This window comes from Cyprinus carpio, chromosome B23 (genome assembly GCF_018340385.1).
Source record: "Cyprinus carpio isolate SPL01 chromosome B23, ASM1834038v1, whole genome shotgun sequence".
NCBI classification, from domain to species: domain Eukaryota; kingdom Metazoa; phylum Chordata; class Actinopteri; order Cypriniformes; family Cyprinidae; genus Cyprinus; species Cyprinus carpio.
Window position 1 is genome coordinate 18,104,016 of NC_056619.1, and position 72,089 is coordinate 18,176,104.

General features: G+C 35.9%; 5 protein-coding genes across 10 annotated transcripts in view; 3 read left to right on the forward strand and 2 right to left on the reverse strand.

Moving 5' to 3' along the window:
- The first annotated feature begins 301 nt into the window (after positions 1–301).
- LOC109060385 (segment polarity protein dishevelled homolog DVL-1-like) lies at positions 302–33,301 on the forward strand. 2 transcript variants are annotated; one of them, XM_042751255.1, is made up of 15 exons: positions 302–746; positions 11,047–11,116; positions 13,164–13,285; positions 17,816–17,928; positions 22,527–22,665; positions 23,644–23,743; positions 23,825–23,894; positions 24,095–24,234; positions 25,450–25,526; positions 25,623–25,690; positions 25,818–25,895; positions 25,986–26,120; positions 26,263–26,430; positions 27,335–27,553; positions 31,072–33,301. In XM_042751255.1, the coding sequence occupies exons 1-15, from the start codon at positions 577–579 to the stop codon at positions 31,608–31,610; spliced, it is 2,208 nt and encodes a 735-aa protein (XP_042607189.1). In that variant the 5' UTR covers positions 302–576; the 3' UTR covers positions 31,611–33,301. The 2 variants fall into 2 exon arrangements, with proteins under 2 accessions (XP_042607189.1, XP_042607190.1); XM_042751256.1 differs by having other exon boundaries at positions 23,650–23,743.
- A 5,696-nt stretch (positions 33,302–38,997) lies between these two features.
- Positions 38,998–44,271, forward strand: tnfrsf9a (tumor necrosis factor receptor superfamily, member 9a). The gene is made up of 9 exons (XM_042751088.1): positions 38,998–39,437; positions 39,978–40,125; positions 40,851–40,967; positions 41,149–41,286; positions 41,415–41,487; positions 41,578–41,645; positions 41,730–41,768; positions 41,899–42,039; positions 42,152–44,271. Exons 2-9 carry the CDS (start codon positions 39,984–39,986, stop codon positions 42,280–42,282), a joined length of 849 nt encoding a protein of 282 aa, XP_042607022.1. The 5' UTR covers positions 38,998–39,437; positions 39,978–39,983; the 3' UTR covers positions 42,283–44,271.
- LOC109088858 (coiled-coil domain-containing protein 50-like) lies at positions 44,139–62,739 on the reverse strand. 5 transcript variants are annotated; one of them, XM_042751084.1, is made up of 13 exons: positions 62,500–62,739; positions 61,488–61,578; positions 55,560–55,622; positions 54,592–54,721; positions 54,273–54,363; positions 49,992–50,070; positions 47,478–48,608; positions 46,685–46,800; positions 46,189–46,266; positions 46,005–46,115; positions 45,507–45,595; positions 45,350–45,423; positions 44,139–45,250 (listed from the first exon to the last, which is right to left on the reverse strand). In XM_042751084.1, exons 2-13 carry the CDS (start codon positions 61,534–61,536, stop codon positions 45,087–45,089), a joined length of 2,175 nt encoding a protein of 724 aa, XP_042607018.1. In that variant the 5' UTR covers positions 61,537–61,578; positions 62,500–62,739; the 3' UTR covers positions 44,139–45,086. The 5 variants fall into 5 exon arrangements, with proteins under 5 accessions (XP_042607018.1, XP_042607017.1, XP_042607021.1 ...); XM_042751083.1 differs by having other exon boundaries at positions 45,344–45,423; XM_042751087.1 differs by lacking the exon at positions 47,478–48,608 and having other exon boundaries at positions 62,500–62,736.
- Positions 62,740–63,989: 1,250 nt separating this feature from the next.
- uts2a (urotensin 2, alpha) lies at positions 63,990–65,760 on the forward strand. The gene is made up of 4 exons (XM_042751051.1): positions 63,990–64,255; positions 64,874–64,987; positions 65,121–65,168; positions 65,271–65,760. Exons 1-4 carry the CDS (start codon positions 64,150–64,152, stop codon positions 65,378–65,380), a joined length of 378 nt encoding a protein of 125 aa, XP_042606985.1. The 5' UTR covers positions 63,990–64,149; the 3' UTR covers positions 65,381–65,760.
- A 6,067-nt stretch (positions 65,761–71,827) lies between these two features.
- Positions 71,828–72,089, reverse strand: part of LOC109088857 (calmodulin-binding transcription activator 1-like) — a 263,636-nt gene continuing 263,374 nt past the window's right edge. Inside the window, exon 20 of the mRNA XM_042750524.1 lies at positions 71,828–72,089. This exon is cut by the window's right edge and continues 231 nt beyond it. The gene's annotated coding sequence lies outside the window, so the exon portion shown is untranslated.

Below are 72,089 nucleotides of genomic sequence, written 5' to 3' on the forward strand. Positions count from 1 at the left end.
AATACAAAGAATGCAACTGTTGTACAAAAATTGTGTTTTTATTTTTTTACATATTTCTTTTATGTTTTATTTTTTATTTTTTTGTTCTAAACAAACAAACAAATAAAATTAACATTTAGAACAATAATTCTACGTTATGCCTATGTGATGTTTTTTTGTTTGCGAGCATTTTTTTTTATGTAAACTTTTGAGATCTAATATAAACCCCTTAATAAATAAACAGCCCGTGTCTACCGCTAGAGGGAAGCCTACCTCTACGAGAAACCTGTAGTGATAAAATATCTTGAACTCCAGCTCATAGGGATGTGAATCGTCCCTTCCTGTTTTACTGGCGATCAGAGAGAAACATTGACGCCGTGATAGAGACGCACAAGCTCCGATTATGTCTGGAACCGCGCGCTCCGTACAAGACCAGGATTTTTGTTTGCCTACGTGAAACCGGCAACCAGCAATGTCGCCTTATAGCGCATATATGGCACTTGTCGAGTTATAGTCTACAAATATATTTTTAATCGCGCTGCTGCAACCCTTGCTCCTTCTTCTGTCAATGATTATCCTACCCATATAAGCCTACTCATGGCGGAGACCAAAATTATATACCATATCGACGAAGAAGAAACCCCTTATTTAGTGAAACTGACGGTTTCTCCTGAAAAAGCCACGTTGGCGGATTTTAAACATGTCCTCAACAACCGTCCGGTCAACAGTTATAAATTCTTTTTCAAATCTATGGATCAGGATTTCGGGTAAGTATGGAGAAATATGATTTGCTTATATTGTAGTGTGGTTTAGTATTCAAGAAACACGATCACACCCATGATCGACTCAGCATTATGACAGTCACATGCTTTATAGACGCTGTCAAACCTGGAAAGCGTTTAGAACGTTTGGTTGTTCGTTGTGACGTTGCTATATTGTTACATTGTTGCTGCTGGCACCTGCTTTGAACCCGTGTTCTAAAGTGCGCGTTCTTGCGCGGGTGCGTGTGCTCGACCCTCCACCACTGTGGCAAGCCGCTTTAACATTTATGTTTTTCTTTAAAGTGAAAGACGGAAGTATCAAATTATCCTAATTACTAGTTCAGAGCACATGAATAACCAAGAATTCTAGGTGATAATGAGTTGCTGAGTTTTCACAGTGGAAGGTGCGTGTCGATTGAAACATGGCTGAAAAACTGATCTATATTATATATTCTTGGACTTCACAGGAGTTTACTGGATTAAAAGGATGTGATTGCAAAAACCTGCTTCTTTTCATTTTTAAGGTATTGTTTTCTTTATAATGTCCTGATTCAAATTAGTAATCAATTATTAATTATTATTCTACCTGACATGCTCTCTGACTCAGGGGCAGCCTAAGTGTTTTCCAGGTGCACTTAAAGGCCTTACTAAGTACTAGTCTTAACATTGTTACATTTTGTAATTACTAGTAAGTAATCCAGTACTGGTTAGTGTCCTTACAATTTCAAGTTTAAATTTAATTGTATATTTATTGGACTAGTACTAATTCCAGTAGTTACTAGAATGTATTACATCAGTCTCTAGTGATTTTTCAGTACATACTGCTACTTATATTTTTACTTGTATTTTTCCCCCACAGTGACCAACTTAATTCTCAGAGCCCCCCCCAATAACAGTTCTAACAGTTACTGGTTTCTATTACTGTCTGAACTGCAGATACCCCCCCCCAGAAAAAACTATTTTTTTAAAATGCATTTTTTTTACCAGCAACAATAGAAGTTACTTCAGTATTAAGATATTCACAATTAAGTGACTAGTAGCAATCATACTGAATCTGAAGAAACTCTAAAGTACTGGTGACTAAGGGTGCTTTCACACCTGTAGATTTATTGCTTTGTTCCGAAACAGGGATTAAAATTATTACAGTGTTGCTTTTTATTCTTGGTGTGGTTCGCTTTCACACGGCAAAGTTTCTAAACAGGCCAAATTTGTTAATACAAGTCACACATGAGTAAACAGTTCTCTCATTGGTCAAAGTGCCACGCTATATTTTCCGGGATTCCACTTAGCTGCCACGGCTGTCATCCATCAGGATAGAAAGACAACAGCTTTGTGGGCTTATTGTTGTTGTTTTTTTGTATTTCGTTATATTCACTTGTCATTTTGAGCAGGAGTCCATGATTCATTGGGAATTAAAAAAAAAAATTTACCTACTAGGAAGAAGAGCAATAAGACGGCATTATAAAATGAAAAAGTGCGCTTTGATTTTGAATGGCGAAGATGTGCTCACCCACAGACATTCACAGGTTCATTTTGAAGTATTAGCAAAACAGCAAAGTTAATGCTTTTCACGGAACGTAATTACCCATTATACATTGTGATATAGCCTGGTTCATTGGTCCGTTAGATTGGATTGCTATCTCACTACAACTGAACTGCTCCAAAGTTTGTTTTCAATCGAGCCGAGACCACCTCGTTCAGGCGATCTCGGACCGATTGTTTTGGTGCGGATCTGAGCACAATTGCCATGTTCACATATGCCCAGATGAACCGAGCTAAGGGGGGAAAACAATGGGCCAGGTGTGAAAGCAACCTAATTGAATAGGTTGAATTACACAATTACACAAATGAAATAAGTACTAGTAGTTATTAGTAAAATTGAGAAAGATACCAGTCACTGTTTGATTACTTAAAAATAATTACTAGTAACATAATAAGTACTAGTTGTTTTTAAAGGTGACAATCTGACTTTTCCAAGTTTTAAGTGCTATAATCCGGTCCCTGGTGCAATTTACTGTCCAAGGAAACATGAAAAAGATTAACCCAGTAACTTTGTTTTGGTAAGCCTTTTTCTGCAAGCTTCTGAAAAAATGAGCATGTCTGATTTCGCTCCCCTAGTTATGTTGCAAAGGGATCTCATTATAATATTAACGCCCCTTAATCTGTAGGTTTCCACCCATGGCGCTGTCATTCATGCTAACTGTTCTGTCTATGGTTGCACAGACAAGCACAGAGAACTATTTAGAGTCTCAGCCTCAGAAGAGATAACAAGAGTAGTGGATTTATTGATTTATTTACTGTATATTGCTGCTGCCTGACACACAGATCTAAAATAAACATGCAATTTATTTCCCAGCTGTTTACCTTCACAGACATAACTGACTGTTTTTGTAACTTGTGTGTTTTTTATGTAAACTTGTGTGTGAATGAGAACTTAGTTTAGTACTCACATGCTGTGACAACTGCTTTCTGTACGTGTGCACGCAGAAAACTGTATATTAGAAGTTAAATCTAATATGGTTTAAAATGCATGATTTCAGCATGACAAACATGATAATCAGAACCAAAACAGATGTTTTTCAGCAGGTACGAGTTGTAAGGACACAGCTCCATTCTAGAAAAGGAGGCAGGGAGCAGCAGCTCATTTGCATTTAACAGAGACAGGCACGAAAAACAGAGTCTTTCTGCTTCCACTCAAAATAGGTGTTTTCATAATTATATAATAAATTATCTGTGGGGTATTTTGAGCTGAACCTTCACAGACACATTCTGGAGACACCAAAGACTTACATTACATATTGTAAAAAAGGGCATAATATGTCTCCTTTAATGAAAAATGTTAAATGGCTTGCCACAGCACCACACACGCACTGCAACAGAGCTAATTTTGTCAACTCCAGTGGCATGCTTCAGTTGCCCACATGGTGCAAATATATCATGGTTGTTTCCTAATACAGTGTCTTGTGTTGTAACTCCATTTGACAGTGACTTGTGCTCTGGTTTCCCTCGATTTGAAGCTTTTGAAGTTAAGGCCAGGCCTTCAGAGCCATCGTAATAGAAAATCTGAACATGACATGACAAAGTCAGCCTGCTCTTTGAAAGTGACAGCACCTTTTATAAATCTAAAACTACAGCACACTCAATTACGTTAATTAAAATTGATCAGAATTACTTCCAAGTTAGACTGATGGGTCAGATGCACTGACCAGTGTTGACCAGAAGAAAACATCAAACATAATCTTAACATCTCACAGGTCCTATTTTGTTCCGACAGCAAACTCATTAGTATAGCAGATTTTCTGTCACTTCAGAATAACCAGCAATAGACCAAGTTTAGTTGAGGGGAATTGAATGACTGTGAACCAGCAGCTGTCAGGCAGAACTGTCACTTTCTAATTTGTCAGTGTCACCCAACATGAATGGATCAGTTGCCTAATATTTCCAAATGGCAAACAGGCTGTCAGATAAAACGAGCAGCTGTCCTTTCAGCTTTCTATTTTTCTGTGATTGTTAGACATTGTTCATTTTGAAATCGAGGCAAATTTGAGAAGTGTTCATATTCATTAATAATAGGTCACCTAGTGATTTGAATGGGCAATATTCTAACAATACTGAAGCTAAAGCACAATAATAAGTTTATTCTGCAAGAAATTATGTTCCTTAACAGAAACAGTGTCTGTTGTACATATTACATTATAATAGCCATAAGAGTAGCAGTGCATAATTACAAGCCATTAATTTTTTGGCTTACTAAAGCAAATACCACATAATCAATTCTGGGTGGCAATGGAAGTTTTTACTTTCTTTTCAATTATTTTCCTCAAGTCAGTTGAACTGATTGAAAGACTCCTGTTCAAGACCAAGAAAGATAACTATCGCTATAACGATAACTTTATTAATGTTCTCACCTTCCACAACTTTACAACAACATTGTTGACTGTCAGTGTTTTTAGAATTTATCAAAGGGTCAAAACCTGAAAAAATTCTGCAAGTGTTTCCAACAATATTGTTTCTCTCTTATGTAATCACTGTCTCTGTAATGTGATTTGTGAATGTTAATTCACAGCGACGGTAAAGTGGGTCTTCTGCAGTAATATTTGCTATGTAATGTCATGGATAGATAAATAGATCAATTTGATCTAGGCTTCCCATGTTAACTTATGAGGAGTCTCTGGATTATTTATGTTCAGAGATGACAGTCTCATTTAATCTGAAAAAAGACACACAGCAGGAAGAGATGTTTAGTGATATGTCTAGGATAGGAATGCTCCTCTGCAGTAGGAAATGTTTTTTTTCTCAACATTTTTATTTTTTCGACCTCTTTATCCCACAAGGCTATTAACCTGCCATTCATCAGACCCTTTTAAACTCACATATGCACCACAACACATGTTGGTGTTCTAGCACAATCTTCCAAAAAACTTGCTTTTCCTGTTAACATAGGATAGTTTACTAACAGCATTGCTTTCCTGTCACACCTTAAACTGGGTGCACAGTTGGCCCTGGTGACCATGAAGTAGATTGCATGAACAAACAAAGCTTGACCTTCACTGCCAGACTGCTATGGTAGGTTCTCCTTGGCTACTTTGTTGTGCTAAGTAGCAACTTGGGCCTAGCCTTATGGGCCTACATATACTTTGAGGTTGGGCTGTGCGATTCTATTTTAGTTTCAATTTCAATTTTTGCTTCCAGTGATTATGAAATAATCGAGATAACATCAAAATAAAACTATTATTATTATTTAAATTAAAATTGTGCTTTCTACCTTCCTTAAAAGCCCAAACTTAAAGCTTTTTTCCATAATTTTTATCATTATTTTATTTATTTGTCATATTGTTTTTAATTTTCTCCTTTTTTAAAATTTTATTGCTGATTATTTACTTCTCTTCAAAATGTTATTTTTGAGGATTTTTTTTAAACTTAAATTAATTAGCCTAGTATTTTTCTGCTGTGGTATCGAAATTGTATCAAGAATTGTGAAATTTCATTGGTATATAAAATTGTGTTATAGCAATCTTTTGTCCATCAAAATATACTTGATATATCACTATAAAGAAAAAAAAGAGTACTCTATAAATAAGATTTAGGTCTCCTAATCATGTTTAAAAAAAGTCATGATTGTGATACTGAGCAAAATAATCATGATTATGATTTTTGCCATAACCAAGCAGTCCTACTTTGAGGTTCAGTATGCTGACTACAAAACTATGAGTCACAACTTGGATCTGGACACATTTCAGAACCATAAATGCATCCCAGGGGGAGTTGATTTATTTTGTGTGCAGCTAAATGTGGCGAACATTATTTTTAGACAACCTTGCATTGTGCATTCTTTAACCATTCATAAAGCAGGAAGAAATCCAACCAGCACACATCTTTTGAGATCTCAAATGCACAAAAATGGGCCTCTGTAATGCGGGTTAGTTATCATTTCCATTTACAGATCAGCAGTGAGAACCTGTGAACGCTGGGATAGGGTAGAGACACACCCCTTCACATCATATCATTATCACATCATAACTAGCCCTACAGTGTCCAACATAAACATCCCACTTTTACTGCCATAGATCCCTACTGTGTGTGTCCTCCGTAATAATCAACAACATTCTGCTGCTTCTGATAATATCTTCTGATATTATCCACCGCAGTCTGTTAATACCCCTGTAAACTGCCTTTGAGGATAGACAGCAGTGCAGACACCCAAACACCATCTCTCTGGGGGCCGATGCATTCCAGTTACCTCCATTTCACTGCTTCTGCTGCGTGTGAATGTTGGATAACATAATCTTAAATAAATCCGAGGTGTCAAGATATCAGTGGAGCGTATGAATAATGATCCAGATGGATTTCATTGGCTTTTAAGCAGCCTTTGTTCAGTACATGTTGCGTACAGAGCGCTTGTGTTTTAACTAATGGTTACGCTGTAATGAATTCCTCAGTGTCAGGCCAACTTGATGTATTTTTTATTAGACCCCCATTGACTTCACAGAAAGATTTCAGTTGTGTTTAATTTTTAAAGTGCTGCTGTCACATGTTGGGCAGAGGGATGTGGTTGGCATTTGACTGGAAGTGATATGGAAGTGCCTCTCTCTTCTTAACAGCTTGTAGGTGAAATAAAAAGCATTTAGTGAAATAATCTCATGGTCTCATTCACTGACTTTGATTATCAGGCATTAATCGGACTGGGTTGGCCCTCATCTCGGCCCTCATTATTTGTTATAGGATCATGCTGAGCTGTGCCACAGCTCACAGATGGAACGGTCCCACATCACAGGAAATCCCTGAAGTAGATAAATGATATCATAACCATGTGGTTGCTAGTCAAAAAAACCCTATAGATTTCTGAAGAAGGGCATTGCCATGGATATATATTGATTTTCATCTGTTAGATCTCAGTGTGAATGTCATCACTGGTGCTTGCGTCACTATTTACTCTTTTCACTAACCTTAATTATTAACCTCAGGCTGTTTGGGCTACAAATATCAATTGTACATTAAATTGTGGGGCTTGTTGAGAAGTATGCTTTTTATTTCTAAGTGATCTGATTTAAGATGTCACTATTTATATTTTATATTGCATAATTTAAAGTGACCCTATTATGGATTTTTAGAAAATTAAGGGAATGAAAACATCCTGCAATGTTTTAAATCTGAAAGTGCACCGTGTGTAAAGTTTTTGTCTCTCAAAAGAAAGAATCGACTCTGAATAATTTTTTTAATGAGTCATTTTAAAAACTAATCTCAAGCCGTCAACGTCAACATGAAACATTAGTATATTGCCCGCCCACTTGTTGGTCTTTTCGGTTTGGTCTGAATGAAAATGCAAATTAATTCTTTGCCACTGGGTGCTGCTTTTGGAGCGGTAAAAATAACGGTTTTGAAATTAAAATGAGACCAATCAGACCAATCACCGCAGATTAGCATCACGCAAAGGAGGGGTTTGGAAAAATTAATCGTTGAGCGAATCGTTTGGGAGTCGTTAAGCAAGTTAGGTTAAAAACATATGCATATTATAAGACAATGAAAGTGTTTTTTGACCTTGCATGCATGTCAACCTGTTGTTGAGGACTCCCAAAACCAAAATAGGAACCTTTCATTACCCATAATAGGGGTATTTTAATAATATTTTAGTGTTTTTTGACTTTTATTTTAATTTTAGCTCTTTTTTTTTTTTTTTTACATATTTCTTTTTAGCTTTGTATATTTATTTCAGTTTTAGTATTTGTTCTTTAAATGTATTTCAGTTAGTTGCCAAGGCAGCATTTCTATTTTTGTTTTTTAAGTTAGTTTTTCTTTTAATAAGCATATTTTATTTCAGCTTTATTTAAGTTAATGAAAAAATTTCAAATAGTTTTAGTTAACAATACCAGCACTGGAACACCTTAGTAACACAGCAACAATTTGGCAACCATCCTTAGCACGCTAGCATCATGCTGGGGAGTTTAGCACAGGCTAGAACCGCTCAAACTGTAAATATAATTTTGCTTGTATATACAGATAGTTCACCCAAAAATGTTGTTTACTCTCATGTTGTTCCAACAACATTGGACCACATTGACTTCAACTGCAGTATTTTTCAAAATATCTTCTGTGTTACACAGAAGTTGGAATGACAAGTAAATAATGACAAAACTTTCACTGGGTGAACTATCCCTTTAAGAAAGCTTGTTAGCTAGATTCAAGACATTTTTTTTAGATTAAAGCTGATATTATTACCTAGAAGAACAGATTTATAGTCCAGTGTATAACCAAAGGGCGTTACCTCGCGAGTTTGGACAAACCACACTTCCTTATGGCCACCCCCACACTCCTCGCTGTATGTTGCTGTATATTGTAAAGACCTCTTGAGAGGACACAAACACTTCCTACCCATGACTAGAGTTACACCCTAGTTTCCTGTGCTGGGCTCAGGGCACTCGAACAGACTGGGGCAGCTCTCCTTGTTTTGTTACTCTTCTAACAAGCCCGTGTTATCATCATCCTTCAGTCCCACTCAGCTCACCTCCTCATTCTCACAGCTGTGTGGGTGAAGTGACCTGGAAGTTCTGGAGGAGTGGAGAGGAAGACGTTATAATTACGACAGGATGCTGGAATTTCTCAAGTTCTGCCAGCACATTTTAGCACTGCACAATATTGATTTTTGTTATGGTCAAAATATGATTAGAGATATTACATCTATTTTTTATTTATTCATTTAGCAGATGCTTTAATCCAGTGGGGATTTGGAGGAATACTGCAACACAGGCAGTTCGTTTTAAAGAGACAGTAACACAAGAAGTAAACAAAGGTTTAAAATTGTAAAAAAATTAGTTCATGGATGAAGTAGTGACGAAAAGCAGAGAGGAGGATGCTGCAAAGAGCAGGTTTGATGTAGGCAAACATGGAGGGCTAATTAGCCGTGTGTTCCCTCAGGAACTTCTAATGGGTTTTTAGAGTGGCTGTGTTCGATTTATGATTGAAATAAGATCTGTGGTTACACTACTTAAAGATGTTGTTCTTTAAATAATCTATAGCATCAGTTGCACACTGTCATACCTTAGATGTGAACTTTGTAACCTTTCTCGGATGTTTCTTCTATGAGACAATTGTTGACATATTTGAAGAATTTGAGAAATGTTTGAATTCATGTTGATCCATCACTTTTGATTGTAGGTGATAAGCTTTGGGATCTTTCTGAAAACTAGGTTGGGAACAGAGGAAATATACAGGTTCATATATAGCTTGATCAGTGTTGTCCGATTCCCAAACAAATGACTGATAAACAAAATGGCTTTTTTTTGTTGTTATTTTATGAATCAAACAAAAACAGCACAGTGTAGTACATTTCTTGAACTAATGTATCTTTAAGAACTATCTCTTGTAAGTGAATCAGAAACATACAGCACAACCAGTATAGTAAGATTCCCAAACAATTTCTCTCATGAACCAGTTCTTTTTAGTGAATCAAATAAATTCAGAGCAACCAGTATAGCCTGACTCATGAACAAATGAATCTAATGAACTGGTTCTTTTTAGCAAATCAAACAAAAGCAGCATAACCATTGTAATCTGATTCTTGAACAAATTACTCTATGATCTGGCTCTTTTTTTAGTGAATCATCAACATGCAGCATGGCCAGTGTAGATAGATTCCCAAACAAATGACTCTTATAAAGAGGTTCTTTTTAGGGAATTAAATAAATACAATGCAACCAATGTAGTCTGAATCCTGAGAAAGAGTCTTCTGAATTAGTGAATCAGAAATATACCATATAGCCAGTGTAGTCTGATTCGCAATGACTCTTAAGAGCCATTCTTTTTAATGAATCAGTGACAGTTATATCAGTATGGTGAACACACAGTTTAAGACTCACTTACTTAACAGCACGTGGTTATGTGTTGTACTTGTTGGCTTGGGAGAAATCAGTGTAATTTTAGTGTTTGTTCATATGCAAATATGTTATATTTAATAATTTTCATAGATCAGTTATTAGATTGCATTTATGCAGCATTGAAAATATGTAAAATAAGGTAATATGTATATATATATATAAAAAAAAGCCTTTTAAAATGGCACTTACATTTTTTCCTGATTTGTTATACCATCATTCGAAATCTGAAAGATCTGGTGTTAACAGTACGGTCACAGATACATTGTGCATCCCCAGTAATCCTGTTTTTTCAGGCTACGAATGGAGCCTTAAGGGATTTTGCCAGTCTCATGTGGTTTGTATGTGTGTGTATGGACTAGGCCTGTGCACAGTGACAGGAGACCAGCAGGTGTGTGACTTCTGAACCTCGACTGGGAGGGTTAAAGGGTAACTGTGTGGTATTTATGTAGGGAATTTACAGCCTGGGATGGACACTGCTAACACACTCACTCACTCTATTAATAACCTCCTGTGCCCTGACACCCTTGCTGCACCTTTCATATATATAAATGTACCCACACTTATATGTATATATGTACAGACCCTCAATACTCATAAACGCTCACACACTTAGAGAAACATTAGATCTACATTTATACTAAGCCACTGTATCAGTGCAGCAGCAGCAGTTTTAGTAGGTAATCTGGAATGTGCATGAGGTACTAATGAGGCCTGTTGTAAAACGGAGTAGTTTTCAACAGAGTAGTCGGTCAACAGTGGTGTTCAGCATTCTCATCATGAGCAGCCAGCAGTTGAGAGCTAAGTGGAAAATTCCGCTGTTTGAGCGTGACATGCTTTCAGTATGCCTCAGCTTTTGCAAATAGATGGGAAAAATCCTGTGCAATCCTGGGTGCTGCTCTCACAGAGTCCCTGACAGTTTGTGTTCTTTCCCGCAGAGTCGTCAAAGAAGAAATCTCTGATGATAACGCCAAGCTGCCCTGCTTCAATGGCAGAGTGGTGTCCTGGGTAAGTGAGATAGATGGTGCCCTCCTCTCTGTATTGGACAGACTGTGACATTATGAAAAATCAGACTATCAACCCTGCTGAAAAAACCCCAGCTTGAAACAGCCTAAGCTTATTTGATGGTCTCTCAGGCCAGTCTGTTGGCTAGTTTTAGAGGAACAAACACAGAGAATTAATTCCTGAATGACTGATTCTTATGAACCGGTTCTTTTTAGTGAATCAGAGAAATAGAATGGGACCAGAGTAGTCTGATTCCTGAACAAATGACAATTATGAACCACCTCTTTTGTAAAACAAACAAATGCAGCTATTGAATGGGTGATTAGTAGTCTGATTCCTGATTTAGTGAATAAACCAATAAAGCACAACTAGTGGAAACCGATTATTGAATGAATGTCTCTTATAAACTGGTTAATTTTAGTGAATCAAACAAATACATCACGACCAGTGAAGTCCGATTCCTGAGCAAAAGACTTTTGTGAAGTAGGTCTTTTAAGTGAATAAACCAATAAATCGCAACTAATGTTGTCCAATTATTGAACGAATGTCTCTTATGAACTGGTTTATTTTAGTGAATCAAACAAATACAGCGCGACCAGTGTAGTCTGAATCTACTGAACAAGTGACTCTAATGGACTGTTTCTTTAAAGTGTATAAACCAATACAGCATGACCAGTGTAGTCCAATTCCTGAACAAGTGACTCTTATGAGCTGGTTCTTTTCAGTGAATTAATCAATACAGTGTGACCAGTGTAGTCCAATCTCTCAATGACTCTTATGAACCAGCTCTTTTAAGTGAATTAAAAACATTCAGGCGTTTTTTTTAGTTGGCCAACCAGGTAAATAGATAAATACCAGCTTGGTTAGGCTGGGAGACCATCTCAAGCCAGTTAAAACCAGAAAACCAGCATTCTTAATACACACTCCTGGTTTTATTGTAAACAGTGGATGTTGTATATACAAATGATGTTTATACTTATATTCTTTGATTAAAATGTTAAACTTGCTCTGCCTCTGAAACTTTCCGTTTTGTGTGATGACACCAAAGCCTTTTAATTATTCAACTTTTCAAGGTCTAATCACTACCCAATGAATAAAATCAAGTCCGCTCTGACATTTTTGTCATTGAATATGTCCTGTTTCATGTCACATTGCAAAAGTAGAAAGGACGGCAATCTGAATTAAACTCTGTGACCTAATTTGTATGAGTAAACTTCATCCAAATACAGGACTGTTTAAATATTTACACATGATAGTGGCAGCAAAAGCAAAGCATAATCATTAATCTGATAATTGCCTTATACACATCTACACTCCTACAAGCAGGTGTTATACCCATAGTGTTGTGCAGAGTTGATGTGAGGTGCAAAATACAGGTTAGTGGACTCCAGCGAGCCTCCAGCTGCAGAGAGCTGCACAGACATGCTGAGATGTGCTGCACTAAAATATGTGCTCACTGCCTGCTGTCCAAACACGGAGACCTTCAGTATACCATAACATGATCACTGCTTTAACATAGTGCATTGGATATCTGCCTTACTGCAAGGTTTTATCATTGGTTTGTGCAGACAAAATGAACTACAGTGTTTAGAGTTATATCCTCAGGTATCCGCATCTACTGCCCATTATTTAAGTCATGAAAGCACTTAACCACATCATAAGGCCCCTTTTTTGTCTCTGATTAAATGAGGTGGAGTCGGACTGCTCATAGAAATATTTGCTGTTCTATTGCATGAAATTTAACTGGACCAACCTGATTTTTTTTGTGTGTGATTTGAACAAAGTATGCATCAACAATGACACCATTGTGGTCATAATTTATTGCTGATTTGAAATATATTGAAATAGCGGCCCATGGCTTTTATCGAGAAGCCTGCCAAGTGAACTGACTTGCTTTAAAGGATCCATGTTTCACACTCCTGTCTGCTCAAACAAATGCACTCTCTTCTCTTCCTTCTGTTTGTCTACTTATTTATGCAGGGCTAGTAGTTAGTCTGGAGAGTTTCTTCCTGAAGCCTTTGTGGGTAATTGTGTGTGTGTTTGGCTGTAGTTGGTGTTGGCTGAAGGCACACACTCGGATGGGGGATCTCAGTGCACAGAGAGCCACAAAGAGCTGCCGCCACCCTTGGAGCGAACTGGAGGGATTGGAGATTCCAGACCCCCCTCTTTCCAGTGAGTAATGCCATGCAAATAATTTGTTTGACATTTATTACTCACTTTTTAGGCCCGTAGTAAACCAGTGAAGTCAATGAAGGACATTTATACCATTATAACTGGATGTATGACAAATATAAATTTAAGTCGAAAGTTCTTAATGTTGTTTTCATGTATTTTATATAACCCTTTGAATATGCATGAGACCCATGTACACATCTTAAAAGTTTTCAAACATACACTGTTGTTCAAAAGTGTGGGGTCAGTATGATTAATACAACGTTTCCAAGCAACTTCGCCAAGATGCTTCAAGAGACCTACCTTTAAAGCTACCTGAAACACTATAAGCAAGTGCACCTAGGGCAAAAGCTGCTTTAAAAGCAAAGGATAGTCACACTTAAAAAAAATAAAAAATAAATTAGTTAATAGAAGTTAATTGATAGAAAATCTATTTCTAAGATTATTTTTGACAGCATCCTCATTTTACAGAATTTTTGCACAAGTGCCTAAAACTTTTAATAGTACTGTAGTTTAGCAGGTAGGTTTCTTGAAGCCTCTTGGAGACATTGCCACAGTTCTTCTGGATTTAGTCTGTCTCAGTTTGTTCTGTTTCTTCATGTCATTCCAGAAAGACTGGATGATGATGATGAGATCTGATCTCTCTGTGGAGCACTGGCTATTGTCAAACTCCTTGTGCAAACAAAAATGTCACTGGATTATTACAATCAATGGCAAAATAAATGTTTGAAAATGTAAACTGGTATTTCCTACTGACACACTACAGCAAAAGATAGAAATAACTGAATTAAAACCATTTTTAGCTGGTAAAAAAACTAGTGTTCTTATAGTTTTGTACACCGCTGTATATATATATATATATATATATATATATATATATATATATATATATATATATATATATATATATATATATATATATATATATATATATATATATATATATATAAATAAAATTTTCATTTTTGAGCAACATAAGAGACTTGTGCTCTCCACATGAAAAAAACCTCCAAACTTTCCAACTGTATTTTTTCTTTCAAGGTAAACTAATGTTAGGGTTAGGGTTAGTTGTTTTAAATTAAATATAATGAATTATGAATATCACTGTGTTTTCAGCCTATTAATTGGTCTTTTTATTACACCTTTTAAGGCCTGCAAACAAAAAATTCTGAAACATTCAACACAGAGGAAGTGTATTCAAGTCATTGTATCAGTTGAATATATGCATTATATATGCATATGCATTGGGTTTTTGAATAACCAGACAAATACATCTGCAAATGTCTGAATGAATTCATTGTTTGTTTGTTTTTTTACAATTGAAATTAGAAAACACACATACACACACACACTTCTGACAAGCATTACAAAACCACTGATTTGATTTGTTCTGAATTCCTAACCACAGTCACAGCAGTAGCAGATGTCTGTTATCCAGCTGGAGGGGAAATATAATTCTTGTCCTTCCGGGAGCCACGTGTGTGAATCACAGTCCAATTCCAGCGCCTGTCTCTTGAGCTGCATTCTAATAGAACACATGTTTGCCTCACAAAGTTCAATGTGTTTGTTTGATATGCCAGCATTCATGTGGTTTTAGCGAAAGTCATGTCGGATTCATGAACGAATCTTTCTTGGACCAGTTGGTTCTAATGATTTTATTAAATCGACTCACTGTTTCGTTGTATCTCTTTTTGTGTGTGTTTATATATATGTGTATATACACAAAAAGAGATATCTTGAACCATTTGCTACAATAAACACAATATTTGAAGCAGTTTATACCATTTGTTAGTGAAAATAAACCCATGAACTGCAGCTTTACTACAAGAACAAAAGAGTAAAAAACACTTTCACATTTCTTTGGCTGTGAAGAAGGCTTTGGGAGTTGTGCACTGCTGCATATCTGGTTATGTTGTGCTTCTACTGCAAACACAGATTAAATATTCTCTTTGTTCATATTAAAGATGTTGAAGGCTAAATTTAGATCAAAGAGCTTAAGGAAAATTTTACAACAGCCTTTCTTTGTGCATCTGTTGCACCTGTTCACTTTTGTGAAAGTCCTGCAATATCTTTATCTAATGTTTGACTTTCAGCCTTTTTTTTTTTTTGTAACCTCAACTCACCAAAAAATTCTCACCACTTGTTTTCTTAAGTGTCTAGTGCCATCTAGTGTCAGAACATGTGAAGGTGAATCACAGAACGCTTCCTTTCTCTTTTCTCCTTTCTTTTTCCCCATTGCCTCTCTCAACAGACTACCAGCCAATTTTGCTTAAATTAATATTAATGTTTCTCCCACAAGAAATCTCCCTCATTTCCATTATAAAAGCTTCACTGTAAGCATTAGTAAGTAACCAAATGTTATCCTCTGCCTGCTCTCTTTGTGCTATGCATTATTTATTGGTCCTGCTGAATACATTTGGTAGGGTGAGGAGAGTATGTCTTCGGCTGTCCCTTGAGCAGCTAATCCGGATTAGTGGACATTAAAAGCACTCGTCTCCGCTGCCCCGCGGGCTCTGTGGGGTGACACAGCTGCCTCGGTCTCCCTCCAGGACTGAACTGTCAGTCTGCCTGCTGCCCCCTGTAAATACAACAGAGTACAAGAAGTGTGGAATAAATGCATCAGTTGGTATTTAATACCATTGTATGATAAAATGTATTTTACAGTGATTTTAGAATTTTGTTTTTCTAAATTTTGGGAAGTTATTTGTAAGCCATTCTAAATCAGGCAAAATTATATTTTAATTGCTTAATCAGTTGTTGTTGTTGTTGTTGTTGTTTTTTACTTTGCATTTGAAATCAACAAACTAGACAAATATAGATTTCTCTCTTGTTTTAAAATTACACAAGAATTTGTATTTTGCTGTCTTAATCATGCATGATTATATAAAGGCATCTTTACACAGCTGAGTTACCACAGCTGTGTAAATAGCCGTGTCTAAGCAGCATTAAACAGCCTCTGTGCCACGTTTGCCATTAGAAGCTTTTTATTATTTTCATTTAGCTTCGATTCTCCCTCCAGTTTGGTCTCAACACAGTGTCACAGAATTCTGTCTTAACCGTTAAATTAAAGCATGGATACTGGTGTATTAATTGATGTTCTTTAGGTAAATTATCACCAAACTGCTGAAGTAACAGGCATATCCAGCAGAGAGAGACATTAGCACACTGTGTTGTGTTTGAGCTAATTGTGCTTGAGGGGCGGGACTTTCCTTTTTTGGTATGTGGATGCAAGTAAACTTTGAGAAGATACAATTTTCTGGCTCGGAGTCATTCAAGCATTATCTATTTGTTTTGTTTAAGATATTTTCCCCTAAATAGTATCCTAACATTACAAAGGTTTTTCAGCTTTCTTATCCATGAGCCGGTTTAAATAGATTTTTTGCAGAGCTCAATGGATATTCAAAAGCCTTATAACGTAGCTATATAACTTTATTCTGTATATGTTTTCTTTTTGGGCTCATATATATTATAGAAACAGATTTGAAATACAGAGAATAATGGCAAAACCTAAATATAAGGATTTGTGAATTCTTAAGATGTGAGATTGTTATACACTGCTTTCAAATGAAATTATAATTTAAAAAGGTGAATCTATATCTGTACATTTATTTTCTGGAAAAACCCTTGAAGGGATATGAAAGAAAAAAATAAATAAAAATAATCACTTAGAAGCAGACAGTTTGGAAGCACTATTTGCATTGTTATAGTGGTCAGTTTATTGAAAGAATTATGCAAAACAGGTAATAATATGCAAATAAAATCTCTACTAAATGTGTACTGCGTCTTTTCTGTAGGTAGTAATAGTGTGGTAGTCATTTATATTTATATGCATTTATGCTTTTATCCAAAGTGACTTGCATTGCATTTATGCATTCCTGAAAATTGAACCAATGATCCTGGATGCATGTTTTTATGCTAAAATACACATACTTTCCCAGTCTCACAGTCATTATGCTATCTGTTTTTATCTGTTTCTTCTTCCAGTGGACCCATGCGGAAATAACAGATTTTTTTCTTATGTGTTATCATGTGTGAGCATCTTTGTATGTGTCACAGCGAGCTGTTCTCACCAACCTAATGTTTCTTTTCTGCCCTGAGCATTCTTACAACTCTGCTAGAATGACTAGCCTTTGGCATATCTGCATACACTTTTTCATTCCCACACTGCATCACGGCCCCATTTACCCCCAACCTGCTCTTCTGTGGCCCAACAGCAGCCCTGCAGGATTTAAAACTCCTGGGCTGCAGTTCATCTCAGATGGTCATAAACACTTTTTTACCATAGATTCTCAGCTTTGAATAACTAGTGACAGCTGCTGAAAATGCTCTGCTGTAAATCATATACTCCTACACAATGAAATATCTGTTGGCGATGAAATTGAATGTAGTTAATCATAATTTCAGATGATTTCCCAGAACAATTTCTCTACTTTTGTGGCCAAGTGTATTATGACTCAGCATAATAGAGATGGTTTTGAGACTGTATAATAAAGACCTCTCTCTTTTTGTGTGTGCGTATGTGTGTACTAGTGCCAATGCGGTGAGCAGTCGGGATGGATTGGACACAGAGACAGGGACGGAGTCACTCCAGAGCCAGCGGAGAGAGCGGGAGAGGGAGCGAGCTCACAGGAGGGCACGAGAAAGTGAGTGACTTTGAACAGTACTCAGCAAAACAGACCTGTTCTCACACTATACACACATCACATATCATGTGCCAGGGATCAGGAAACCCATAGCATATGATATGTTTTCCTCAGGCGATAAGTGTCTGGCAGGAGAATGAAATATTCCAAGCATAGACACGTGAGGCAAAAAAAACAAAAAACAAACCGCATTTTAGTTGGTAAATGGGATGTTATTTTAGGACAGCTACTGCTAAAGTAACAATATTTATAGATGGGCCTTTACAAAACGCGTTTCTATTTGTTTTGTAAGGTGAGTTTATTAGTGAAAAAAAAATTAAATGAAATTGTTCTATGAAGTTATGTTTTTAACAAAACAATATAAATACTGTATATTTAAAGTGTAACATGATTAACTTCTTAAGGAAAACACTTTTCTAAAAGGGTAATGACATTTTGTTTTCTTTGTGGAGTTAATTAAATTATTCATTTAAAAGGAAGAAGTATAATGATAACAGGGTCGACACATAACCCTTTACAGAAGAAAGAGTTTGCATGGAAAATGTGCATTTTTGTTAATACAGAAATAATTCAGAGATGGGGACAGGCTAAAAACAGCATCCTCATAACATTAAAAAAAACACCAACAAAATTTTTATATTTATTAAAATATTATATATTAAAAGTAAAATGAGTTCTGTGTTTATTTATTTTTTCACATTATGCTCATCAAGGCTGCATTTATTTGAACATACATTAAAAATATATATATTTTATGAAACATTTATTAATGATTAAATATTTAAATGAGCTGAAATAAGCTAAATGTTCAGCATCAATACTCCAGACTTCAGTGTCACATGATGCTTCAGAAATCATTCAGAATTAATGTTTTGATGATTTGGTGCTCAAAAAATATTTCTTATTATCAGTGTTAAAAACAGACATTTTGTGATGTGATTTTTAATGTGATAATTTGTTTTCAGAATTCTTTGAATAAATAGTTCAAAAGAGCAGCATACAAATCTTGTGAAACACTTTACGTCTCTACTGTCCCTTTCGATCAGTTTAATGATTCCTTGGTGAATAAGATCTTGTTCTTAAAAAAAAAAAAATCCTTAAATGGTAGTGTATGACAGTTTTATAAATAAATAAATAATGACATAATTTTCCTCTAATACTCTTTTAACGTCATCACTTCAACTTTCAAAGCTCTTAAATTTGTTACAGGGAGTTGCAGGATGTAGTTGATTTATTTTTTCCCAGCATGTCCCAATTCTGTGGTTGTTTGCTGTAAGTTTGCTTGTTTTAAACCAGTACAGAATGTTTATTTTTGTTGGTGTGCATGCTGACTTGAACTCTGGGTGAAGAGACGTTTCTTGGAAGTATAAAAGCTTCCTTTTGCATGGAAAAATTCTTCAGCAAAGAATGTTCTTGGCTCCTTAGGTTACTTTTGCCTGCAATGAGAAACGATTAAAGGTGTGTGTGTTGTCAATAGAATTTAAGGTGTTCGAGAAACCTCAGCTATGTCTAGAATGTCTACATTGCTGAAGCTGACTATCAAAGTTGTATTTCCTCCACCTCTTACTGTAGAGGAAAGTACAGGATTGCTTCCTTCTCATACTATCTGATGTACATATTTGTGGAAGCCCCGCTGTTTCTCCAGTTATGTCCACTGGAACATTTCATGCTCTTCCTCTCTATTTCTCCTGCTGTTTGCACCTCATTATTGCCAAGCGCATTAATTAGTGCTGCTTCATTAGCAGCAACACCCTCAGACACAAGAGACAGATGGAGGTGTTTGTGTGTGTGTTAGTGTGCTTGCTGAAGATACTGACGATTTATGGATATTGTTTGAACTTCTGTGTTTCCAACTGTCTATTATAGACATCAGACCTCATGGAGTGCTTCTGTATTGTCAGTACTTTCAGTTAGTTGCTCCCCAACACTGTGATCCACACTGTACTTGGTTTTTTTGAGTCTGTCTTTGAAGGAAAGCATCTATTCATTTAGCATGTGTATGTCTGGAGCAGTCGTGTAGCTGTGCTGTGTGTCTCTGGAGGTTTTGGATGTAGAGCATGTGAGAAATGTGTCAGGTCAGCTCCCCTTTTCTTCTCCAGAAATAGTCATGCATTGTAGAGCTGTTAAGCCCAGAAAGTTATCATGATAGAGCATTCAGTAATTGTATGTATGTATGTATGTATATATATATATAAATTGTTATTATTATTTAATATGTACAAATGCACACATTCTTTTCTCTGATAATGACAGATCTAATTATGTTTCATTATTGACTTGTTTTAAGTTTAATTTGATTAAACTTAAAAGTTTTATTTAGCTCTTAGTTTAGAAAAGCAGATTCACCTTTTTCATTACAACAGCAGCAAATGTAAAATTCAGATGGCTTTTGCACTCACTTTCTGTCAGTCCTTTGGAGTCAGAGGGTGATTTGTCAAGGTTGTCCCAGTGCTGACCTCCAATGGGTGTGATTGGATGAAAAATGTGTGTTTGCTTATTAAGGACAGGTGTGTGCCCTAGGGGCAGAAGGAGTGAGAGAGGAGATCTCTTTTCTAGCCTCAGGCACTTATCTGTTAACCATGCTGAGCCACCGATATTCAGTTTCCATTTTGCTGCTCGGAGTACATGTAGGTGTTGATTCGTTTTGGGTTTGGCTCATCTTTAGGTTAAGCAAGATTTTCGTGAATTTATCGTTGTGTGGTGTTTTGCTGTCATCGTGAATGCACAACAAAATGACAGTTTTTCTTTGTGCACAGCTTTACGGTTAAAGTCATCAGTTATCAGTGGCAGCATTGCCCAGAGGCTTATATGTGAGTAGCGTAGACTGCACCCTCGCTCAGAGCTTGTTCATTGTCTTACACACTCCTGTGCCGTTAAAGTGGAAACTGAAGCAGGGGCATATTTGATAGACAGTCGAGTTCCCACGTGAAGGAGGTTAGGTTTCCTTGAGCCCTTGAAATGTTGCAAGCTAATGAGAGGTGCAGCACTGTAATGAAAACTGTGCAGCAGCGGAGGTAAGACAAATGCATCTCTCTGATAACAAGAGCATTTTGTGTAGATATTTAAGTTTAAGATAAATTGCATGATTTTATCATAAATGTTAGGATTTCTTTTTACTTTTTGTACACCACCCATAATTAATTATAATTAGTGTTGTATGCAAGAAAAAAAAGTTCAGTACATTCAGTATATTATAGATAAAATTTGCTGTGCAAAATTTTATATATATATATATATATATATATATATATATATATATATATATATATATATATATATATATATATATATATATATATATATATATATATATATTTTTTTTTTTTTTATATGTAATATAAGCTTTCTAATATAAAGCTTAAAAATAAATATATTATAATGAATATACGATTATTTCAGCTCATATACACTTATTAGTATTGTCATTATTATTATCATTTCTAAATTAAATAAAATTTTTCTAAATTAAATGGTAAACTATATATTTATAATATACTAGCCTGTATATTAATGTTACATGTTTTATATATATATATATATATATATCCTGTATCTATAAGTATTTTCTACTTACCATATTAAAAATTTACATAAGATTTATAATAATCTTTTGATCAGTATTATTATTTCATTTAATTAACTGGACTAGCAAACATTAGAAGTAGTTCAGCAAATATACAAGGATATAGGCCTTTTGAAAAAGCATTTTAGTCTTTTTATAGCCTGTTTTGATTTTAATATGAATGTACTGGTCACTTACATTAATATTGCGCTTCACAGGCATAAGGTCATCTCCTGAAGTCAGATATAGAAGGAACATTTCCAGAGATTTGTTTTGGTGTCCACATCTTGAGCGAATTCATCTTCATCTTCTGTTATCTCTCTTTCCTGACATCTAAAGCATACTAAAGTGAGCCTAAAGGGACTCTGGAGAGGCTATAAATGCATTACCCACCTGTGGACCATCCTTTTTGAAAAAGAGGGCTACTGATTTTGAAAAAGAGGGCTACTGATAGGCTGCAGACGCCTGTGAACTCACACATGGCAGAGGAATGATAGAGCTTCCACTTTCTGTGAAGAGTCAAATATGGTTGGATAAAATAGCTGTGATTGATTTGTGCATATGAGTGGTTTTGTGGGAGGTAATGGTCTGAAATGGGCACTCCTGCAGTACTGGAATGTTTCGGTCGCCCTCGGGGTCCACAGCGCTTTTATCGTTTGGTCAGACCTTTTCAGCGCATCCAATGCCACCCAGAGACGCAGCTTCGTCCTTGTCTCTGTATGTATACCCCAGCATGTTTTTTGACTGATGTGATGGTTTCTAGAAGTAAATAACTTCATAAACCCTCAGTTCTTCAGCATAAAGCCCATTTGAGTATTATGACTGCACACTTTCATCTGTAGATTGTTTGAAACTTTTAAATGGGCCAGGGTTCAATTCCTTTTAAACAAAAGACTGTCATAATAAGTTCATTATCGAGAAAACACTTTACTGTTTATCAAATTTGTCATTCAGGGCTATTATGCCTTTCACAGAATTATGTACTGTTTTCTGAAGTGTTGTTTTTCCTCAGCTTCTCTTTTTTGATTTGTCTCAGTCCCTCGCATGAACGGTCACTCAAAATCACAGTGGGCGAATCGTGACTCAGCTGTTGGCTATGACAGCGCATCAGTGATGAGCAGTGAGCTGGAATCCAGCTCTTTTATCGACAGTGAGGAGGATGAGGATGCCAGCAGGTCAGACATTACTCAATATTTCATTTCCTTGGAATAATTAAATATGAATCTGTTTGCCTCAGAGTGCAGGATTCATTTTCTTTCAAACAATGACTGTACTTATTTGCCCATTGGCATGAATTGTCATTACATATTTTTATTTTTTAATTTGTAGAGCTGGCAAAATATTTAATTTATTAGTTCATGCATTCATGATTAAAATTAAAATGCTCTCCTATTTTGTCCTAAAATTAAAAAAAAATTCAAATAAATACTAAAATCATTAATCATTATTTTAGGTGTCATTACATCATAATGTACAGTATTTAAAAAAAAAATATATCATTTTTTTGAGATTTGCTGAAGATTACATTATATGGTTGTATTAAATGTTAATGATCACAAAGTAATCTAAAAACCTATATTATCAAATTAATACAAAATAAATCTCTAATATCAAGCTGTAACCGTTTTTTAAGATACCTATATATTGTGTGACATACAGACCAAAATGTAAGTCAACAGCTAATTGTTCCTCACATAAAGCTATTATATAAGATAGTAAATTAAGTAATATGGATTTCTTTTATAATGCATTTTTACTACAAGTTCATTGTTGCAATTTACTGTAAAACTTGTCAAGATTACTCATAACTCCATACCGGACTCTTTCCATGTGCAATATTCCAGTAAGATAGGTCAACCAGGTCTTAAACTGAGGAACAGTGTCTGATTTCCACATTCATAGAATTGACACTCTTAGCAATAATCATTCTTTTTAGATTTTTTTGTGTGTGTGAATGCTTTAGTGCCAGTCAGAATAAAACAGTTATTGTCAAAATAAATACTAACACTAGTTTTTAATTAAGAACCTAACTTGAATTGTCCTCAAAACAGAACTCATACTGGAGATCCACTAAAATAGATCACTTATAGTTTCATAATAACATGCTGCTTCGTTAGTGTAGCGGTGATCTCTGCTGTGACCTTTTTCTGAAGCCACAGACGTAGCAGTTCAGCCGAGCAGAGCTCTTCATCACACCTCATGCGGAGACACAAACGCCGACGACGGAGGCAGAAAGTCACCAAAATGGACAGGGTGAGAATGTGGAGGAAAAAGGACACATGTCTACACATTTGTGTTTGATCTGTACTGATCATGTATACGTTCTTTTGACAGTCCTCATCCTTCAGTAGTATTACAGACTCCACAATGAGCCTCAACATTATCACTGTCACTCTAAACATGGGTAAGAACTTATTCACGAGATCACCCCATTCTTTTTCCCATCATCCATCCCTGTGCTTCCTCCTCCTTATCTCTTATCTTTCCACACCACCTGCTCAATAAACCGAACTCCTATATTTCAAGGTCTAGCGTGCAGAGTGTGGTCTAAATATAGATGAACACGTCAGTGGACGTTCACAGCCTTATCTCTCTTTCTCACAGAGAAGTACAACTTCTTGGGTATCAGTATAGTGGGTCAGAGTAATGACCGAGGAGACGGAGGCATCTATATTGGCTCTATTATGAAAGGTGGAGCAGTGGCGGCTGATGGCAGGATTGAGCCTGGAGACATGCTGTTACAGGTGAAATGATCAGCAGTCTGAAACCACTTTCAAGAGGGACCTAGACATTGGTCTAATGCACTTTTAGGAAGATTAAAAATTATAATATGCTTCCAAAATAATTGCCAGTTCACAATGTTACTTAACTTGTTCACATGATTTACTCACACCAATGTCATTCTAAGTGGTAAATACCACTTAAATGCTAAAACCAGGAAAATCATCTTGAATATATCCTCAATGTTATTGCGACATTGTCAAATTTAAATAGATAATTTACACTAACAATGATTCCTTGAACAGAACTGAAAGTGGCCTGTTATCGTAAGTCTCTTCTCTTTTTTTTAGTTTCTAAATGCACTTGTGGAATTGTCAGGGTTTGGGCCACCTCCCTGTGTTATTGACTTATTGTGCTCTATTCCCTTTCCTTCCTCCTAAAGGACCTTTTGGTGTCATTGACCACAAGGGACAGAGTCTTTTGTCACTGATTTACAACAAAGGGGATTTCCTCTTCCTGGTGATCTGATTTAGAAATCATAATGGTTAGATGACCTAGTGTTATTAGGTGAATTTTGCAGAATGATGTCCAAGTGACCTTAAAACATCACATATGTAAGCAAACAGGCAGTTTGGTAGACTAAAAGACTGTGGCTTTTTTAAAGCCATTATTTTAAAGAATTAATTCACCTTGTAGCCATTATTTAGTCACCAATAAGACAAGAAGTCCATATTACTAAATTCACTATTTTATATAATAGCTTTATGTGAGGAACAAGTTAACTTACATTTTGGTCTGTTTGTACACAAAGCTATCAGATTTTAGAATCTGGACTATAGTCCATATAGTCATTTGTTCCACTTTATGGAGCGTCTAAGTCACACCTAGTTTATATTCACCTTCTTTTTATTGAAAAGAGTGGCCAGGATTCTCTTCAGTCATTCACCTTTTATGTTCCATAGAATTATAGATATTATTTTTTATTATTTTCTTCTTTTTTAAATCAGTTATGTTGTATTTAAAAATATATTTTTTTTGGTTTTTGTAGTATTTTAGAATATGAATATATTAAGTTTATATTTAATTGTGGTTGAGTATTGACTCTACACAATAGTTGCATTTAAACACATAGGGACTATATTATTGAGAAATTTAAGCAATTTTCAATTAAAAAAAAAACTTCATCTGATGTAATGCATCAAATAATGGGAGGTTTCACGGAAATATAATTTCCTCAGGTCAATGATGTGAACTTTGAGAACATGAGTAATGATGATGCTGTCAGGATTCTACGGGAGATTGTCTCCAAACCTGGGTGAGATTGGATGTTAAACCTCAGTTGATTGATACATTTTCAGTGAATCTGAATGCTCTCTTTAACATGGTTTCATGTTTCATTTGTCCTCTACAGGCCAATAAGCCTAACAGTGGCGAAATGTTGGGACCCCTCTCCTAGAAGCTACTTCACCATCCCTAGAGGTACATACCGCCCACTATTATAGCAGCTAAATTACAGACATGAAGCCCCATGCTGCATTCATCCAGTTCATTTTTTGGATCAGTTTTATTGGATTGTACTTAAATTCTGCCATCTGTCTGTCCTCAGCTGAACCGGTGAGACCCATTGACCCTGCTGCCTGGATCTCACACACTACTGCACTTTCTGGGCCATACCCCCATTATGGTATGATCAAAGTCAGTTTCCTAAGATCATCTGTTAATAGAATGGCAGATTTATGATGCTCAACACTTTCATTTCTCTCTCATTTCACAGAGTTTGATGACCTCCCCCTTTCAGTGTCAAAGACAGACATGGCAACTATAGTAAAAGTCATGCAGTTACCAGAATCAGGCCTGGAGATTAGAGACCGAATGTGGTTAAAGATCACTATAGCCAACGCTGTCATCGGTTTGTGCCTTTCTTTGCTGAGGTTTGAATTTGTTGGGTGGGAGATACTTTCCTTGTGCCTTGTTTATTGCAAGACTCTAGTTTTTCTGTATAATCAGTGCAATCAGTGTTATTTTTCTCATTGCTCAATCTCCGGTTCCAGGGGCTGATGTTGTCGACTGGTTGTTCTCGCGGGTGGAGGGTTTCAAGGACCGTCGGGATGCTAGAAAATACGCCAGCAGTTTGTTGAAACACGGCTACCTGAGACACACAGTCAATAAAATCACCTTCTCGGAGCAGTGCTACTACACCTTTGGAGACCTGTGTCAAAGTACGGTGAACACACACTTGAGTTGATAAAGATTCTCTTATTAACTTTAATATAACCAAGGCTACATTTACTTGATCAAAAATAAAGTAATATTGTGAAATATTATTAGAATTTAAAATCACTTCAGTTTTAATGTATTTTGAAATGTCATTTATTCATGTGATGGCTAAGCTATATTTTCAGCAGCCATTACTCCAGTTTTTAGTGTTGCATGGTTCTTTAGAAATCATTCTAATATGCTGATTTTGTGCTTAAGAAACATTTTTGATTAATTTTCAGCATTAAAAACCTTGATTATGTCTTTACTTTCACTTTTGATCAATTTTATGTACTGTACCTTTGCTGAATATTAATTTCTGTCAAAAAAAAAAAAAAAATGAAAAGATATGACCAACCCCACCAATTTATTAAAAGAGTAGTTCACTTTCAGAATGAAAATTCTGTCACCATTTACTCACCCCCGACTTGTTCCAGACCAGAATGACTTTCTTTGTTCCGTTGAGCATAAAAGAAGATATTTTGAAAAATGTTGGGATCCGAACAGTTGATGAGCACCATTGACTTCCATAGTAGAAAAAAAAAAAATATGGAAGTCAATGGTGCTCATCAATTGTTCAGATCCCAGCATTTTTCAAAATATCTTCTTTTGCGTTCAACAGAAGAAAGAAACTCATACAGGTCTGGAACAAGTGGGGGGTGAGTAAATGGTGACAGAATTTTCATTCTGAAAGTGAACTACTCCTTTAACAATAGTGTACCTTTAATACATTAAGATAAGATCTAGCTTAAAGGTTAAAGTCAAAGATTAGGTGCTTAGAGTCATAAACTGTCATTAATAATACTACTATTAAAATGACGTGAAATATAGATCATTGTAATGATATTGAAATTCTTCTGTTTTCAGATATGGCTTCTCTCAATCTGAACGAGGGATCTAGTGGTGGGGGCTCTGACCAGGATGGTCTCGCTCCTCTTCCTCCACCAGGAACCAACCCCTGGCCCCTGGGCGGTCAGCCCTACCCTTACCCAGGTTACCCCACTCCTCCACCAGGCTTCCCTCCTGGATACTCTGACCCTTGCCACAGTTTTCACAGTGGCAGTGCAGGCAGCCAACAGAGTGAAGGTGGGTGTTGTTTGTGTGTAAGACAGTGCAATAAATGATGCACTGATGGATAAAAGGGAAAACCCCTTTCCACGCTCATTCCCACACACAATCCCGTGAGCTTCCTGTTTGGCTTTTTCTTTTGGTTTCAGGTGTGCCTAATGATGTTAAGTAACAACTATTACGTTAGTAACTGCTCAGATGTATTGTAAATGGAATTTACTACAGTAAAATGGAAACCATAAGTGGGTTTCTTGTAAATCTGCATGTAGGTGATTAGGTACAATACTACAATATATTCATACAGACTGAGTTTTGCTTTCAGTACCTGAATGAACACGGCACCCAGCCAGAATGACATCATTGACACAAGACTAGTAAATCATGTGCACATATTTGCATGATTAGACTTTTCAGTTTGTCCATTTATTCAGAAAGTATTTAAAATATTACGTTTTAAAAATCAACTATTTTGACATGTTAGCAGTTGGTGCTCATGTAAATCAAATGCATGGTAATTAATTAGTCAGATACAGTTAAACTAGAAGTAAACAAAGGCATAAAAGGGATGAAATCATCATGAAAATGATCTGTAATGTGAATGATTATAATTGATGTGTAATTTAAATCAAGGTACTAGACATATTATGAGTTAAAGATTTAGGACAGGCTTTAATATTGACACCTGACTATATGTAACCAAACAGCATGCATGACAGAGTTTTGGCAAATACATTTTAATAAACATTAAACCCTAAAGATATACTACACAAACAGGAAAAACTCTGATGTTTTTGTATTATTGCTTCTAAATTGGCCAAAACAATACAAACATATTTAAAGAAGATATAATGATGAATAATTATTTGATTAATTGTAAATAAAATTGCATAATATATAATATAACGCCTGAATAATAGAGTAATCATAATCATAAAATAGTATTAATTAATTACCTTTTCTGTCACTTTTTTCAAAACGTTTTCGTTTTATTTATATAAGTATATATATATATATATATATATATATTTATACTTTGTTTATATATTAAACTCTCACTATTTATATATGTGAGAATTTATTTTTTATCTTTATCATTGTTACATTTATTGAATGTTACAATTATCTTTTCTTTAAATTAAATGACTTTATTTATTGAATTAAAGTAAATAATGAAATCTGGTTTAACAGTAAGACTAAATCAAGATCTCGAATGCCAAGTATTTTCTTTTCAATTATTCCCTTTCCAGAGCATCATCATTGTCGCTGTATTCACTTGGATATTCCATATATGTGGTATAGCCAGACCTTTAAATCATTTACACCGCTTATGCCACCCTTTGCATTAATGTGCATGGTGGAGTTAGTACAGAGTTGGGAATGTGAATCAGTAATAATGCAAAGGTCATTGATCGTAACAACTTTTTTTTTAACACCGATCCAACATACTCAAGTTTGGTCGCTTCCGGGACCATAACATATGGTGTCATCACAGAAACTGGGGTGCAGGATATTTTTTGAAGAGCTTGTTGGTATATCCGGTGTGGGAGTGTGAGATGGAAGATCTGGTTGGGCAACATGTCGTAATTCTGATATTCCCTCTGTTTTTGCTGTCCGTCTATAGACTGATGGAATTTTCTTCTATTCACGGGGTATCCGGTAAGATTAGCACTCTCATTTAAACGTCCTCCCGCCCCACCTTTTCTCCTTGACATCTTGTTATTCCAGTGGTTTGTAATCATATGGTATTGAATCATTGGGGTTGCCATTGTGACTCCCCAGCTGTGTTGCTTGTTTGTGTTTCTTGTGTAGGCATGTTGAGTTTTACCCTCATTGTGCATGAGAATCTGACTGATTCTCATCCTTTGAAAAGTTGTTATGCTATACTCTTACTCTTTTATGCCAGTCTGAATCATCTTGGAAAAGTTAAAGTGAATATTTCCATGATACTGAGTTGAAGCTTATTGCTTTCCCAAGAACTGTATTATCACAAAAATGTAGGCCATCTATGCCATTTTGACCTACTCTCAATGCTGATGTTGGTTTAAACACATAACCACCGCAAAATGTTCATATTCATACCATATCATTTCTGTTGATGTATTGATGTTAATTACCCTCATGGTATTATTGGCCTTCACACAATGTCCTAACCAGGTGCAGCATTACAGCCAGTCAGAGCACAGATGAAGAGCGTAAAACTAAACATGTACCTTCCGTGATATTTCTCCAGACAACTTTTTTATGGTGTTTCTTGTCAGAATTGGGGAATTTGTTTTGGTTGTTTTTAGTATTACATACTGAATGTATGTTATATATTTTGGACATTTTTGCGTTTTATTTTAATGAGACCATTTCAGTAGAGAACACAAACTTTGCTGCACAAAATGAGGGATTTGTTAGATCTTTGTCAACTTCCACAATCGTTCTGTCCTTGTATATTTTTGATGTTTAATATACACTTCCGTTCTAAAGTTATGGTTTGGTTAAGATTTTTCAATGTTTTTGAAAAGTCTCTTATGCTCACCATGGCTGCAGTTTTTTTTTTTTTTATCAAAAACACAGTAAAAATAGTATGAAATATCACAATTAAAATGAACTGATACTTTTTAATATATTTTGAAATGTAATTTATTCCTGTGATGACAAAGTTTAATTTTTAGCCATTAATCCAGTCTTCAGTGTAACATGGTCCATCAGAAATCTTTCTAATATGCTGATTTGTTGCCCATGTAACATTTCTTCTAGTGCTGTCACACGATTAATCGTAATTAATCGCATCCAAAATAAAAGTTTTTGTTTACATAATATATGTATGTACTGTGTATATTTATGATGTATATATAAATACACACTCATACAGTATAGATTTTGATATATACTGTATTTACATTTACATTAGGCTATATATAGGTATTTACATGTATATATTTATATAATTTATATTATATATAAATAAATTTAACATACAAATATAAAATATTTTTCTAAAATATAAACATGCATCTAAATATACATAACAAATATACACACATAAACTTATATAAACAAAAACTTTTCATTTGGAATTGATTAATTGCGATTAATCGTCTGACAGCACTAATTTCTTCTTATTATCAAAGTTGAAAACAGTTGTGCTGCCAACCTTGATACATTTATTTTTCACGATTCATTGATAAATAGAAAGTTCATAAGAACAGGATTTATGTTAAGCATTTTTAAAACAAAGTAAAAGTCTTTCTACTGTCATTTTTGATCAATTCAATGCATCATTGCTGAATAGAGGTACTCATTTGACCTCATACATTTGAAACGTAGTGTAAATGAGAAGCTGGGTTTTTATGGGATTTTGCGCGGGCTGACGCTGCAGAAATACAAATCAAGCAACTAACCAAATGTAGATGTGCTCGTCACAGCTGTAATTCGAAATTTGGTTAAAATGGAAAAAATGGTTGTCATTGCTTGTCGAGTCTGGTTAGCATATTTTGTGAGGGAAAATAATACTACTTTTGTTCAAATACGTTTTTCTCTCACCACAGGTAGCAGAAGCAGTGGCTCCAACCCCAGTGCTGGAAAAGCCCGGAGACCCTCCCCTCGAGAGAAGGACCATAAGGCACCATGCTGTGGGGGCAGTGAATCAGAAATGGGAGCATGGGTCGTAAGGAGGGGTGAGAGAGCGCCCAGTCAGCTGAGTCAACAAAGCCACAGCCGCTCTGCTGCCAGTCAGGCCCAATCCAGCCACAGCTACACTCACTCTGGGTACAGCCATGGCCAGTGTCACAGCATCTTGCAGCATAGCCACAACTTCACCTACAGCCACGCCTCTTTCATTCAGCCCAATCATCTGTCATCCTGTGCCCACAGTGACAGAAGTCACGGCTCTTCATATGGCCCGCCGGGTCTACCCCCTCCGTACTGCCTCGCTCACCTCGCCCCCAAAGCGACAGCAAGCAACAGCCCACCTGGGGCTCCCCCCGTCCGGGAGCTAGGAAATGTCCCCCCAGAACTCACCGCCAGTCGGCAGTCATTTCAACATGCTATGGGCAATCCTTGTGAATTTTTTGTTGATATTATGTGACAGGAGAGTGCCTTCAACCCTTTCAGAGCACAAGGCCTACTTCCCGCAGTTTGCTTCATCAATTTTTGCTACTGACGATCCCAGCACTGAGAATGTACAAACTGACAGCCCGATTTAAAGCATTTAAAGGGACAGTTCACCCGATAAAGGAATTTCTGTAACTTGCTCATTTTTCCTGTTTCTTTCTTTTGTGGAACAAAAAATTACTGTTAAAACTATTAAAAACAGTTTTCAGTAATTGAAATGAAGCTGAAATCAAATATAAATATTAGAAGAAAAACTTCAGTGAAAATTAGAAATGTTGCCTTGGCAACTAACAGAAATAGATTTATGTTGAAGTCCTAAAATGTTTTTATTTTTACTTTATTTTTATACATTAAAGGAATTTACAAACAATTAACTAAACATTTCTTGACAACAGCAGTGGTCCTAAAATGATTTAAACTAAATAAAATATAGAAATATTGTATAGAAATATTAAAAAATAACTCTTCATGTAATTAAATTCATATAATCAACTAAAGCTTTCAAATCAAGCTAACTAAAAATATTAATATAATCATATAATAGCATATAAATAATACTTAACACTCACATTTTTTAAATCCTGAACATATTTTATCCAGAATATGACAACTATTTTCTATATAATGAGATTGAGTAGGGACAAGAGCTTTCAAGCTACAAAATGAAAAAAAAGAAAAAACATTCCATAAAAGGAGAAGGAAGGAAGGGGAGAGAGAAGATTATCATTAGTTACCAGCTCAGCTGAAATATTTGAACTTGAAATATAGCCCACTTTTGTAGCATGGACTACTTTATTTTTGTCATTTTGGAGCATTGCAGGACAGCCCCAGTCCCCTTTTACTTCTATTATGTGGAAAGGAATGCACAGGATATTTTTTTAAAAATTTACTTTTTGTGTTCCACAGAAGAGAGAAAGTATTTGGAAAAAGAACATAAGAGTGAGCTAATGATGACAGATTTGTCATTTTTAGGTCAACTCTTTCTTTAATGTCCCTTCAATGTTATTTAGATCACCGAAGGACAAAAAAAAGCACAACTGCAGAGTTAATTTAAACTGACAAAAACTACAATACTGCAGTAGCAGCACAAGATAACACAACTAATAAGCTTTTAACAGGAAAGTCAGTGTATCAGACTGTCTGCTTCTTATACTCAGCTGCTCTGCACTTTGCACAAGTTACAAGCCAGACAACATGACTCTTTACACAGTCCGTACTTTTAAATGTATTCACTCTCTGGACGATTTTTTTTCCTTACACAGTTGCATTTGACTTTATATTCACAAAGTCATAACCCTGTTGACAATCAGAAATCATAATGACAATTGACGTACCTAAACATTGCTGAATGTATTGTCTTGTGAGGCTAAAACTCAGAAATCCCTCATTAACTTGCATGTTATCACTAAATAAATGCTCAGATGTTCATTTTAGACTCATGGTTGCCAAATGTCCATCATGAACTCTAAATGTACATGATACATTTTTAACAATAACAAACAGGTGCTTTTCATAGAGTCTGTGAACTGACTGTTCAGATGTCACCAGTTGTCTTAGTATTCACCACTGTATTACGAATGTCACTGTACAGTTAATGCAGTAGAATGGTAGTAGGCCTTGTAAGTTATAACATAGATATTAAAACAGACCGATAGGCTAACCAAAGTCCCTTGACAATAACGGAGTCATGATTTTTTGTTTCTAAAACAGTTGTTTTTGGAGAAAGGTATGATATTTGTTATGGTCAAATGCAGTGAGGTGTTGTCTTTGTTTGTAATGTTCCGTTCCATGAACAGGAAAGAGTAAGAGTTTGTCAAGCACTTTTGGAATGTAACTTAAGGGCCCTTTAGAATGAACAGCTGATTGCAGTGAAAGAGGTTTACTTTGGAAAAAGGAATAATAAATTGTAAATATGATAACATAACATATATATATATATATATATATATATATATGAATAATTATATATATATATATATATATATATATATATATATATATATATATATATATATATATATATATGTATATATATATAATATATATATATATATATATATATATATATATATATATATGTGTGTATATATATATATATATATATATATAACTATATATATATGTATATATATATATATATAAACTGAGAAAATAAAATTTATGTATTAAGAAGTGGCAAGCCATTGTCTTGGAAGTGTTTTTTTTTTTTTATTATTATTCAAAAACTCATCTTGTTACAAATGTAGCTTATTTTGGTCTACTGACTGGCTCCAGCAGGTCTCGATTTTCTATTTGGTGGACAACATTGGATTCTCTGGTAAAAGCTTATGGCAGTGATATCTGTTATCTGTTTTGTCTGATATGACACCGGATCATTTTCAAAGAACAGATGTCTCCTGTCTTCTCATGTTTGTCATGTACGCCCAAGATTATACAATTTCAAAGACCATCTCTGTGTTGTGTGTGCATCTAGTTTTATGTAACTTGTGAGAAGGTATCCTTTTTACATCTCCAAAGGATGATTTCTGATAAGGGTCATATCTCCAGAGATTTGGTGTAGTGGTAAAACATCATATTTTCCGCACTGAACCAATGATCAGAAAAGTTGATCTCAAAACTAAAGTTCATAACAAAACTTGAGACAGAAATGAAAAAAAAAATCTGGTCTGAATAGCTGCAATATTGTAGGTTTTGAACACATTCTTGATATCATTTGTCTTAATTGTTTCCAAAACACAACTAATACTAATTATATACCTAAAATGTGCAATTAGTGATATGACCATACATTATTATATGTACATAAAATATTTTAACTCTCATATTTCTGTAAGTTCATGGGTTAGTTAATGTACATCCAGCCAGAAGTCATCATAGAATAAACACATTATTTAAAAAAAATGATATATATGTTCATTGTATGACTTTAGGTATTTTGTACTGCTCAGGTATTTTTTTTAATCCACACTTTACACACTTAATAGTGATGAACCACGTAAATTACATTTCTGAGTAACTGTTCTAAATGTGCTGCATGTGTTAAACGCCTATCACACCTCATAAATGATGTATGTCTATTACATCATTATGAAGTTTGTTTAAAGAGAATTGTTGATGGTAAATTTGAGGCACAGATTCTGAAACACTTACTGGCATACGTACAGAAGTATTTTCCCTGCTACTTGTAAGACATTTGCATGAGTGTGCCCTGCTCTGGCTGTGACACACTACTGCAGGTTCTCAGTATGAGGAAGTAAGCTTAGGCGCTGTGACAAAGTGTTTTTTATTTGATAAGCAAACAAAATGCTTATCATTTAAAGGGAGGAAAAGTGTCAAGTGGAAAGAACAGATGCCTAAATGATACTTAGCCTTGGTGTGACACACACTGATGTATATCTCCGAGTCTTTAGCAACGTGTGTAAAATATATGCTGAGTCTGATGCATAGACTGCTTTTTCTTTTCTGGCCACTTCAAATGACGTCTAGACAAAGGTTCATAGTGAGTCGAGTTCCAAATGACGTGTTTGGTGTGGGCTGACGATTACATTTCACCTTCCAATGAAAGGTCAGCGTGGGAGTGTGTGATGTGGTAATAATGTAGGTGTATGTGTCAGAAGCTTACTAGCTTTCTTTTTTAGTTAATTACATGTCATAATAGTATTTTAGAATCGCACTACTGAATTTAACCTAATCTTAGTAAATGATGAGACTATGTAGACAAAACTAATGGGGAAAAAACTGTTATTGAATTATTGGATTTTGTATAATATTATTATGTGGTGAGAATTTTTAGACAGTTTCAATATGGATAAATTATTTTGTTTATGAGTGCTGTGATAGTGATAGATGGGATAGAGCTGTTTAGCCACATCCCTTTAAAAGACAATTGCAAGTTAGCTCTCAAGTTAGCTGCGACTCTGTCCCAGTACCTAAAACTTATATCTGTGTTATAAGGAACTGTTATTTAATTTATTCATTTAATTATTTTAATTTGTCTGTATGATGAGATCTTTAATGCATGTCTGGAGGGTATAGTTTCTTGCCTAAAGCTAAAGAGCATTTCAGGTAATTTTTATTATTCATTTTATGATTAACCGTATTTCCTCTTTACTCAACTGGTTTAGTCATTTGCTGTATTTTGAAAGTGCCTCCTGGGAATAGAGCGCTGCGGGCATGATGTGTTTTTGTAGGCCAAAAACAAAAACACGTGTTGGCATTTTAGCACTATATATTTTGGACAATGTCTCAATGTCTTGTTTTAATTTTTTTATTGGTTTCTGGTTAAATGCCTAAAATAACGTCTGTGGTTAACACAAGTTTAAGATATTTTCATATTTTATTTAATGCATGATTTAATTTTTTTTTTAATTTTTTTTTTAATTATCTTGAAAAAGATGGTTGTTTGAAAGTGATAAGATGTTATTTATGTTGATTGGGTTGTCAGGGGCATTACACATAATCACACCGAACAGGAAAACTCATTTGTTCGCTATAGTCCGCTTTCAAAGAACTGGGTATGTTAATTATTTGTTACTTCAGACGTTATCTGTAATGGGTATGGACTTTCTGGGCAAGATAAACTATATATTGACATTGTTAAGGTGGGTGTGTCTGTTGCATACTGCAATTGACCGAACACAAAATATGATTTGTATTTACGAGATCGTAAAAAGTGTTCAGGTCTTCATAGAACTCGTAATTACAGCTTGTATCTGACTTTACGTAGTTCTGCCCCTGTTTAGAGATGTATTCGTTGTCTTCTGTCTTACTTTTGTATTCCACAGAGTGAAGGTAAGGTCGTACAATTTTATGAATTAACCACTCATTTTCAATTCTTATCTTTCTGGTGTAATGTGATTTGATTTTTACATTTATATTGTTAAGTTTAGTTTAGTGTACTATAAAGTAAGTAAATCCACTTCACCAGCTAATTACTCTTTAACAGTGATGCTATAGAGCTACTTGCACTTGAGTGTTCCAGGCTGTGACAGTTCACAATATGGCATATATCTATGCAGGGGTTAAATTGGGATTTGATATATGGGGTGGGGGTGGGGGGGGGGCTCTATTGTTTGGGGCTTATATATACGGGTGCTGGTCATATAATTAGAATATCATCAAAAAGTTGATTTATTTCACTAATTCCATTCAAAAAGTGAAACTTGTTATATTCATTCATTACACACAGACTGATATATTTCAAATGTTTATTTCTTTTAATTTTGATGATTATTACTGACAACTAAGAAAAAAACCCAAATTCAGTTTCTCAGAAAATTAGAACATTACTTAAGACCAATACAAAGAAAGGATTTTTAGTAATCTTGGCCAACTGAAAAGTATGAACATGAAAAGTATGAGCATGTCCAGCACTCAATACTTAGTTGGGGCTCATTTTGCCTGAATTACTGCAGCAATGCGGCGTGGCATGGAGTCTGTTCAGGTGTTATGAGAGCCCAGGTTGCTCTGATAGTGGCCTTCAGCTCTTCTGCATTCTTAGGTCTGGCATATTGCATCTTCCTCTTCACAATACCCCATAGATTTTCTATGGGGTTAAGGTCAGGCGAGTTTGCTGTCCAATTGAGAACGGGGATACCATGGTCCTTAAACCAGGTACTGGTAGCTTTGGCACTGTGTGCAGGTGCCAAATCCTTAAATATATACATGCATTTCTGTGTATTTACAGTCTATGGTATTTATATATACATAATAAATATACACAGTACAAACATATATTACATAAACAAAAACTTTTATTTTGGATGCGATTAATCGTTTGACACCACTAATATATAATAATAATAATAATAATAATAATAAAAATCTTTTATTTTTGTTTATTTTGATGGTTTGTTATTATTAGTTTATTATCAGTTGTGACATAAAAAATCTGCATGTTTTTTTATGTTTAATCCAAGGGCATTTTTTAAAAATCTTTATAGAGGACATTTCCCCCTAACCTCATTAATACTTTTTATTTAAAATTCTTACATTTAATCTATAAATTCAATTATAATAATGTGATTATTGTTCTCTTTACGTTATCAAATTAAATCATTTACACACTGAGACACAATTACAAATACAATTGCATTGAATGATGTCATGAGATTGTTTAAAATATTTTTTGGAATATACAAGCAAGAAGTTATACTTTTAAACAAAATCACAACGCCAGTAGTGAGCGTTTAATGAGTGAGTCACTGAGTTGACTCAACCGATTCGTTCAGAACACGAATCATTCAGGCATGAATCGGCTGGTTGCGATTCGCTGTAGTTTCGCCTAAAATGTAAGTGACCTAATATTATTGCAGGCTACTTGCTATTGAGCTGTTTATTGAGCTATTAAACAGTCGTAATTGTGAAAATATTGTGTGATGTTGCCTTACTAACTTTATTTTAAATATAAAAACGTTTCATTTTGATTTTTTTTAGCATGCTTAACTTTACTTATCTGGTGTTAATGAAGCGTTAATCTCGAGCCCCTCTCCGCATAGACAAAAGCAGAATAAAAAAACAATATATATATTGCCATATGGTAGGCTACAGCCACACACACACACACACACACACACACACACACACACACACACACACACTATCAAAACCAAAACAAACTATAAATATAAACAAATATATATATGTGTGTGTGTGTGTGTGTGTGTGTGTGTGTGGCTGTAGCCTACCATATGGCTGTATGGCTGTACAATTTATTACTTAAGCGCTTTGTTTGGTAGTTTGTTTTGGTTTTGATAGTGTTGCCATAATTCAGAGTCCGAGAACAGCTCATAGTTGTAGGCTACTTCAAGAGCTGTCGTCTAGAAATGACGTCAATTATGACCATGTGAACGCAACATGACACTACACTTCAGGCTGGATTATTTGTGTAATGTGGCTTTCATGGGTTTTTGCATTGCTCAAGACTGTATTACAAAAATTGTCTTATACTAATTCATTTACCCTCATCTTATTGTGCATTAAAACGCTTTAATTACCACATAACACGCATGTTTTGTTTTCATTATGGGCATTTTCAACTGTTTCTTGAAAGTATAGGAAATGTAGGTTACTAACAAGCCTCTTTCATACTCTATTCCAAAAGCAGGAGTAGCCTAATAAGGAATGAAATAAAATATAGCCTTATGAGGAACTCGAAACTGCTGAGTTTCTAATGTGGATGACATGGCAGGTGATGTCCATGAGTCCTTTGGATGTGTCATGATGTGTGTCATTAACCAGCTGTTAAAGTACAAACAGTTAGCTGTGTCTCATTTAAAAGGTTGCATACGTCATCGGGGAAGTCTCATTTGAGAAAAGTGACGTTAAATTGCAAAGTAAAAATATATATAGTATTTTAAACCTCACAATGAATAACAGTCAATTTTATTATGCTTACTTTTCTTAAGACATCCTAAATAACGTATGCAGCCTTCAAATGCGACCTACGGAGGACGTAACCTCCGAAATGAGACGCAGCTACTATAGTAGGCTATGTCTGCTTCTATAAGCTGTAGGCTATGTCTGCGTCCTTTAAAAGCTGCAGTCTTTCTCGCTCTTTCTCCCTCTCTCTCGCTCTCTCTCCGTTTTTGATATTGACACTTTGACATTAAATGTGTGAGTAGACGAGCCCTGAAGACGATAGCTGCGGTGTGTGCGTGTGTGTGTGTGTGTGGGAGCGACGTGTAAGAAAGAATGTCTCAAAGACCCGCCCGTAAATGTTGTGATCTTTAAATGATGAGCCAGTGGAAATTCTCATTTTAGTGCGCGTTTGCTTCGAGTCAGGACCACTACACAGAAAACAGTAAGAGAATGTTATTTACATTATTTAACTAATTTGTTAATATTAATCATATATACATAATTGTAACTGTGCTACATTTCTATGCTACATTTAAAATATTTAATCATTTGAGCATTTTAGAAGTTGATTGAGACTATTTTACTTCACTGTTCACTGCTGACAGAGTTGAATGAATTAATGAATGAATTACACTTTTAATTATTATTAATAATTTTTCAATAATTAATCTATTTTTATAATGTTTTATACAATAGACAGTTTCAAAGCAGCTTTACAGTATTAAACAGGAAAGTAACAGAATAAATGATGCAAACTTGAAAAATGTGTCAAATCCAAATTCTGCTATAAAGCAGCTGATAGTTGGCTCCAGTCAGTTCAGTGTTGGTTTAGTTCAGTTTAATAACTGTAAAGTTCATTCATTATGAAAGTTCAGTTCAGCCTTACTGAAGACAGTAGTGTCATTTAGTGTCAGTGTAATTAAACAATTATATTTGCTTAACAATCTTCCTTAGTTGTTAAATTGTTTTATTTGTTGTGCAGGAAGAAATGTTGGCTGCTTTCAGGGGACCTTCAAGGATTTTGCTAGTATTTAGTCTAGTACTGAACTCCACTTTAGGTACTGACACTGGATGTGATGATTGGATTCTTAATGGAAACGATGATGTCTGCTGCAAGAAATGCAAGCCAGGTACAGAGACATTTACTGACAGCAATGTACTGCAATATGTAACCTAATAATATTTTCGCAATTCTTGTAACAATGTATCTTAATTTTAAGAAGGTGCACTTTAATAATTTTCCTTTTTAAAAATGTATTAATTTATTGGAATATCGGAGAAGCCAAAAAGCGGATTACAGATTATCACTGAAATTACACATTAGTGAAGGAAGTTTCAGATCATTTTGAAAGTGTCGCATGAAAAGGATGTGGTTTAGCACTCAAAGGGAAATCCATGAATTGTTCTGTCATTGCGTTAAGATGACTAGATCATCCTTAGAAAACCCAAAGGGTTGTCCTAGAAATCGAACTATAAATAAGGAGCTCTGTAAAGCTTACTTGTAATGTCCATTTTCAAACCTTCTGAGACTCAATAGATTCATTTTTTCCTTATTAGCAGTAACTATCTCTATGTTTTGGATATATCATTCCAGATAAACAGACGTTATGTTGTATGACATCAGTTAAACATACAGTGGGACTAAAATGTTAATATATTATCAGATTAAAAAAAAGTTGAACTTTATATTTTTCTTAACTTTTTTATTGCTGGATTTTAATGAGATGGGGAAAAAAAATTCCCTCTCACCTTTGGACACCCGTTAGTGATTAGAGCGCTGAAGTCATACATCTATAAGTGTCAAATGTATATGAGATTCAGTGGCCATTCTGAAAGCAGCTGCTTGTGGTTACAGGGAACCGCCGAGTGGAAAATTGTGGAAGAGACCCACAAAAGCTCTGTACCCCCTGTGGAAATGGAACTTACATCAACGATGATAAACCATCTTGTTTGAGATGTACCCAGTGCATAGGTATGTTCCAGTTTTACATCCTCACTGCCTTTTTGGTTAGCAAAAGATAATTAATGGCTATGTGAGAACGTGATTTTATTTATATGCATCATCATAAGCTTTGATATGTGCTTTATGCCGAGTTAATATATACATAACATCATATTGAGTAAGCATTAAACTTTCTGTTACATGTTTATAGGAAATCAGTTCGTAAGAGAACTTTGCACTAGCAGCAAAGATACCGTATGTGGATGCAAGAAAGGATATCGGTGTGGGAACGAGAAATGTTCCTTCTGTGTTGATGAATGCAAGGTGGGGGAGGAGCCCACAGAAGAACGTAAGACTTCAATTGAACCCCTATTCTTGAGCGTCTCCGATTAAGAAGCTCTCAGGCTGTTTAATATCAAATTGCTTGCTGTTACGCTCTATTATTTTCAATTAAATTCTGTAAATTAATGCTTGCAGGATCTTGTAGAAAATGTCCTGAGGGAAAATTCAATGATAAAATCCACAGTGCGTGCAAAGAATTGAGAAAAAGGTAGCGTAAAATTGGCTGTTTTTTTAAATATTATTTCTCAGAAATGCATTTGCCATTAAAGTTATTCAAACTTTCTTATTCATTCTCCAGTTGTCCTGATGGACAGACTTTGGTCAAAGGAAATGTTACCAGTGACAGTACATGCACATATTTAGAAGGTAAAAAGAAAATTCAGGAGAAGAATATAACTTGGATGGCAAGCAACATGCCGCATCATCTAATGTTTTTTGTGTCTTTTACAGAACCTATAATCTTACCTACTGGGACAGAAAATAAAAATGGTAAATGAAAATATCTAGTGAAAAAGCAAAAAACATTACCACCATTGCAGAGCTGTGCTCAAATTAATTGGACTTATATTTAAATATGAATATCAAATTCTAACCTCAAGGATATTTTTGTTTCCTCAAGGACAGACAAACTGGCTTCCAGTTTTCATTGCTGCAGGGATGGCTGGTTTGGCAGTCCTTTTTATCATAGGATCCGTGGTTGCATACGTAAAGGGACAAAACAAAACAGAGAAGAAGCCAAAAACCGATACCCCTGACAAAGGTACCATTTAAACCTATGTGTTCATTTTGTCTTTCCTATTTGGCGTTCTTAGAATAAAACTACTTGTCATGATATTGTCTGATTTTACAGTATTGTCATTCCTTTCTTTTAGACCACTCAGACGTGTCCAGGATAATGATTGTTGAGCAGGAAGACTGTAGTTTTCGTCATCCAGAGCAGGAACAGGGCAGCAGCTCAGAGTCCATCAATACGCAAGACTCAGAGTCTAAACTCATAGTGTGAGTTTACTGGACAGTATTTTTTTTTTATCTGATTTTAGCATTGCTACAGGGACAAGAGGACAAAATCTCTGAAAATCTGCTAAATTGTGAAATACATACTTGACTGGGTGTCGATAAGCCTTTCCAGTTGGTGTATCAGTGATTCATTTCAACAAAATGAGTTACATTTGTTTTGAAGAACAAAATGAACTTTCACGTCAGGGTGTCTGAAGTGTGGTGCACCTTAATAACACAAAGATGAGATGTTAATGTAGGTGTGCAGTAGCAGACAGTATGTCAACACTTTTATGAGAGTAGGCGTCATCTACTGGTGCTTGCATCACATTTTCAGGTCAAAGCCCTCTTGAAATACCCTGGTGGGCTTCCCCACTTTTACTAAAAGAGCACCATTTTAAAAAATTATCTTTGGATCAAGAACAAAGAGGATAACATGACCACAAAGAGACTGTTTTAAATGGCATGTTTTGCACTTTAACCATTTTTATTTAATAATAGTTCTTTGTCCAGTTGTTTTTATTTCAATTTTTTATTGTCTGGAAATCAGCAGAGAGTGCAGAGTAGTTTTTTGGTAGCTAAATGTGGTTGACCATGTCATGTAGGAAGTGAACTGCTGAAACTAAACATTTGACCTCAGGATTTTTTTGTGCATTTTACTGTTTTGTACATTAGGATTTAAAAATAAGTTAAATTGTCAACTCTTGCCTTTCTAAGCTCTGGGTTAAGAAAATTATGACTCACTGTTCATTCATTCACAATTCATTCTTTACTTGGGGTTAGGAATTTACCCTGGGCATTTAGGTTTCGACTCAAGGTTTCACATGGCACATGCTACATTGGTTAAAACCGGGTTCAGTATCATTGGATGAACGGTTTAAATTAAAGCTTGTCTCGCTCATATGCAACAGTTTGGCTTATTTATTCCTGGATGTACCATCCGGTTTATGCTAAAATTAAAATAGTCTCTTCACCCCAATTAACACGTTTCCATCACTGTTTGACATTTACCTCTCAAACGCTGAAATGAAATAGAACGCTAAATGTTGTGATAACTCTATAAACCGCATAAGTAATTAATGAGGCGAGCGCTGTTTGTCTATGATTGGTTATTGGCTGTTACGCTCTGACGTCGCATCGTTTTACACGCAAAGATGACAACTTGGTGTTAAGGTCAGTGTGAAAAGCAGTGTTGCATGGTTTTACTGACATGGTTTTACATATTTAAACTAATCTAAAAGGACTGTTCAGTGGACTATATATCCTGTATATCCTGCTGACTGAGTGGGAGTTCCCTGATGACCAGAGTTGAAAAATATTTACTGTATCTGTAATGTTATTAATCTAGGAATCATGATGAATCATTTTGCATTCCAGTTTCATTTTCCTCCCACATCTATACATACGTGTACCAACGTGCTGAGCTCTGCATCCACAAAAAAAAAAAAAAAACATTACTTTGCTCCAAGGAGCTGTTTTCTCAGGGCGTTATAAGCATAACAACAGTAATGGAATAGGAGTGGAACAACTGGTGGGTGAGCAATGTGATAATGGTGCTCGTCTTTAACGGTCAAAAAAAGGTCACCCTGTTTAATGTCTCTTTATGTGTCACCATGGGTTTACTATGTAAAGCCTTATACTGGGTATTCCATTTTATAAAACAGCTCTACCTCTTGTGTTAAAAAAAAAAAAAAATCATTTTTTTTTTTTTACACAGAGGTTTCAGTTTGTGGGAAGAGAAGGTCTCACTGGAAATTTATGTTTGAGGTGCTTCCCGCAGAGATTTGCATGAATTTGTTGGTAATTAGGGAAAGTCTTAACCTTTACCTACAGTTCAAATTGAATTCTACACAATTTCTGCTGTAAATGTAAAATGTGTTTATTGATGTGAATCAAGAAAGATATGGGTATTATATATATATATATATACATGTCTTCTGTACAAAGCATTCATTAAACTTTATATAAGCAATAAAGGCCTACTGATTCATGACAACACATTTACATTGTTGCCATAATATAACATAATTAGAATAATGTTAGCATTCAGCATCAGTACATAAATAGAAGGAAGTTTCATTTCCTCCAGCCTGGCAAAACTTGATGTACACTATAAAGAAGGAAGACAGCTCAAGCCAAAATAGTGTAAACCACTAAATATTATTAAAATAATATTAGAAACAGTAAATGTTTAATTTCTGCAATGTGAATGCATGACCAGGTTCTGCAAAAAGTTTTCATAACTTCTTACATAACGAAGGCAACCATTAGAAATGAAAATAACACTTTGGGCAAATTAAGACTAGTGTAGTTCCTGGAATACAGGGGGGAAAAAAGTACATGCAATTTAAAAAGAATTCCTGCTTGAATATCTTAAGAGGTCAAGAGTCATGCAGAAAAACTCCAAAGAGGTTCATGCAACCATGTGCCAACTTCCTTTATCAAAGCATAGTATCGTTTCAGGTTTTCCCAGAAGTCAAATGTGTAATGCCAAGTACTGCTATTGGTAGCTTTCCCTCTGTGGTTACATACCACCCTCAAACCAGCTGCTAAATAAAAATGAAACAAACCAAAAGAGCATGACATGACTTAAACAGGTGTTTACTAGTAATAGCAGCATTATCTGGATGGAGTGTCCCTGTTTTGCAAGTTCAAGTTGATTTATTGATTACAAAAGTATCCCAAGTCTTGGAGAAAGCAGAAGAACGGAAAGCCCCAAACTGCCAGGACATGCATGCATTTCATTTCTTTAATCTAATTTGGTTATTAATTCAGTATTGCAGTTGATTTCACACTTCTATATGTCCAGCATCACTGCTGCTTGCAGTTATCTTTCTGTTTTGCATTTTCCTTTTTCTCCTTGGGCTTTACTCGTCCCAGTTTGTCACTGTGTCGTTTTGTGGGGGGCACAAAAGTAGGTTCCTCCAAGGGGCTATACAAACCTACTTGTTGTGAAGTTTGATTTTGACAGGAATCTATAAGTTAATATTTTTATAATTATTATTCATACCATTCATAAATACTTTAAAAGCTTTTTGCGTTATGTGAATGTATGAAAGCATCATTACTTTGACCTGATTCAGCTGCATCCTTCCTTTGAAAGGTGGGGTCCAGCTCTTCTGCAATATTCCTGATGGCTTGCGGTTGCCTGTGATAACACCAAAGGAAGTTAAAGAATATTTATTCTTTATATTAATTAAGCCATAGTTCATAGAGAAAATAGTGATTTACACAGTCATGGAAACGTGACTAGGGTGCTGATTGTCTGGGGTGAAGTCATCAACTGGGGATTGAAGACCATTGGAATCCAGTCTCTGCCTCTGTATAACAAACAGCAAGATTCATCATTAAAAAAATATTTTGGAATTTCTTTGTACTACTACAAAAAAAGCAACTAAAGGTCAGTTCACTCTGGTCCAACAAACACGAACAGGGTTTTAGAATTTGTTAGAAATTGGTGTTTGCTGAGTCAGTGTGAATCATCCTTGAAATATGAATATTTCCAAAGAACACATGTGGCAATACCGATGAATCATATGATCAAAAGTAAGTTTTAACCAGTTCATCAGTACTAATATCTGAAGGAATGTGCCCAAGACATGCATGGACAAGACAGCTCTGCAGACGTGTAATTTGATACATTCAGATAGTTGGAATTTTTGGTTAGTTAGTAATGAGTACATGGTTACACAACAACAAAAGTTTGTGACAGTCTAAAAGTATGGCTACCTGTCTGTCACATGCTGTTCTATCATTCTCTCTGTATTCTTGAACAGGTTCCAGCTCACGAGACATCCGTTTAGCCTTTATCTCCTGTTTCTGCATGAAACGTGCAATTTCCTGCCACAAATCGACAATTTATGCACCCATTTATGCATTGGGAAAAATAGCCCTCATTCAAACTCTGGCTTACCTCATCCTGAGCAACCTGTGCTGCTTTGAAGTCTCCAATAGGACAGTCCCTTCTAAGAGGAGAGGAACCTTGCTCAGTCTGAGAGAAGAGAACGCACTTCAGTATTATTTTAGGAATTTTTGCTACTGATATTGATAGGCATATTAAACAGACTTCATGGAAGAGCACTAATAGAGCTGGGCAGTATGATGGTATATACAAAGGGTGTTCAATCCTGCTCCTGGAGGGCCACCTTCCAGCAGAGTTTAGCACTAGCCCTTTATACAAAGTTTATTTAAGCGTGCTAATAGATGGTATACAATATACCAGTGTTATTCTATCACGTTCCTGGAGCCCCTCAACACCAAACATTTTGAATGTCTCCTTTGTCTGACACTCCATTTTCTTAGAGTCTTAAAATGTCTAATGAGTTGATGACCTGAATCAAGTGTGTTTGATTAAGGAGTGAGTGGCATATACCAAAACTGGGGTAGATATATTTGGTCTTGTAGTTCACCTCTTCGGCCAATCTCTCCTCCTCTTCCTGCAGCCTGCGGGCAAGCTCCTCATCTAGCAGCACTTGCTCCAAACTTCCCAAGTCAAGCGCAGCCCTTCCACCCCTAAGACCAGGTCCTGTCAGGTAATAAGGGCAAAATCACAACCAGATAATGTGGAGAGGAGACACAGGGTTTTCAGGCCACCATCACCTTCAGCCAGTTGGGCCACAACCAGAGGTGTCCAATCCTGCTCCCTGAGGGCAACTGTCCTGCAGAGTTTAGCTCCAACATACTTACCTAGAAGGTTCTAATAATCCTGAAGACCTTAATTAGCTGGTTCAGGGGTGTAATTAGGGCTGGAGTTTTTTTCTCCTGGATGGTGGCCCTTCAGGACCATGATTGGACACTTCTAGCTGAGACTGTTGAATGTGGATTTCCATTTGAGTTAACGTATTTTGAATCTTACTGGGTAGATTACAGCCCTGAAAACACACCTAAAGGACACACAAAGTAAGAGCCAAATCAAAAAGTAATTGCAAGGCCAAGTCAAGAAGAACCAAAAATATTTAGCTGCTCTAAAAGAAAGAGAAGCAGATGAGATTTTGAGGTTTTTGAAAAACAAGGATGAGATCACTGGAGAAGGGATCAAACTTAAGTAAAAGCAGATGACACCAAAATAATGGTCTCAACTCCCAAGATGTACACCGGAAGCACACAGGAATGGACAGGAGTTCTTGTTTACTGATTGGGGATGATTGGAAAGCAATGAGCAGATGTAGGGACAGGCTCAGTCACACTGCAGAGAGGGGTTACCTGCTCCAGAAGAGCGCCCACTGCAAGAATGGAGTCTTTGAATCCGTCTTTCCTCCTTCCTGCTCTCCCTCTCCAACTCTTCCTCTGTTCTCGATCTCTCCTCCTCGAAGGTCTGACAGCGCTCACTTTGACTTCGCCTCACTCTACACTCGTCACGCCTGTGGTCTCGGTCTATCCTCCTTTCATCCTCCGTTAATGATCGAGCTCTCTGCCATGCATTTCTGCTTCTTGCCATCTCCCAACTTCTCGTATCTCTCAAACGGTCCTCCACTTCTAACCCCATCAACTGTGGCACTCTAGGCTGCAGTGAGGGGGCATTATTTGAGGGTCTTTGTCTAGCCAAGTTAGAATCATCTACGCTGCATGTTCTGCTTCCTTCACTCACCGATGTCTGCCTGATGTTACCATGATAACTACGTCGCATTGAAATGTTCCGTCGAAACCCCTGAGCTTGAGTGTGGAGACCTTGAGTTTCTTTGAGTTGTGTGTGATCCTCTCTTGACATCCCTACGGAACACTGAACTCTTTCCCTAGTGTCCCTGTGACCATTTTCATAGGTCCTAAAACCGTTGGCAAGATAACTGTTAGAGCGCTTCCGTTCATCCAGGAAATGAACATGTCTTTCCCTAAAACTCTCTCTAAGGCCGCAACCGTCTCCCTGCCACATTCTGTTACGATCCTCCCTCATGCTGCTGTGTCGACTCAGCCCTGTTCCTGAGACCTGCTGCTTCTGTCGTAATATTTTCTCCAGTTTATAGACTGGTTCAAAGAGATCATCATCAGAGCTGTGGCTGAGGTAGCCTTGCTCACTCATATCGTTCTTTATGAGCTTAATGACATCACCCCATCCACCTGACAGGTGTGAAGATCTGTTACTGCTGCCTTGGCTGGTCATGCTTTTGTCGTCCTGCTCTGAATGAGCTTCGGAAGGTCTGCCGATCAACCTCCTCTGCCCTACAGGGGGTTTGCTGTCCTGTCGTTTGACAGTAGGCCTACTGTACTCAATCAGGTCCTCCTCAGAGTCTGAGTAGGTGGGCGAGGAGGAGTGCTGCCATCTTCTGGTTGGAGACCGGTTGTGAGGTACATGAACAGGCCGGGGTAAGTATGGACGAGCAGGAATGCTTGTGGACTCTTTAGTAAAGCCAACCATGCAAACATAAAGCAGGGGATTTGAGAAATGGTTAGAGATTGAGGGGTGCAGAGTAAAACAGTTAACATATGAAGCTCTGTTTAAAAGTAAAAAGGAAAAATGAAAATATAACATGCAGTACATAAGGAAAAAAAAAAAACATGGAGCTTCACTGAATTGATGGAGATTCAGGACGTGGTTAGTAGAGTCATCATTTATTCACTCTCATGTCATTCCAAATGAATTTTCACCTTTGGGTGAACTATACTTTGACTGGGTTTGTTTAGCAAAACAAAGCAAAATTTGACATTTGCTTGTACCTCTGTTTATGGCATTAAAGGAATTCAGGTTTTAATATCAGACTCAAACAGGAAACAAACATGAATGAACTGGACTTCAGGATCATCATCCCAGATGATATCATGTCCTGTGGGGCTTACAAAGCAAATGATGCAGCTGGCTATGTGTGTCATACTGTATGATGAATGCATTAACAATACACTGCATGTTGAAACAAAGTATTTGTGTATTATTTCAGTAGATTTATTGTTTCAGACTTGCTTAAAGATGATGGAGTATTCTGTGTAAGAAATAATCACCCATGGTGTCACATTAATTTACAGCACATCAGATGCTTATACAGGAAACAACCATTTGACTAGACAGAAAACACATGTGACAAGACACTGAGACAGTCTCGATGTTATTGGAATAAGACATTTTTACTATGAACATGTTTACTACTCACTTCTCCAAGAAAGCTACTAAGTAAATGAGGGAGACAAACAGAAATACTGTTATGCAAGCAAAAGAACTGATTTAATCATGCGTAAGTTGAATCATGCGTAAGTTTCTCAGTGTCCTCAGCATGTGAATGGCACCCATGTTAACAGTATACAGCATTTATACTGTATGTGAACATGTCACTGATTCCTATAAGTTCCACTGAAAGTATTATCACAGTTGAGCACATTTTCACTGGGTCTCACATAAACTTATTGAAACTGCACTATAAACCTATTTATCAACATGATCTTTCACAAATCAAACTCAAAATCAGACTCAGTTCAGATGATTTAAACAGTTTATAGCTATACTGTGGGGTTCGAGTTCAGTGTCAATGTAAATGTGGCCCCCTTGACATGTAATTTAGATTTCACACTCCTAATAATCTATAAAATATGTGGCCACCATGAAAGAAAATATTAAATGCAGTAATCTAGAAATGTAACTTTATTTTCTATACAGAAGTGCAGTTTATCACACAACAGACACACTGTGAGTCTGCTGTCACAAAAGAGCGGCCTACCTAATAAAACTGTTGAAGTCACACCACTTCATAAAAATTGTTCAATAATGTCATGAATAACAGTGGAGTATTTTACCTCTACCATCTTTATGTTGGTAACTGCTCCTCTGTCTCAAATAAAGCTCTTCCTCTTCCTGTATCCTCTTTGCTATTTCCTAAAAAACAACAACAACAAAAATAAGCTTTACAGATCACTATGGTCATTTGGGGAAGTGAGGATCTGTTTCTTATTTTAAACAAATTTTTAATGAATATAGAAAAGCATGTAAAATATAGCTGTAGATTGTATTTGAAAACAGAAAAAATGACAAAAAACAAAAAAACTACTATAATAGCACGTTAGAAAGAAATAGATTGACAGTTATTCAGTTATGACACATTGATGTGAAACACTTAAACCTAAGCGTGGGCTTTGTGACTAGAAATATACACTCAACACAGACGCCAGCGATAGTCGGCGTACGTCAACAGAGGGGAATTTCCAGGCTTACGTATCAAAGGCCTTGAGACCTGCCTGCTCCTACTGCAAAAAGCCCACCATGTCGAATCTTCAAACAGCTATGTGCTCGGTTTGCAACTAAACTGGCAAACAGGGGACACAATTTATCGCACAGCTGACCACAATGACTCACAAGTTTCCTCTGACAAAATATGGTTGAAACATATCTTAACTCAATCAATTACAGTACGATTACCACAGTGACAATTTCTTTTATTTTAATCACATGCCTACCAACGTTTTGTGCTATGTAAATAAAGATGAAATCAATGCACATTTCATAAGAAAGTTACAAACTTTCTGTGAAAGCATTACTTGAACCCCTACAATTTTATATATGCTTCTAAGTCACTAGTGTCTCGCTTGGTTACTATTTAAAACATTTCTTATTTTGCATTTCTACCTGCCTTTAACTGTGTTATGAAATACTGTACTTTAAAGTCTTGCAGAAACAGCCATAAATGTGACAACACACCGCGTATATGCGAGAGAATTTACAGCACTTAGCCAGAAGATGGCAGAGTTCTGTCTCAATGACAAAACAAGTTATTTTTCCAAGAATCATAAAACTTTGACTTCTACTGAGCTAAAATCTGGGATTCTAATGCTGTTTACATACTTCAGCAGGAAGGAAAAATGTAAGACTTGAAGAGCTGGGCTAAATATTTATAAAAAGGAAAATGGGAACATGGGAGAACAGTAAGTAAAGTTAGATTCCGTTAATGGGTCACAAGGGGGTGCTAAGGTGCCTGTGGAAAATTTGAGAGAAAATAAAAAGATTTTACAGCAATGTATTTTAACACTATGCTTTGAATTGGTATCTATTGTGAAACTTAAATATGTTTTTCCAATGTTCTAATAGTAGAAATAAAACTAATAATTTGTAGAAAAAGCAAGATATGCTGTTGACTTTGCTGTTAACTACAAATAACCATTTACTGTATAAAATTAATAATAAGTGTTTTGGCTTTAGCCAATGACAAAAAAATTGTCTTTTAATTTAGGAAAATTTTGTATGATACCATGCTTAATATTTTCCACACACAGCATAAAAGGGTCTGCATACATAAAAAAAAAAAAAAAAAAAAAAAATTATATATATATATATATATATATATATATATATATATATTAAAGGGGTCTGCATACATAAAAAAAAATATATATATATATCTGCATTTCTGGGGGCCCCTTACATTAAACTGTCATGTTAACCTCCTCAGCAGCAGTCTCTCTATGTCTGTTGCCATCATTCTAATTAACCTGTTATGCTGACCTTTCTTACTTCACAGCACCAACCGAATTAAATCCACCATCCTGCGCTGAGAGATTTTCCTGTCACAAGGGGTCTGATTCTGAGCTTATCTGGCACCTGGAGATGAGGTTTGTTTGTGTACACAACTATTAGAATGACTGGGTGAGAATTATGTTCAGCATTACTCTTCCCTGCTCCTGTAGGAGCTCGACAGGACAGCAGGCTTCAGAGCCGTGTGTGGAGATGATATTTAGATGCGACCTGCTGCCTCACAGGCTTTAATTAACACAGGGCTGCGGGGGTGTAAATTATGTATAATTAATACAGCGGAATGACATTTTATGCAATATGCAAGGCCTGTCAGTGCAAAATATGCCACGCGGGTTTGAAAACACCTTCAAGATTACTAGTAAATATTAATTAAACAAGAATAAGCAGACTGATATTTTATCATGTCCATTTTAAAGCTTAATTTTAAACTAACATTTCAAAATTACAATGAGCACTTTTGGTGTTTCCAGTTACATCTTTAATATAAAAGAACATAAATATACTTGAGAAGCAGAACTGTGTAAGGTAATTATTTGTTTTCAGAGAATATCTGGAATGTTTTTAAAACAAAACTTACAAAATGAACAAAGTTTATTTTAAAAAAACAAACTGCTACTAAAAAGCCAGTGAGGTAATAAAAACTTAATTCAAGATATATTCTCTAAAAATAATTATTTTTCTCAACTAAGTCTCATTTTTCTCAAACTAGTCTTGTTCTAAATTTTGTTTTAAGGATGTTTAAATATATTAACTGCAAAACAAGACAAAAATGTTTTTGTCATGTCTAGTCACGATTCTTTCATGAGTCAAAAATATCTGCAGAATCAGAGATCATGTTCACTATACAACTCATAACATGTCCCAAATGTCCAAAATTCCTTATTCAGAATTAGTTAAACACTGTCATTTGAAATGACTCACAGGGATGTTGACTCAGATTTATCTGGAACCCAGATTCCCGAGATCACCTGCATGATAATAGGTGGTTAGGATCTTATAACTTGATATGCCAGTGTTCTCTGACTCAGTTTTTCTACTTGCTCATCCGGGACTCTCCCACTCTCAAGACACTTCCAAAAACACTTAGGCTTTGATTTCCACAGTAAGCCCCACAGGCAGTCTGTCTTCAAACAAATCTGAACATGAGACTCCTTAATTAAGGTTCGCTGCAATGTCATTCAAGAGAAAAAAACAAAAAAACAAAACCTTAACAAGTTAATTATTTTCCCTGGCAGACTCAGACACCTTGTTGTTACCTGTTTAAATTTCTCAGAGACTGTCCTGGAACATGACAATAATAACTCAACAAATGTAATCAGGAGGTCTTACATGCTGAAATGCTCATCTCTTACTTTTGCTAAAATATTATTTAATATAAAAATGTATTATTTGAACTAAAAAGTATAAATCATTTAATCAGGACAACTACTATTCTGGTTAAATGAATTGTCTGGTCATGATGTTTGTTGCAGTGGTTCTCAAACTTTCATATGTACAGTACTCACTGTATATGTGTGTTTTAATTTTCCAGAACCATTTCCCCAAATACTTCTATATTTACTGCCTTACTATAAATCAGAAAAACATTTTGGGGGAGAACTTAGATTTAATATTTATAAACTTTAAGATTTCATATTTAGCTGATGCTATTATAACCTTTTAGTACAGTTACAGGAGCAACCAGACATTAAAGGAATTGCTGACACAAAAATTTGAATTTTGTCATCATTTGCTGACCTTCATGTCATTCCAAACCTGTATGAGCTTCTTTCTTATGTTGAACAAAAAAAGAAGATATTTTGAATAATTTTAAAGAACCGAACAGTTGTTGATTCCGACTGACTTCCATAGTATGGAAAGAAATACTATGGACGTCAATGGGGACCAACAACTGTTTGATAACAAACATTCTTCAAAATATATTCTCTTATGTTCAACATAAGAAAGAAACTCATACAGGTTTGGAACGAGATGAAGGTCAGTAAATGATGACAAAATTTAAATTTTTGGGTGAACTATCCCTTTAAGCACTAGGTCACAATGCTACTTGGACTGAACTTTATGGATTACCGCTTGCAGTTTTTAACCACTATGCCACACCACCTCCAACACAAATAACTGCTATAACATTTATGAGACACTTAATACAAAGCCCTCACTAAAGAAAAGCTGCAGATCCATAGAGATTTCCTTTTATTTCTGGTGGAGAACATTTCCACACTCAGCTTTTCTACTTGTGACTCACTGAACTCAAAGACTAGAAGTGTGCCAGGGGAAGGTTATTTAAGGTGGGCTGGAGTTAAATGCATCTGAAGTTGATTAATGCACAGTATGAGCGTGATTTTTGCTTTATAGTAGCTTGATGCTCATTCCCGTGTGGTCTTTGCCAGCACTTACACTCCACAGGAGACTAGCTGAATACATCATCTCACTGGCGTCCCACAGTGACTCATTAATTATTGATCCATTTGATCCCTCAGACAAAGTGGTTCAGAGGTGTAAATGAAAAACAGAAGGGGTGACGTTTACTGAGCCTGGAGTGTGTTACACACCTCGTCCTCCACCTCCCTCCTCCGAGCTTCATCCGAACGCCGCTGGATCTCCTCCTGAATCATGCGTGCGTATTCTGAGTCTCGTTCCTCCTCACAGAAAAAAAAACACCTCTGATATAATGACAACAATTAAAAAACACATCTGTTTCCTTTAATGTAAGGAGGAAATGCTGAGACTATCACACTATTGGACAGTAGTGGACTTTGGATGTGTTATCAGTGACTGAACTGCTGATAAACAGTGTACAACCATGAACAGACAGTGTCATATCTGATGGTGGTGTGACTAGTCTTTGACTGTGTGTGTGTGTGATCTTACAGTTGGCGAGTGGTCTGGTGCTGCAGCATCTGAGCCCTCTGCTCCTCCTCATCCTGGAGTCTCTTGGCTACTCTGATGTCTCCTTGCACCAGGTGACTCCTCTGCACGTTTGAGTTGTAGTACTGCTCAACTGTTGAAGAAAGCATGCAAGGTTACAGAAGAGCACATGGATGACACACTACTGTTTAAAAGACTTTATTTTAAAAGAAACTGTTTATTCAGCAAGGATGCATTAAATTTATCAAAAGTGACAATAAAGACATTTATAATGTTATAAAAAAATTCCATTTGAATTTCTATTCATTTAAGAATGTATACAGGTCCCAAAAAATATTTAACAGAGCAATCGCTTTCAAAATTAATATAGTAATTCTTGAGCATCAAATAAGAATATTTGAATATTTCTGAAGGATAATGTGATACTGAAGCCCTGGGGTAATGGCTGCTTAAAATTCAGCATTTTGAATACATTTTATTTATTTATTCTACAATATTACAATAATTACTGTTCTTAATGCATTTTTGTTCACATAAACATAGGAGAAAATGATTTCTAAACATATAATGTATTTATTTCAGCCAATAATGTAATTAGACCTCCTGTAGCCTCCTTAATCCCAGTTTGTTATGTTTTCATAACCATTTAGGGTCGTGTAACAGGCTGAGATGAAAAACATTAACTTAAATAAAGATGCGGTGATCTCTATGGATGGCTGTTCAGAGAACAGACTAAAACTGAACTCATTTGACCAAGCAGGATATTTTAGTTAACAAGGCAGATTGATTCACATGAGAGGTCTTGTTACCTTATGTACTGAAACACCGTTGTATTTCTAGGTGTGTGAGCACCAGCCCACTTTAGAAGTTTACAAAAGATGGTTGAATATGTCAAGGCTGAGAAAACAGATTTTAAGCTTGCTTTAAAATGCTTTAGGTGTGGCAGATGAAATTAGAGAAATGGGACTTACTTTCCTGTTCCTGCAGGTTATGAGCTAGAGCTCCATCCTCCAGTACAGCAAAACACTGGCATACTGCAGAGGAAAAACAACACTCAATACAACTGCAAAAAAATGAACAATTAACAGCTATGAGAAGTCAGTGGTTTTTATGATCACTTCAGATTATAAAAGTATAGTATCTATAGTAGTTTAACCATAAATTACTTGCAAAGCTGTAACAGGAGACTTTCTCAGAAAATACTGGCAGGCATTTGGACTGTGTTCAGAGACATGCCGTGTTATTTCATGTCTTCAGAAATCACTTCAGGTAATTTTAGTAAAGCTCATTTAAAAATGTTCATAGCACTACATTTGTGAAGTCTCATATTTCAAAAATTAAAAATATATATATATATATTTTTATCCCTTTAAAAAAAGTCTTAAATTCTTTATATACTAACTTTAAACATGAGTCACTCAAATTTCATAAAGCCATAATAACAGTCTGCATGACAATAACTGACCCTGGAAAGTTAAAAACAAAATTGCACTTGTGGTTTTGGTCCCGTAAGTGTCACATTTCATATTAAACCCCATTTTAAAATAACTGACAACACAGAAAGGCTCTTGCTGCTTTAAGGAAAATCTTAAAAGAAATCTGAATCGTGCTTTTGAAAATAATTTGTCTCTCCATTTGTAAAACCAAACAAATTTAGGTAATGTATATGGGGCAGGCATTTCAGAGGACTTAAAACAGAAATACGAAGATTGCATTTTCTTCTGTACTAAAGTGTTACATAGCTATCTAAAATTGTCTAAATTGTTCTAATGGAAGGATAACTGTTCTAGGTGGATGAAGATCTGGTCATGCATTATTTTCTGTGCTAATCAGCAGCTTTATTTAACCCAGAACATTCCTTTAACAATAAGCAAAAACACAGAGTATCAGGTCAGTGAACTCTAAATTTAACAAAAGTACAGTTCTTGAGAGTCTTTCAAGCTGATGTACAGCCACATAAAATACACTTGTGTAACAAAGTTGCAGCTTATATGAGCTGAGCGCAGATCTTTTGGAGCACTAAAGCATCCCAGAAAAAAAGTTAAATAAACACCTTTAAATAAACACTAGTCCTACTCAAACCTCTTGAGGTGCTGTAAATAATTTGGGTGATTTTGTACAGTACGCAGTTAACCTAAAAAAGCTCAGTACAGTGTTCTGTACACTGCAGTTCTGTACACCCTCAAGGAGTGCATGTTGTGGTGAATATTGAGGGGTGTTGATTGAAGCAGTGTCACTGGTCTTACCAGACAAACATATACAGCTCTCACAAACACGGCAACAAAACTTCAACAATTCCGTGGTGCCGCCCCTCAGAATATCCACAAAGTGTACACCAAATTCAAATTTAGCAAAAGGCAACCTCAAATTCAGCGATTTACAGGGTGGCTGAGTCGCAGAGAGTTTCAGAAAGGAATACGGCCTGTAATTGACACAACAGCTGGAGTCTGAGGCTTTAGCGCTGGTTCTGGACCTGCGGTCGGGATGGAGAACATTACAAACCCTGAGAGCAGTAAAAGTGAACATTTTACTAAATCAAGAACCACCCCATCAATTCACACTCAACAGGACTGAAACTTGAAACACAAAAGACCTCTAGCTACATCTGCTTTACTGTACTTCAGGATGGCCTGGGCAATTATGCTGAATAAGAGTAGGATGACCATAAAATCCTAATGTAGACATACTGACTTCAGCACAACCTCTGACCTGAGCAGCTGGTGGGAATCTATGTATAGCTGTGAGGCCCAGCCACCCCGTCTGGTGGGGTGAAACTACCAACCCCCTTAAAAATGTGAGCAGAGAGAAATGATCTTTCTGTGGGGTATCCCAGGTTTAAATGCAACCGTTTCAGTATCCGAAAAGACAAATGTATTTTCTGCTTGAGCCCACCTGCTGCATATTGCGATAACCCATATCAGATTACACAAGCACCTCCCAACAATGCCCTCACACATCCACCCAGAGCGCACACACATACGCCTGCACACAGGAGGAATGGTTTCCAGATGTGCCAGCAACAGGAAAAAGACCCAAGCTGAGAAGAAGGATAGTGAGATTGGTGGTGTTTACTTTGGAAAGGCATACAGATAAGGGCAAAACATAATGTCCTCTTTTGAGACATCCAGTGGCTCTGTAGACTCAGTAGCTGGTTTGTTTTGTCCAGCAGCTAACATACTCTCTGCAAGGGGACATAGCAGGACAAGAATGCTAACATCAACAGAAATCCACTACAAAAATATTTGTGGACCCTATATAGCCTATTCCTTGCTAATATCTAAACAAATGCCAATAAAACCATTTTGATGTTGCATTACAAATGACATGCAAGCCTATTCATAAAATATCAGGATATATAGCTTTAAAGGTTTAGACTACTGTTCAAAAGTTTGGGGCCAGGAAGATTTTAAAAGAAAGAAATTAATATTTTTATTCAGCAAGGATGCATTAAATTGACAGTAAAGACTTTTATAATGTTATAAAAAAATAATTGCTAATACTTTCTTTCTATTCATCAAAGAATCCTGTAATCAATTTATCAGTTTCCACAAAAATATTAAGCAGCAAAACTGTTTAAATTGATAAAAATTAAAAAAGAGAAGAATTTTTCAGCACCAAATCAGCATTCAAATGATTTCTTAAGGATCAAATGACATTGAAAATGATGCTGAAAATTTAGCTTTGCTATCACAGGAATAAATTACTTTGTAAAGATATGATAAAAATAGAAAAACTACTTTAAATGGAAATATTTCACAATATTACTGTCTTGATATATTTTGATCAAACAAATGGAACCTTGATGAGCTGTTTAATGCTTTAAAAACCTAAACAATCTTAGAGTGCTGTAGAGTACATGACAATTAGGTAACACTTTAGGGACCAATTCTCACTAACTAGCTGCTTATTAGAATGCATATTAAAGAGATACTCCACCCCAAAATGAAAATTTGGTCATTAATCACTTACCCCATGTTGTTCCAAACCCGTAAAAGGTTCGTTCGTCTTCGCAACACAATTTAAGATATTTTGGATGAAAACCAGGAGGCCTGTGACTGTCCCATAGACTGCCAAATAATTAACAGTGTCAAGGTCCATAAAAGGTATGAAAGTCATCGTCAGAATACTCCTTCTGCCATCAGATGTGCAATCTGGGTTATATGAAGCGACGGGAACACTTTTTGTAATCAAAGAAAAAAAAAAAGACTTTATTCAATAATTCCTTTGTCAACTGTCTCCTCTGTGTCTCTCCATATCACTGTATGCTGTGTATGCTCTTCTGTGTCATCCGCGCCACAAGGATGTGCTGTTTTCTTTCAAATCGAAGCTAAATACACGTAGAAACAGCGCATCCTTGTGGCGCGGCTGATACAGAAGAGCACAGCATACGGTGATATGGAGAGACATAGAGGAGACTGTTGACAAAGGAATTAATGAATAAAGTTGTAAAAAAAAAAAATTTCGCTTACAAAATGTGTTACCGTCACTTCATATAACCCAGATTGCACATCTGATGGCAGATGGAGTATTCTGACGATGACTTTCATACCTTTTATGGACCTTGACACTGTTATTTATTTGGCAGTCTATGGGACAGTCACAGGCCTCCCGGTTTTCATCCAAAATATATTAAATTGTGTTCCGAAGACAAACGGAGCTTTTACGGGTTTGGAACGACATGGGGGTAAGTGAATAATGACAAAATTTTCATTTTGGGGTGGAGTATCCCTTTAATGCATATTAGCTGTTTATTAGTACTTATAAAGCACATATTAATGCCTTATACTGCATGACCATATTCTAGATCCCTTAATCCACGCCATACCAAAACTTAACAACTACTTTAACTACTAAGCAACAAATTAGGAGATTATTTAGGCAAAAGTCATAGTTAATAGTTAGTTAATAGTGAGAATTGGTCCCCAAACTAAAGTGACAATTATTCTCAAACTTAAGATTCCATTTCAATTGATTTCTTTTGTATCTAGGTGTTTACAAGCAATATAAGATTCACGACTGGGCTATCAGTTGGATCATAAAATTATCAGTCTCATTTAATCAGAGCTACTGTTCTTAGGAAGCATAACACAGCAAAATACATGTGAAGCCTATGCTAGCATGCTAGCCAAGCACATACGCCAACAGCCAACTATTAAAACATCTGGTCTGATTCCTTTAGTCAAAACAATCTTAATAAAACAAGGACAACAGAATGAACTACTGACAGTTGTATTTAGTATGTTGATTAGGTTTGGTCAGGAAAACACATTAGTCTTCTCTCCAAACGCTGATCTGTCCTTCAACCTACACCTAAACTGATAAGATTCCTGTGACAGCAGTATCCACCCCCATAACAGTTCAGTCAGTGCTGGGATTTCTGCTCATCTTTATCTACAGATGAGGAACTCCAGAACCTCTAACAGCAGGAGGCTCATGTCTCTAAATTTGCGGTCAACAAAAAAACAACACTCACAGATTCACACGCTGAAAGGATCATCCGTTTTATCCAGTCAATAAGGGAGAAGCTGTATACCTGTGTAACTTTAAAATTCACTCTCGACAGTCTAAGCACCTGTAAACCTCATACGCTCCTCTCCTTGTAGGAGGAGGGATTTGAGCCTGCAGACCCGGTTCTAGCAGCAATGTGGTTTAATGGACCTGACCTCAGCATTCAGGTGTCTGATTGGGGCGTTGAGAGGATTGGCAGGCAAGAGGGTGTGGACATAAAGTTGTCAAACTAGTTTTGCAGAAGCCAAGCCAAAAAGACATGCTCATATTACAAAGACAGGCAAAACATATGTTTGAAAGCATATATGCATACGCCCATTTAAAAAATAAGATTGAGCAGTCACAGCATGCAAAACAGACAAAGTCTGAAATGGATCTGCCAATCTCACCAAGGCTACATGTATGTACACGATCAAAAAGAAGTGTAAATTCACGATATTGCTCAAATAAATGTGCCTTGCTGATGAAAAATACAAACTTAAAAAAAAAAAAATCTTACTGACCCCAAACATTTGAACAGTAATATATAGTTGCCACTACCAGAGATTTATAGGCCTAAATATCTATCCTGGCAGAGGTTTGACGGAAGAGGAAAAAGTGGAAAGGGTCAGTGAAGGCATGGAGTAAAGGATGCAAAGGGGTTAAAGTGCAGAGAGGAAAGAGGCTGCTTTTTTCTCAAGGGAAATGGGGTAAAGAGACAGCATTCCCAGGAATACGGCAAGAGAACTACCAGAGCAAAAACACATTCACCGGAACTGATAAAACAAGAGTGAAGACAAAGGGGTCTCACTGAGATATATTTATTACACAATGCTTTGGGGAACAAGTATTGAAAACAAACTGAGGAAATGAAAACACTGTTGCTCACAGGTCAAGTTTAAAGGATATAAAACCAATGGGAAAAACATGGCATAGTAATGCATAGACATTAGTTAACTGGGTGATCTCATAGAGTCTTTGTTCTATAGTCAGTGCTTGTTTAAGCGTAAAAATACAAAGCAAAACAATGAAAGCATTATGTACAGAAAGAGAATGGAAGGGAAATCATCATCAAAATTTCCCCTTTCAAAAGAAGCATAAGAGACAGTACTGGAGCAAACAGGGCCATGCAGAAAGGCTCTTTCACCAATGGAAAAAAAAAGACAACTCTTTTGCTTCCGAGATATACAGCAGATGTCTGGAATGTTAATCAGATCTCAGACTTATCAGTAAAAGCTTGTAGCACATGAGACATCTGAAAATCTGAGACATCAGAATGGGAATCAACAGTCAGTCCCACAATGATGTGACAAATTTTGGAATCTTACGCATTATACAGCATAATAGCACAAATCACCCAAAATGAAATGGTCTGCAATGTGTAACTATGATGCATGTCAGGCAGGTCTTACCCTCCTGGACTCTGGGCAGGTTGGACTGATCCACCTCCAGCTCTGCCATGACTTCTGGCACTGCTCAACAACTCATGCCATTCAGCAACACCTGGTCTCATGAGAGAGAGACTCTGGTTAGTGCTAGACCGACTAGGCCAAAGTAGCTTATTTGGTCACTGTGAGTGTCCCAACAGATACACAGTTCACCACTGTCTCATTAAATATACATTACTTATGAGATCGTAGTGCACTGCAAACACAAATCTTTTGACAAACCACTGCTAGAATATTTGGATGTTACAACACATTTTATATATATATATATATATATATATATATATATATATATATATATATATATATATAAATTACTATTTACTTATTTTTATAATAAAAAATAAAGACTATATTAACCTTATAATAATTCATCTGTAAAAAAAAAAGAAGAAGAAGAAATAACAGGAATAAGGAGTTGTGTATAAAACGTGTAAAATATATATTTTTTAATCCAAAAATAAAACGTCATAAGAAATCATCAATAAAGTAAAACAAAGTCAAATTAAAATAGTAATTTCTTTATATCACTTGCAAAATAAAATAATAAAAATAAAACAATAAAAATATCAAATAAAATAAAATAAAGCAATTTCTTTAAGAAGTCATCTGTAAACAAATGCAAACACAGCCATAATAAATAAATGTTTTAAACAGCAAATTCATTCAAATTTAGACATAATTTGCAAAACTATTGACTCAACCAGAGCATAAATTGTGTTTTACCATAATACACTTTGTCAGAAAGCATAAACAAACACTGTGTGAAGACAAAATATATGACAAAGCAGCTAATAGAAAAGAGCCCCGAAAGAAAACAAAACGAAACTAAAACAACCAAAAAACAAACAAACCAGCAGAAGTTAAATGAATGAGGACAGTGCGGTAAATGGATCTTCACATTCCTCACGATTTTCACCACAATGATTCATCACAAAAACATGATTCACTACAGACACCAAACACAGTGCCTTACCTGCTCCGCGCCTCTCTTCTCTATAAATGCTCTTGTCTGCGTTCAACTACTTGTTGCATACTAGGGTTACTCGAAAAACTCTCACTTCTTATAAGCTCATATTTGGATTTGTCAGTGTCTGAAACAAGCCTGAACTCTAAATACCCAGCTTCAAAGTTTCCGACCAGACAGACTGTTTTTGACAACGAGACAATGGCATAAGCTTCCACAGGGATGGGAAGCCAGCACGGACAAACTTCACGCTCCCTCCTTCGACCAGCGCGCGCATTACATCACACTGGTGCATCCAATCACATCAAACATGAACACAAATATAATTTAATAATCCATAAAGATGCACTGGTTCGCTCTTTAAAATATAAAAGACTTCATAAAAGATCTAAAGTCTTTTATTCATTGTAATTATTGAAATGTACAATAAGTTGACAAAACATCATTAAAAATAATAGCAAATTATTATTCAGTAAATTTTCTCAAGTTTAGTTAGGCTAAATGAATAGTGCATAATAAATGCATATTATTTTATTCTGTTACAAAGTGTTCCTCAGAGGAGTGGGATGATATTCTGCCCTCTACTGGTGATTGAGTCTTAAAATCCATGCATTCTGAAGGAAACTTTTCTCTTCGTTATGACACACCTGCTGTTTAGCACACGTAAACATGATATAATTAGCTTTTGTCTATTGTTTAACTGTATTGTATATTGCGAAATATTGCAAAATATTCAAGATAATAGGCCTACTTCTTGTTTATCTTGGAGTTTGCCGTTTCCTTGCATTTTTTTTTTGACAGAGAATAAGTAGGCTAAAACTAAATAATACTAAAAATACATATTTAAGAAAAGTAGTATTGCATAATTTTTTTAATGTGTATTGAACATTTGATTTTAATGTGCATTTGAGTTTTGTGATTTTGTGTTCAATAATTCCTCATAAAATCAAGCTTGCATTAAATGAACAGATGTTGCCAGACTGTGAGTGACGTACATCCTTCATTTCTCAGGTCTGCTCTGTCTGATTAAACTCCAAGCTTTGTAAATGTCAAATGTGCAACACTAATACATCTTTGCCAGCGGGTGATAAACAAATGTCATGCTCTCCTCAGCAGACGGGCAATCTGGACTTTATATCCCTGAGCTTCATTTTCATTACCTTCATTGACATAATGTTGTTGAAATCAGTGTGGCTGCCTGAATTCCTAATAAAATATTTTTACCTGCATCAGTTAAACAGCCTTTTCTATGAATTTAAAGAGATATATTTTCATTTTCAACGTAAAAGAACTCGATTCATGGGCTAAATAAATCGGCTGATATATTCATAAAATAATCTTTTTATGTGTTCTGCTGTCTCAAGAGTTGATAGACAAACATTTGCACACCTGTGTCCCCCAGTTTACAAATTCAGTAAAACAGGTAAATGAGATTCAAAGGTGATAAAGCCACCGTGGACCTGCTACAGCAGTCATCCTGATTTATTCATGGATATTAACTCAACAGGATCCACATTTTAAAATAGGACTCTCAATAAAAACACTGCACTGATCATGATTCACTCAGCTTTGGTAGAGTGGTGTATATAAGAAAAGAAAGCATCCATCCATCTCATTCACCAAAGCCTGACCTGATAGGACCTTCAACCTGCTGCAGAGATGATGTGTAACCTGCTCCTGTCCTGCTCTGTCCTCCTGCTCTCCTGTACTCATCTGGTAGCACATCCTGTTACGGACACAGCTGACATGACTTACAGCGGCCCTGGTGAGTGCATTTAGACATAATGTTTCAGATGTTATCATTTATTATTATTATCATTTTTGTATATATAGGATATTTCCCCCCGGCAATGATTATTGTTTTTGTATATATATATTGGATATTTTCTCTTACTTTCTCTTTGCAAAGTTATGTTCATGGATGTTCAGGATCAATAAATACTACAATATTGCTTAAATATATACTGAAGCATTTTTTTTATACATTTTTAAAATTATATATTATTAGGCTATATATTTAAATATATTTAATAATAATAATCTATTGAACATGTAATAATATTAATAACAACACAAGCAATACTAATGATTATTTTATATATGCACAGTATATAATTATTATAATATATTTAAAAATAGATAATATATATGTAATAAATCTTGCTTTTCTCCATGCATTTAATAAATTTTTTGTGCCTAAGGAGACATTCTTAGAACAGTCTCTGTCTCTCTCTCTTTTCCACTGATACCCATTTTCATTGACAACTGGCTTAAATTAGTACACAGGGTGCAAAAATGTAATTTTGTAATACTGGTGCCAGATAGCAATGCAGGCAAATCCTCCATAGTTGATGAAATAAGGACTGTCTGATTGCTGCTTTAGATTCAGTGGAAGAGGCCGGAGGCGTCAGTCCAGATGATTTCGCTGTCTCTGATCTCAATGATCTCCTGCAGAGGGCGGCAGTCGTAGAATATTCCCCGCTGCTCACCCGAGAGAGTGAGACTCATTTATCTGACACAGACATTTAATCTCAAAAGTTACAACTTCACCATCTTTCAGTGTTACTGAAATTTCTTCTGCAGACGAAAAGAAATCACTCTTTTGTATGCTCATACTGTTTCTTTCACAGATATCAAAGTGCCTGGGCAGATTCCTAAAGAGGCTCTTAGAGAGGTAAATGAAATAATCTCTAAGCATGTAATTAATGCTGTGTTCATGTGTCTATATTACATTTTCATGCAAATATGTGAGCAACAGCCTCTCTTTCTCTTTTAATTACTGTTAGAAAAACCGTATCGCCTCATTCCTCCCAGCGGTCTGTGGGGCAGCAGGAGACAGTTCAGGAAGAGAGGCGGCGGTGCAGATTGCTTCTGGAAATACTGTGTTTGAGGCATTCGTGACATACAGAACTGAGTCACAGGGCTTTTATAGCTATTTCTACCAGTATGGACACTCTCTTTCACACACACCCACACAATAATACACACAATACAAAAGGAAAAATATACAGGACACATTTATAAAAACTATTGTGCAAAACAGTTGCTTCACAGAGAGACTGACGTAAACCACTAAAATAAAATATCTTTTTTTCAACATATCATCAGCATTTATGTGTCTGTAAATTTTGAATGACATAATTCTGGAATATTTTAAATAAGTCTTTATAGAAGAGACCACAATAGCTGTACTGTATAAGACATATAACTGTAAACTATAAATCAATGCAAAAATAAACTAATAAAAAAAAAAGAAATAAAAAGCCTCCATTTTTTGTCAATGACGTTGTTACCATCCCACCCTCTCCTTTGTAAATTGAAATACAGAATTTGCATTTGTATATTTTGTAACTCCTTTTATTTCATGGTTTACAATGAGTTCTTAACAGAGAGAGAGATGAGATTTGAGTGTAAACCTGGTAGCTTTGGATTGACTGGTTCAAGCTATTTTGAGACTGAATTCAAACAGGGACTATTCTTCAATCTTGGAGGCTGGACATCCACTTAGCTGGAGATGACAAATGGTATCTAGATGCATCTACGGGTTTACTAAACACACACAAAAGAAAAATACAAGCCAAAGTTAAGCTATGATACATGTTCAACACCACTTGCCACCTATACTCCTATTTATATAAAATATAAAGAATATATATTAAAAAAACAAATACTTTTTTGGTCATATCTAAGGCACCAAGTCTTAAAATAAAGGCATCTATGGTTTCATTAATACCATCCACAGATAACTTTCCATTGCATAAAATGTTCTTTATAGTGGAAAAGTTTCCTTGGAAAATTTTAATATTCACTACACTAAGAAAACAACAACAACAATAACAACAACAAAAACAGTTTTCTTAAGAACTGATCTCTTAAAAATCTTTGGGGAGTCCAAAATGTTTTTTTTTTGGGTTTTTTTTTTTTTTTGTTTATGGTCATAAAAAATCATGCTGCTGCTGTTTTACAAGAACAGCAGTTCAGTGGTTGTTTGAGTACCTGCTGTGGACTCTCGAGGGTAAGGCTCTATGTATTGCTACTCCTGGACGTGGCAGGTGTCTCTTCTCCAGATCCTCAGTATTAGGCCACAGAACCTCAGGAGAGTCCATCAGCTCTGTGTCCTGTCCCTCCTGCTCATTTACTGGAGTCATCGCTCTCAGGAGCTCTATCATCTAACAGCACACACACACACACACACACACACACACACACACACACACATGCAGTAGTTAAGAGTAGTTCAGTATTCTATAAACAAAAACAGCTGAGTGAGCAATTTCTCATTTTTATGACTACATGACACTAAAAGTGTCTTAACCTCTCTGACAGTGTGAGCAGCATCGTGTACAGGCTGACTGTCACCCCACAAAACACACAGCAGCAACAGACTGACAGACATGCCAAACATCCCCTTCATTATATCTGTAAAGCAGAACACAGTCATAATGATTCACAAATAAATTAGGTCTCAAAAAATGTCATCAATTCATAAATAAAATAAATACATAAATTGCATGATAAAAGAAAATAGCCAATGAATTAGTCTTAAGGCATTAAAGAAACAAATATATAATAATTATTACTTTAAATAGTTTTTAGACATGCATTATATGTACATGTACAATGGTATTTTTTCTAGAAAACATATGACATAATGATTAGCACAAAGAAGCAAATCAGAACTGAAATACAGTGAATGATACATAGGCTAACTGTCAAAAATTACGAACACATTGTTCCTTACCTAAACAGCCTCCAGCAATTCCCAGGTGGTTGATGTCGTGCAGAACACAGCGCTACACTGAGGTTAAAGTATTGTCTTCACAATTTATATCCTTAGAGGAGTATAACCAATAATCACGTGTTTAGAGTCTAGAGGGCAGTTACCTGGCCCATAAACCCTGTCAGTAACTGACCCCATCACTGTCCCCTGTTCTGTTGTCAATAATAAAGCAAAAAATGCCCCTTCAGCACAAGCACAAATGTGCAAAAAACAGTAGTTTTTTGTTTTTTTAATATGTTATTATTATCATGCATCCACCATTCCTGATCACACAAAGTAACTAACCATTACTTTAATCACTGGATTTGAATAGTCTGAAGACAACCAATAATAAAATTAATTTACTGTATGACCTTTCACTAATTCATTATCATGATTCATTAAACATGAATATCATCATTCGGACCTAAAACTGTGAAAGCATCTTTACGTACAGTATATGACAGGATGCAGTGGCCTGCAGTGACCAACAGATGGCCCAACTGAGCCAATAAAATTTAAACTGAAATATAATTAAATACAGTTTAAAACATTTTCTTTTAGTTTAGTTTTAAAAATACACTAAAATAACTTGAAAAACAGGCTTATTTTAAGTTTTCCCCTTTTATTATTTTACAGCAGAGAGAATATAAAGCATTCAGAAAACATCTTTCATATTTTAAGGGCAATTCAAAACATTTTGCATGGCTTCAGCAGCTGAATTCTCTTTTTTTAACATATCCATCGATTCAGTGACTCTTTAACATGCACAATTACAAAAATAAATTGCTCAAACCAGGGGGAAGGAAGAAAAACAAAGACATTTAAAAAAGAAGAAAAAAAAACAAAAACAAAACAAAAATCAGGGGTCATCAGGAAAGGAGAGGGCTACATAATTGGGAAAGACACAGAGAAAGACAGCTAGAGAGGAGAGGAAAAGTAGATCTAACACTAGTATAACATGCAAAGTGTAGAGAGCCCCAAGTGTAGCAGGGCCGCTATTTTCTGGGTTTAAAAGGGATGAAAACGTGCAGCTCCATGAAGGGTGTCATATAAGCACTGTCCTTAACTACTGCATTCTAATCTCACAATACTGGCATTTGCATAAGAGTAAGTCAGCTACGTGTGTCCAACAGATCGCTGTCCCCATTAGGTCTACAGGTCTCCACTTCAGGAATTGCTTATTGCTCTGTGTCCATGAGTGGTGGGATGTTTCCTAGGGCCCTGTTCTCCCTTTTCTAAAGAATGAATGCGCAGGCAAGGCAGTCTCTGTTCGAAGCTATTGATGCGACAAACACAACTGATGAGGTATCTTCTGTGGGCTGAGCTGTGATACCGTTAAAGCTGAAGCAGAATTGTCAAAATGAACCCGTATGCGACCAGATGAGGTTATTGTCTGGCGTTTATAATCTACAGCTATTCTTTTAAATGTTTTGAAATGTCTATCTATGACTAGAATAAAGTGATGATGATGATGTTTTTGACGTTTTAAAATCTATGGGTATTATTTATTTTGTTATGTTTATGTAAAGGTGTGTGTTTATACAGTCACGCTGCATTGAACTGAAACTGAAAATCCATGCGTATTTACACAAGCAGCAGACGCATTCGAGTAGACCTGCTCCGTTCCAACGGGCTTAATCACTCTTATACAACACCAGTCAGTAGTTGGATTGTTCGTTATTATGGTTTTTAGGTAAGTAGGGTGATTTAGATAAATTGGTTTTTTTAGAAAAAGGCGAACAGCATGACATGTTCAGAATCACAGTAATTTGATCAGGACAGTCTGGCTCGTTTCCCAATAAGCAGCAACTAATTCTCAAGTGACTTGCTCTATCTCCTCTTTTCTCCAGTTTGGCACCTGAGTTAAGATACAAAAGTGAACCCGTCAGATTTACACCCGAGGTTTCAACTGCACTAGTGCCATGGACACTTTAACGTTTTTGTGTAATATGTTCTGTGTTGTGTTTTTGGTGTGTGGTTTATTTTGATTTTTTTTGTTTTTTTTTTCTGTTTTTTTTGTGTTGTTGGAGTAGTTGAATGGGATTGTGGGTGTGTAGTTGGGTGGTACTGAATTCGAAAACGAAACAGGAAGCCAAATTCTATTTGAAAAAAAAACGAAACAGGAAGCCAAATTATATTTGGTTAATGATGAAGGTGTAAATATGACTTTTTGTATTGTAGGTTTATGTTTCGAATGTATAGGTATGTTTCAGGTTCTGAGTTACGTTTAGAAGGCTTCTTTATGTTTCAGTATTTCTTCGACAAGTCTACCTGACTACCAAATCTACAAAAATAAGCATGCTTTGGGTGCTGTTTCAGCCACCCGGTTATCTATGTTACCCATGCAAGCATAATAAGACTCGAGTTGCCACCGCAGTGCATCAGCTGACAACCTAAACTGCTACCGGAATGACGAATGCAAGGCAAGAACCAGCCGGACTGAAATCTGCAGTCCTCGCGGGTTCATCTGGCAGTTCCAAGAGGACGTGAGTTATGACGAAGCCTAACTTCCTGGTGCGCTAAAATGAAATACACAGAGAAAGCATGGACAAAGAAACAAGTTACGTAACGAAAAATAAAGACAGACAGACTATAATTCACTTCTTGCTAATGCCAGTCCATCGCAAACCTCACATGCAGACTGACATGGCTCGCTGGATTTAGAATATGATCAGGCACTTCCAACATAAGCACTCTGAAGAAAACATTTACATATCATTCTCTTGAACAGAGACGCAAATACAAAATGACAAAAAAGCATTTTGACATGAGGGGAAACTGAAATTTGGGAATTTTTTTTTTTGAATTTTTTATTGTTTTAAGGAGTGATTTTCAGGATCTTCTCCTTTTTCAAAAGCCACGGCGACACCTGCTGTTAAAAGCAATGTCACTGCAACATCGGTGAAACGAATTGATCTTAGGAGATCTATCTGGCCCTTGACGCCGATGTTTTAGCACCGAAAGAATCCCGTTTAAATGCATAACAGGGAACCCAATCTTTCAAACAGTGTAGCAGTGTGGATCTGTCATTATTTCAGGCAGCTTCTTTACTGTCAACTCACAGGGTTTTTTGCACATCTTGTTGAATTAGACTTTCAGAATGTTACACTCAAAGCTGCATAATGCTGCTGTAAGCTCCACTACCTGCATTCATAACAAAAACATACTTTACATCATTTCATTGACATAATACAAAACTATTCAGACTTATGAAACACAAAACAAACAAATATACAGTACAAATGAAACAAATGAGATATGTGATACACTTAAATTTCCTTTCTGAATGCACCATCATCCTTGACCGACTGTGTTGACGGGTTATGCTATTGAATGTGAGTGAATCTGATCACGTTTTATCATGTGATTATCTGTTCAGCAATGATTAACTTCCTTTAAGCAGTAGCATTCACATTACTTGGCACCATTGGCAAAAAGATTCTTGGTAGCCCAGAAAAAACAAACAGATGTAAACATAACCTAATGATCATTTTGCCTTTTCTCCTACCTCTTAAATACAGTATTTTTTCATAATTGCAGGAAAGTCATGCTTTAGCAAAATGTTCTTCTCAAGAACATTCAAAATAAAGTAAAATCCTCTTATAGTGAAATAATTTTACAAGAGCATAGCCACTAATGCTTTTGAACTCTTTTTTTTGTATCTTTGTTCGTTTTTGTCATGCACATACAGTAGCTTGACTTTATTCCAGGTATTTACACTATGTACAAACGATACAACCATACTTCTTAGGCATTCAAACAAAACTATACAAATATTCAGATTTCGACGCCAATCTGTTTTGATTCCTTTTCAGTGAGTAAAATAATATATTTCTAAAATACAATCCCGCTTAGATAAATGTTTTACTTTGCGTACCGGCAACCCTCTTTATGTACAGGAACCGCTCAATTGTCAAAAATATGGATTTGTCTAACCCCAGGTGTGGAGACTTTTTAAAGTATGTCCCAGATATCAAGGCAATGCATGTTCCTTTAAAGAGCTTAGAAAACCTCAAACAAACAAAAGAAAACGTTACAAACTTGCCAATAGTAAATGATGGACAGAGGTGATGACATTTGGTGTCTCCAGTACATTCATGGAGTTAAAAACAAAACAATGAAAAGACTGCGGCCTAGTTTCAAGCATGCATAAGACAAGATCTGCCTGGAGTGATCCAGTTAAATGTTATTCATATGTAAATTTTGAGTGGTAGTTTATAGTATGTTTGAGATAGTATTTGTGTTGTAGTTTTATGTTTTATTGTTTTTTTTGTTTTTCTAGTTGTCTTGTTAGCATAATCATTTTAAGTATTTTACAAGTCTGTTGATTTTGCTTCTTACATTCATTAGATACCCAGTCCCCTTGTAGCTAAGAGAAGACAGGCAACCGTAAGGGACAGACTGGAAGAAGTTTCTGAAGAATTTGTCTGGTTGTGGAGCAAAGCATGTACAAAAACTAATTCATGAATTATTCATCATTTTTGGTAACAGTTTTACCCACTAAACACATCTCTTTTTTTGCTTTTTTTTGAAATTATGTAGTAAAATGGGGGCAGTTTTTGTGTGTTGATTTTTCTGTGTTGACTCCATATTATGTCATCTTCTCTCTTTCTCACTTCATTTATCTTCTCTTTACAAGCCACTGAAGAGCAGGACTTCCGTCCATCCTTTTTTTTTTTCCTTTTTCCAACAAAACATTTTAATGCTCATCCAAAATGACAAATCAATCCATTAAAAAGTGCAAAAAATGCCACGAAGCAAATGTTGTTCCTCCTAAAACAACATCCTTAGAGTTTGTTTTGATCCACAGCAGTTGGCTCTTTCCTTCATAAAAGAA

What these genes read in the sequence shown, in the direction of transcription:
- LOC109060385 (XM_042751255.1), top strand. Translation starts at nt 577, where the DNA reads ATGGCGGAGACCAAAATTATATACCATATCGACGAAGAAGAAACCCCT. An exon ending in CTACTTCACCATCCCTAGAG is followed by an intron (nt 25,691 to 25,817) that starts GTACATACCGCC and finishes GTCTGTCCTCAG; the next exon opens with CTGAACCGGTGAGACCCATT. An exon ending in AGGCAGCCAACAGAGTGAAG is followed by an intron (nt 27,554 to 31,071) that starts GTGGGTGTTGTT and finishes CTCTCACCACAG; the next exon opens with GTAGCAGAAGCAGTGGCTCC.
- tnfrsf9a (XM_042751088.1), top strand. Translation starts at nt 39,984, where the DNA reads ATGTTGGCTGCTTTCAGGGGACCTTCAAGGATTTTGCTAGTATTTAGT. An exon ending in TGCAAAGAATTGAGAAAAAG is followed by an intron (nt 41,488 to 41,577) that starts GTAGCGTAAAAT and finishes TTCATTCTCCAG; the next exon opens with TTGTCCTGATGGACAGACTT. An exon ending in AACCGATACCCCTGACAAAG is followed by an intron (nt 42,040 to 42,151) that starts GTACCATTTAAA and finishes CCTTTCTTTTAG; the next exon opens with ACCACTCAGACGTGTCCAGG.
- LOC109088858 (XM_042751083.1), bottom strand. Translation starts at nt 61,536, where the DNA reads ATGGCAGAGCTGGAGGTGGATCAGTCCAACCTGCCCAGAGTCCAGGAG. An exon ending in CCTGCCCAGAGTCCAGGAGG is followed by an intron (nt 55,623 to 61,487) that starts GTAAGACCTGCC and finishes TTTCCTCTGCAG; the next exon opens with TATGCCAGTGTTTTGCTGTA. An exon ending in CACAGGTTGCTCAGGATGAG is followed by an intron (nt 46,116 to 46,188) that starts GTAAGCCAGAGT and finishes GATTTGTGGCAG; the next exon opens with GAAATTGCACGTTTCATGCA.
- uts2a (XM_042751051.1), top strand. Translation starts at nt 64,150, where the DNA reads ATGATGTGTAACCTGCTCCTGTCCTGCTCTGTCCTCCTGCTCTCCTGT. An exon ending in CCCGCTGCTCACCCGAGAGA is followed by an intron (nt 64,988 to 65,120) that starts GTGAGACTCATT and finishes TTTCTTTCACAG; the next exon opens with ATATCAAAGTGCCTGGGCAG. An exon ending in AGAGGCTCTTAGAGAGGTAA is followed by an intron (nt 65,169 to 65,270) that starts ATGAAATAATCT and finishes TCTTTTAATTAC; the next exon opens with TGTTAGAAAAACCGTATCGC.